The sequence below is a fragment of the Larus michahellis genome, chromosome 2, assembly GCF_964199755.1.
Source record: "Larus michahellis chromosome 2, bLarMic1.1, whole genome shotgun sequence".
NCBI classification, from domain to species: Eukaryota; Metazoa; Chordata; class Aves; order Charadriiformes; family Laridae; genus Larus; species Larus michahellis.
In genome coordinates this window covers 34,917,789-34,989,877 of record NC_133897.1, presented here as the reverse complement: position 1 = coordinate 34,989,877, position 72,089 = coordinate 34,917,789, and the positions used below count along the sequence as shown (strand labels likewise).

The following is a 72,089-nucleotide window of genomic DNA, read 5'->3' as shown; positions in this document are numbered from 1 at the left end:
GTTAATTCTTTGCAATTTTGAAAGGTTCCTGCAAGCATCCATTGGCTACAGTGACAGATGTAATTACTCACCATCTCTTCAAATGGCAAAGTTTGCAAGCAAACAATAGATTCCTACATGTACTGACAACTTTTAATTCCATTTTTTGAATACTTTGGCAAACTCTCGAGGAAATGTGTTTGGTGGCTGCTGTAATTTGTGGGTGCATCTTTGTCAGCGTCTACAGTTTAACAAGGCTACCATTAAGGTCAAGAAGGGCAAGATTTCACCCTTAAAATTTTTCAGTCATTTCCTTCGTGAGTCCTTCTAGTTCCAGTCATGTCCTCTCTAAGCAAATAGCTAAGTTAGCTAATTCTAGATAGTATGCCTGAAAGACTCCCTGGCCACAGCATACTGCCAGCCATGGCAGAACCACACCTACCAAATGGCTTACATGGCATTCTTGGGCAGGGTGAGATAAGTTTATATTTCAAAGACATTTTCCAGAACCCAGCTTTTAAACTGTGCTTTAGTAACCCCTGGGAATCCAGTCCCGCTACTTTTACAATCCATTTCAACTTGGTTGTGATAAGGAGTGTCTCAAGTTATACTGCTACAAATGGTATGTGAACTGACAATATGCTAGGTCAAGACTTTGTCTCTCCTATCACACTGCCAGCACTTTTCTGCCTGTCAGTGTTGACAATTGCTCCAGCCTGATTAGATGTCATGGTGGAGAACCTGCCCACATCTGGCCTCCCTCTGCCTTTCCTATGCTTTCATTTCTACTTTTCATTTTGCTGATGGACGTAGACCAGCATGGGAAAAATAGCCTGAGCTGTTAATATATCTGCACAAAAAAGTGCTGCCTGGCAGCGTTGGGGATTTGTGTGTCCCCCTATTGCTTTTGTTTTTAGTTTGGCTCCAACAGCACAGGTAGGGTGCAGAGTTACAGCCTAAGCTACCGCTCTTGTCTTTACAGTCCACTCTGAACTGTGGAAACCTTCACCTACACTTCTACCTGGGAATACAGGCATGGGAATACAGGCGTAGTTGCTGCCAGGAGACTGCAGATGAGCAATATGGACAGGTGTGTCCTTTTTTGGAGGTGAGTTGGTTTTGGAGATGTCTCAGTGCCTGGCAGCACTGGCAGCACAGCATCAAAGGGGTTTCCCACTGGAGGCCACAGTCTGGCTCTTAGGTCACTGGGTGCTTCTGCATCTGTACTTAAGCGTTACTTTAAAGCATATGCCAAATCAGGCATGAGTCATGAGCTAAGCTGTCTTTTAAAGATCATCTGAGACATTCACAAATAAACAAACTCATTACGGTGCATAAAATAAACCAGCATTTGTAAAATCGCTGAGTAACAAATGCATCTATGCATGGTCATATTTCCAGCTCTCACCTCTAAAACTATGCTCAGTGGGGATTTGGTCCATGATATATCATCCCGCATACTCTGATTACACTACTAATAATAGCAATAATAATAAACACACCTGTGAGGCTGGAAGTGAATAATATGGCTCCTTTTTCTCCATCAGCTCTGTGTGTGTTCCCATTTCAACCACTGCACTATCCACAATGCCCACTATTACATCTGCAGTCTGAGCGGTGGAAAGCTGATGAGCAATAATAATAGTAGTTTGACCTCGCCTGGCCTGTAAACAAAATACCAAACTGTAATTCATGTCCCCTGTTGCTTGGCCGTTTAGAGTAATTCCTCTAATTTGTCATATTGATACTGCTGTTACATCCCATTGATCTCATTTGCTGGACATCCGTATAATCCATGATTTGCTCACAACTGACTTTTAAACTACAACCTTTTCCTTTCTGCAGCAGGCTGGAGTCATAACCTGCTTTCTGGTTTGGCTTATTTGGCTGCTTCTGCTTTTCTTGGAGTATCTCTTGTTTTTTAAAATGCTATTGAAAAGCCCAGCCATGAAGTACAAAGTTGGGAGCATTTCCACAGAGACTGGTTCATTGGCAGAGGCCACGTGTCTCTGTTTTGCTCCCTGGGTCCCACCAATTCTAACAGCATGACACCAGTGATTTGCTACTGGTAAACGTTGCTCAGCATTGTCTGGCTGAAGGCAATGTGTTTGCCTTAAATAAACAGCTTTGGGCCTCTGTTGCCACACAAAAAACCATAGGGTTTATAATTTGGTAATTTATGGAGGAAAGCTATTCATATCGCCTAAGGGCAGACGCCCGATTTCCAGGAATAAACAAACATACAGTTTAGTACCCGCAGCCTGCCTATATAACCGAAGAAGAGAGACAGAGGCTTCTTCCGAAAAGCCTCTGAATCAGGTTCCTTCCGAGTTAACTGTTGCCGGTCAAACAGCCAGAACAGTTAAGCTGTCTGGAGTGTTACAGCGAGGGCACGTCTGCTCAGATGGCTATTGCAGGGTGCCAGCCCCCAGCTAGATGAACCAAGCGGAAATCATTGTTTCAGTGTTGGCGAGGCAGAAGATACGAGAATATTGCCACAGAAAAACAGTGGGCAGCTTTTTGCCATGAATGGGGAAATAGTCCTCCTCCTTGTTACAAATCTGTCATGGAAAATTATAACAGTCACTTCTGCCTGTCTTCTCCCTGAATTTAAATTAAATGCAGGATTCGAGAAAAGAGAAAGGGTTATATCAATGACAAAGCACTTACTTTTCCTAGTCCAAAGTGAACTAGCATCTTGCTTTCTGTGTCTAGAGCCGATGCAGTGTCATCTAATAAGATAATTGTAGGACTGCACTCTACAGCTCAGTCAACAGCCATTCCTGGTTTCTGACCCCGATTTCTGCAGATTTACCCTTTCAACCACATTGGTAGCATTTTTTTGAAAAGTACAAGATATATCATTTTTTGCATTGTGAACAAATAATTTTTAATAGGATCTGACTGAGATAAATGGAAATGAGGTAAATGGAAAGATCCCCTTTGATTTCCGTAGAGTTCAAACTGCAAAGAAACGGGATCTAAAAGTAATGTTTTCTCGCTACATGTCATTTCCTCCTAGAAACTGAGTCCCAGTGCAAATCCACCCGAATTCAGAGTGTTTGCCCACTGGTAAAACTCAACACACGTAAGCAGGTCTCCTGGCGACAGCAGCGACATCATCGATGAGCCTCAAGTCACGCTCGCGTCAAGCATCTTGCCTGAACCTGAAGCAGGGCGCTGCGCGTAGAAAAACACGGGGCTTGAAAGCTGCAATTTCCATTTGCGACACAAGGTGGCTGCAGAAAATCAGTGTTCGCTTTAAATTTAGTTCCCCCCACCCCCGCCGCCCATCCACATCCCGGTGTTTTACTGGTTTTGCAGCGGGGCAGGTGCGGCCCATTTGGGACTGGCATATAAAACTCCCCTCCTCCCGCCCCGAGATGTCAGTCCGGCTTTTCAGCTGCATTTACATTCACACAGGCACCTTAGAGCTTTCGACCTTGTTCTTTACGCTCATTACCCTCTTGAGCTCTAGTTCTCTCTTCTCATTGTTTTTCTGCATAAGGCCTTTGGTTTTCATTTCAGGGAGTTTAGAGATAAATTAAATTTTAGACATAAACAGTTTTATAGGTAAGCACACAAAACTCTGCCACATAGATGAAAAAAGCAGCTTCTATTCAATACTGAACTTTGAATCTATTCATTTCCAAGGAAGAAAGATATTTGAATATCCCAACAGGAAATCTCCTGGCTTAACATACATATTTTCTTCCTTTGTTACAGTTAAAACTTCTTCATTGGTTACATTTTCTTTACTGTATCTTACACCCGTTCTAATTGTCATCCTAAAAGGATGGCTGCCTGGCTGACCGTGCCCACGAATTCTCAGAAACCTCTTAAGTTAAATGATTTTTGCGCCATGTTCCTCCAGGGTGATCTACAGAAAACACCACACCCTCCAGCAGAGTGCATGAGTGTATTTTATGGCCTTTCGTCTCTGCATCAGACTGACATATAGGCAATCTGATACCAGATTAATGAGGTGGGTGTGCAAAATGTCTGCGGATTCTTTGGGTAACAACTAGAAAGTGATTGTCTACATAAACATACACATACATACATGTATATGTCAAGTGGTCACAGAGCTGAACACGGCCTCATGCATTTTCATGGAAGAGTACGTGGCGCTGGAGTTTAGGCTTGAGCGTATTTTGCCACTTTATAGATTGATCTGGAGAGAGAATATACATGACTTAATGGCGTCAACTCTATATACTTAATCCCACCTATAGGAGCGTTACCCCAAGTGACAGCATTTTCCATTCTTTCATTTAGCCTTTCTGAAGGCATCTTTGTCTTCCCTCTGTTGATTACAAAGGGAGACTAGATGATTAGCTTAGGCTAGACATTAAAATTTTAGAGGGTTAAAAACGGGTAAAATAATGACCATATGAAACGTAAAGATAATTAAGTTTAGATTAAGTTTAAACTTAGAATGCTTTAGCGGCTGAAATGTTAGCAACTTATGAATGGGCTGTTCTCAATGTCACTCATCTCCTGTGGAGAAACAATGATTATCACAAAAAGAAAACAACGAGGTATTTCTGAACTATTCATTGGTTTAACATAAGTAGTTATTGTTATATCAAGTTTTACAGAAAACTTGCAGCCTCCTGTAGTCTACGCAGGGAGAAGTTTTTAGCTGGCCACATTGTAAACATCACTATTTCATGTATGATCTTGCGGCGAGTAGCAAATCAAGCTTCATTTATCTCTGTGTATCCAAAATGCTCAGCTCTACCCAGCAGAACGCTGTTCAGAGGAAAGGCAAACTGAACTTTGGTTAGGCTTTAGTAACGACGTGATGTTTAGATGAGTCGGTATTTTGTGATGAATACTCCGAGAATACTCTCCTCTTCTGCTATTGGGATGTCCCTATATAGCTTATGATGTTCTCTATTTAGGTATTTGAAACTAGAAATTAAATTTTCCATGAAGTTACATGATGTAGCCTACGGTCCCCAGTTAAATAAATATCTCACAAGTCATATTTTTGGCTTTAATGGGTCTAGAAAGTGAATTTTACTGTCACCTCTCACACATATTTTAAGCCATTTAAATTCTACTAGCACCATATTTACACCAGACAGGGAAATATACATTTTGGTATGGTTAAGGTTGCTTTTCTTTCCTGTCATACTTCAGTTCTGCTTGTTGGCTAACTGAGGTAAGAACAGTTAAAGGTGGTGCCGGTGGGGCCCTTCCCTGATCTCATTTAAACTGGGGATTGAGTAATTCCAGTGGAATAAATCTGTCTACAGCAGCAGCAAAGAGAACACTAACACCATTAGCCGGTCTCAGTATTGGCTCTGAAGATTTAGGAAGAAAATGTTAGGGAGTGCTTTTCAGACAGGTGAGCTCCTGAAGAAAAAAAGTCAATCAGATCAGGGTAATAATAAACCTACTTACCACAGGCATCCATATGATCCTTGAATATTTTTGTGCTGGTGGTTTTTTTCCCTGTCATCGTGTCTATGGACTATTTATTCTGCAAAAATATAGTAATCTTGAGATTATTATTTACTGGAAAATCTTTTAATTGGTAAAGAACAGATTTTGTGTTGGTGTGGCAGCTATAAGAAATTATGAAAAGATACAACTTTACATGTAATATCCTACGAGCTTTTCTATTCTACCAGTTCTGATCCCTATTTCTTATAGTGTCCCTGCTCTCAGCTACACTTGGAGTGAAAGGAACAATTGTTGAAAACCAGGGGATGAGGAAATCTATTACAGAAACAGGTGAAAAAAAGTTTGGGAGTATTTCACCTGGAAGAGACTGGAAAGGGCATGATTTGTATGTAGGGTACACAGAAAAGAGATTGCAAACGTCTTTGTAGCTCTCTGTGCAAGACCAATAGCATAATTTCAATATCTAGAAACAAAATAACTGTCCATCTGGAATGCAACAAGAACATTATATCTGTTTTCAAAAATTGTTCAAAAATACAAGCCTCATGTTCACTACACTAACCTACACTATACCGGGCTGTACGTGTCCTTTTGTTTGACTTTGCCCCCGTTTATCTTTTTAAAACATCCAAGAGAGAAGAATTTACAAGCCTGGATGCAAGTTCCCCGTTTTGGGATGCACTTCCTTTATTTGCTACTCAGAAAGGGGAAATACTATAAATGAGTAATCTGATACAACACGCTCCTTCTACAGCACTCCCATAAAGACAAACATTTCTTCTGTACCGAAGAGCTACAAGCATGAGAAATCACGCCGCCTCTCCATATATAGGCAGTGCAACACGCAGCTTCAGAGGGTTTTCCAAAGGCGTCCGGAATTGCCTGGGGTGTATGCAGAAGCTGCGTAGCAAATAGCAGCTCCAGATGATTTCAAGAGAAATATTGGTTCAACTGCAACCAATTTCCTGCCCTTTGCCACGGGAGACTATTTTGCATGAGCCTATTTTTAACTTGGGCTATTATTTCTTAGCTATGTTGTGATAGCTACAGGAGTACTGCTTTCAGTTTATCAAAGCAAATATTAACTTGGAAAACAGACTTATTCAGATAGTTTGTAAAGGCAGAAATAATACCTCTGCCCTTTAATTTAGAAGCAAAAATCAGTGCAATAGATCGAAATTTTGAAAATTGATCGAAATATTGAATGCACTGGTGCAAAACTTTATAAAATTAAGGTCTCGGGGACTGATAAGAAAGACATAGAGCAAGCCCATCTGCCTGCCAGCTTCTATGGAAGATGTAGCCTGTTGTGTTAACCACTTCAGGAACTCCCAGCTTAAAGTCCTCCAGCCAAGCCGCTGACTGCATATGGTGGACAAAGGGGCAGTCGCAATGGTTGCTCCTTTGGCCCTGAGCCTCTGCTGCTGGCAGTTGTCGAGGGTCTCGCAAGCACCACTGAAGCTGTCCTGTGACATTGTAAGTTTGGGGGTTGAAGTATCATCTGAAACCAGCCTCTTGAGACCTCTTGCACCTTCAGATCTGCTGTTTCCTACCTCTGTGCTTTGCCTGTAGAAGCCATTAAAACCACAACACAACTACACAGCGTTGTTTTAAAGAGTACGTTTATCGAAACCATGCTAGGAGGCCTGGTGATGCCCCAGCTGGTACAAATGTATGAATGCCTGTAGCAACCATAGCTTTCACAAAGAGCTTCCCAGACTGCTGACAAGAAGAGTCAGAGGTATGGGAGAGGGAATGGGTAGCAGTATAAAAAAGTAACAAGCAATACAAAGTAAGAAAAACTGGTACACCTGTTTGCTTTCAATTATAATGCAGGGAAATGGGGATGGAATGAAATCTCCAAGGCAGTATTTAAAAAGTCGTTGAAGATGTTTTTAAAAATGTATGAGCATAACTAACCCATCAATTTCAGTGTCTAAATACTACAGAACCATCACAACAGAGCAAAGATTTTAGTCTTGAAAAACTTGATTGAACCAATTTTAGGACGGTTGACAACACACAATTAGCAATAGATGGGATATGTTTTTAAAATTGAAAGACAAACAAAACCCTTTACCAGCCATCAGAGTCCATTCTTCCACTGAGTTTACTACTCATCATGTTAAATGAAAAAGTTTAGTATGAATTTTATTCAGCTGGATTGAATATCCAGTGAAGTCAATTAGGCTGTGAAGCTCAGGGGCTGAATATGGAGGGTGCCTGAAAAGTTCTTCTATTTAGAAGGAGCAAAAGCTACCAAGAACTGAACAGCGTTAGGGCAAATACTCATCTCAGAAAAGATACTACAAATGAGCAAAGAACCTACGAGAAGGGAAAAGTATATTTATCACCAAATTTAGTTGTATTTTACGTGTCAGGAAGCATAAGGATGAAGAGAGAATAACCTCAAATCAAGCAGATTCAGATGCTGCAAAAAATTAAGAATAACATCAGGTAGTTCTCAAGACACATGGATAGAAAATGAAAGAAGCAGCCAGGCCATCGTGTATAATTGCCTCCACCATGACTGCATAATGTAGGCATGACCTAAACCACTAAGTCAACACCTTGTCTCAGCTTTCCAGGAAGCTGATGATGTCATGTATTGTGAAAGGCAGAATCATAATGGGGGCAGACAGCACGGAAATGGAAATGACCACGGTCAGGGAGCTTGTGGGCTCAGCTTGGATAATCTCTGTTCCGGAAAGGAAATGGCATCTGCAGTTCTGCCTGGAGGCAGCCTATCTGAGGCGTTCTGGATGCATCAGAGGCATGTCTCATGCTTTACTTGGAAGAAAAAAAGACATTATGAATATTTTTGGATGTGAAGAAACTGGTTAGAAATGACTCTATCGTCTTCTATACTTGTGTGAACAGTTTAGGCCATCTTCACTTTGTTTTACTGAATTGATGGTATGTTTAAGAGAAATCAGGGAAAAGTGTAATTTGTATTTAATTTGATAATTGGTAATTTAATTTAATGAACTCTTCCCATATCAGCAAAAGTTGAATTTTAAACAACCGAGTTAAATAAAGAGAACCTTTCAATATATAACTGAGGAGTTGTTTAAAGTTTCTAGTGCAAATTTTCCCTGTTACCCCAGAGATTAATATGACCTGCAAATCCAGAAAAAAAATACATTAACTGGTGTAATACAAGGCAAGAGTCACCTCCACCAGAATATTCTATTTACAGGACATTGCAGAATTACATCTGTAACTCTTTAAAATTCTGATAGCATATTACAGTGTACGAAGTTTGTGTTTAAGACTGGTGTTTCACGCCACTACTATTGCATATGAAGCAGAAGCTCAGACCAGAAGTTATTATTTCATTGCTGCCTTTACATGGTATTGGAGCACTTTTGGAACTGCTAATTTATAAATTACACATATGTGAATACATCATCATAAGTGACACAACGCTTACTAAGTGTAGAGCACAGAATCTGATTTGCAAAGGTTGAGCTATGGTTGGAAATATGCTCTTCTGAAAAATGTTTCTGTTTGACAGATATCTTTCCCTTCACCTTCCTCTGTAGCTCCACTCAGCAGATTTGGTATAATGTATAGATTTTATAAATACTTCTCTAAGGTTAGGATCTGTTGTATTCCTTGCTTTAGGTTCTTCCAGCCAAGACGGTTGCTGTCTCCTTTTATTCCAACTAGCAGCGATGTGAGCTGGCCTTGTGCAAAATGCTGCTCGCTGTATTCACAGAGGAAGGGTATAGATGTCCCAGCAGCAAATAAGAGTGGCAATGGCTCTGCAACCTGCGACCTCCCATCCATTCAAACCACTAAAAGACAGCAGTCATCTGAAGCAAGGAAGTTTCTACTGAATTTCTCTTGCAAATGAAACTTTATCCTCCACTGAGGGAGAAGCTGACAGTTAAAAAGATAAACAAGAAACAAGAAAACTGAGAGAAAAAAAAATAAATTGCCTTTTTCCACAAAACATACCAACTATATTCAACTCAAGACCGATGTCTGTCCATTTTATGGGGATTAATGATGCCTTACACAGAGCAAAGTCTGCCATGGGGAGCAAAATTCTGTAAACGACCTTAAAAGTTTCTTTTCAATCGAAGTGATGGACCTACTTACACGGTTTTATAATTTGAAATAAATACTACTACATATTTGTAATATATTTATATATTATATACTTATACCACGTGTAATATATTTGTAATAGATTTGCTGCGGAGACCAGCTTCAGGGCAGGTAAATCTGCTCTGGGGAAGCGATCTGAAGCCAAAAGGGCCGTCAAAAAGCTCTTTTTGGGGCTTTTGAGAAGCCAGGAAAAGCGGTGTGCCTGTGCTGGGGGGTGGCAGCTTGTGAGCGGGCCTGCTGAGCTAGCGTGGGCAGACCCAGCACCACCCACCGTTTATCAGGCTGTAAGATGCCTAATGGCTGCCTACAGAGCACGGGGGGTGGGGGGGCAAGCAAACCAATTGTGGGTGCCCCGGGTGGGGGTGTCCTGGGTGGGGGTGCCGCAGCTGTTTGCAGCTCGTTGGGCAGGACACAAAGTGCTGCACTTCACTCAAGGAGTGATGGTGGCCACTCGGAGGAGAAAGAGTGTGTTCCCCGCACCCACCCGAATGGATATTGGTATTGCCTTTCACTGGCAGCGGGGGACAATGCTGACCATGGCTGTGTGCGGTGTGAGCAGGTTGATGACCTGCTCAGCCGGGTGGCACAGCTCCAAGATGAAGTGATGGAGCTCAGAGAAGAGGTGAGTAGATTGAGGAACATCAGAGAGAGTGAGAGGGAAATTGACCATTTCCACAATCTAATCTCTACAAAAACGGAACGTGAGGTAACTCTTAGTGGACCAGAGGATTCCGTAACCTTTCACCAGCAAGCCCCCGAGCCGTCCTGTAGTAACCCACATGAGCAGGGTCAATGGGAACAGGTCTATGTCTGATGGAACAAAAGAAACAAATGGAGCAAGCGGGTTCCTTTAAGAAGCGCACCACCTACAGTGCCCTTGCAGAACAGGTATGGGACTCTGCCAGAGGAACTGGTCATGAGCAAGGATGAGGGCTCTCAAAGGCCAGAAGAGCCACAAAGGCCAACTCACCTCAGGCCAGCCGTCAAAACTGACCCTGAAAAGAAAAATCGAAGGGTCATTGTTGTAGATGACTCCCTGCTGAGGGGAGCGGAGGGCCCGATACGCAGACCGAACCCGCTTCATAGAGAGGTCTGCTGTCTCCCTGGAGCCCGGGTAAAGGATGTCATAGGTAAACTTCCCACCCTTGTGAGTCCTTCAGATTTTTACCCGCTTCTGGTCTTTCAGGTGGGAAGTGATGAGGTAGGAACGAGAGGCTCACAATCATTTAAAAGAGATTTCAGGGCCTTAGGGCAACTGGTAAAGGGATCAGGAGCTCAAGTTGTGTTCTCCTTCATCCCTCTGACATCAGTGATGGATGAGGGCATATATAGAAGGAGTCAACAGGTCAATTCATGGCTCTGGGACTGGTGCCGTCGACAGGGCTTTGGGTTTTACGAGCATGGCTTGGTATATGAGGCCTCAGAGCTGCGAGCAGCTAATGGGATGCACTTATCCCAGAGGGGGAAAAGGACTCTGGGGCAGGAGTTGTCAGGCCTCATTGATAGGGCTTTAAACTAGATTTGAAGGGGGAAGGGGTCAATAATTTCATGCTTGCCTGTGACAAACAGTGGGGCAGCACATCAGGGGCAGAGGGAAGGAGTCCTAGTAAGGGCTCTCAACTTGTTGCCCTGATGCACTGGGACATCCCAAGGGAATCAAGGGGGATTTGCACAAGAGGGTGACACGGCCAGCCCAGCTGAAATGCCTCTATGCGAATGCACGCAGCTTGGGCAATAAACAGGATGAGTTAAGGGCCACTGTGCTGCTGGAAAACCATGACATAGTGGCTATTACTGAAACTTGTTGGGATGATTCCCATGACTGGGATGTAGGGATAGACAGATACAAGCTCTTTAGGAAGGACAGGCAGGGTAGGAGGGGAGTAGGTGTTGCCCTCTACATCAGTGACCAGCTAGAATCGATGGAGCTCCATATGGGGAAGGACAATGAGCTGGTTGAGAGTGTATGGGTTAAGATTAAAGGGAAGACAGGAAGGCGATGTTACAATAGGAGTCTGCTACAGGCCACCTGACCAGCAGAGCCAAGCAGATGAGGCCCTCCATAGGCAGATAGAAGTGGCTTCACGTTCACAGGCCCTGGTCCTCGTGGGGGATTTCAACCACCCTGACATCTGCTGGAGGGACAACACAGCAAGGCACCAGCAATCCAGGATGTTCCTGGAATGCATTGATGACAACTTCCTCCTCCAAATGGTAGAGGAACCAACAAGAAAAGGTGCTATGCTGGACCTCGTTCTCACCAACAGGGAAGGGCTACTGACCAACGTGAGGCTCAGGGATAACCTTGGCTGCAGTGACCACGAAGCAATAGAATTTAAGATCCTCAGGGCAACTAGAAGGATGTATTCCAAGCTTATGACCCTGGACTTTAGGCATGCAGACTTTGGTCGCTTCAGGGATCTGCTGGCCAAAGTGCCATGGGACAAAGCTCTAGAGGGAAGGGGGGTCCAGTAGATGGTCAGTATTCAAGGATCACCTTCTCTGTGTCCAGGAGCAAACTATACCGACAAAGAGGAAGGCAGAAAAGAATGCTAGGAGACCTGCCTGGATGAACAAGGAGCTCCTGAACACGCTGTCACACAAAAAGAAACTTTATAAGAGAGTGGAAGAAAGGACAGCTGGAATGGGGGACATATAAGGAAGCTGTCCGAACAGCAAGAGACCTGGTGAGAAATGCTAAAGCTCAGTTAGAATTAAATCTAGCCAAGGAGATCAAGGGAAACAGCAAAAATTTCTATAGGTATATTAATGGTAAGAAGATGACTAGGGAGGGTGTGGGCCCCCTCAGAAAGGAAATGGGGGAGCTGGTGACAAGTGATATGGAGAAGGCCGAGGTTCTCAACGACTTCTTCTCCTCAGTCTTCACTGGCAAGGGCTCCAGCCACACTCCCGGAGTCACAGAAGACAACAGCAGGGGTTGGACAGAACTGCCCATCGTAAGTGAAGATCAGGTTCGTGACCATCTGATGAACCTGAAAGTGAACAAGTCCATGGGACCCGATGGGATACACCCATGGGTACTGAAGGAACTGGCGGATGAGGTTGCTAAACCGCTCTCTCTTATATTCCAAAAGTCATGGCAGTCTGGTGAGGTCCCCACTGACTGGAAAAGGGGAAACATAATCTCCATTTTCAAAAAGGGAAAGAAGGATGAACCAGGGAACTATAGGCCAGTCAGACTCACCTCTGTGCCTGGTAAGATTATGGAGCAGATCCTCCTGGAGGCGCTGCTGAGGCAGAAGAATTACAAAGGGGTGATTGGGTACAATCAACACGGCTTCACCAAGGGCAAATCGTGCCTGACAAACCTGGTGGCCTTCTATGAGGAGGTCACAACATCAATAGACAAGGAGAGAGCAACTGACGTCATTTACCTGGACCTGAGCAAAGCCTTTGACACTGTCCCGCATGGCATCCTGGTCTCCAAGCTGGTAAAATATGGGTTTGATGGACTGACAATTCAGTGGATAAAGAACTGGCTTGACAGCCACACCCAAAGAGTGGCTGTCAATGGGTCCATGTCCAAGTGAAGGCCAGTGACAAGTGGAGTCCCTCAAGGATCAGTACTGAGACCAGTCTTTTTTAACATCTTCATCAGTGACATGGACAGTGGCATAGAGTACACCCTCAGCAAGTTTGCCAACGACACCAAGCTGTGTGGGGCGGTTGACACGCTGGAGGGAAGGGATGCCATCCAGAGGGACCTGGACAGGCTGGAGAGGTGGGCCCGTGGCAACCTCATGAAGTTCAACAAGACCAAGTGCAAGGTCCTCCATCTGGGTCGGGGCAATCCCAAGCACCAATATAGGCTGCACAGTGACTGGCTTGAGAGCAGCCCTGAAGAAAAGGACTTGGGGATGCTGGTAGATGAGAAGCTCAACAGGAGCCGTCAGTGTGCACTAGCGGCCCAGAAAGTCAGTTGTATCCTGGGCAGGAGAAGCGTGGCCAGCAGATTGAGGGAGGTGATTCTCCCCCTCTACTCCACTCTCGTGAGACCCCACCTGGAGTACTGCGTCCAATTCTGGAGCCCCTACTACAAGAAAGATATGGACGTGCTGGAATGTGTCCAGAGAAGGGCCACGAGGATGATCAGAGGGCTGGAACACCTCTCCTATGAGGACAGACTGAGAGAGTTGGGGTTGTTCAGTCTGGAGAAAAGAAGGCTCCGAGGAGACCTTATAGTGGCCTACCAGTATCTTAAGGGGGCCTACAAGGAAGCTGGAGAGAGACTTTTTAGGATGTCGGGTAATGGTAGGACCAGAGGGAATGGACTAAAACTAGAGATGGGTCGATTCAGACTGGATGTTAGGAAGAAGTTCTTCACCATGAGCGTGGTGAGACCCTGGAACAGGTTGCCCAGAGAGGTGGTGGAAGCCCCATCCCTGGAAGTTTTTAAGGCCAGGCTGGATGGGGCTCTGAGCAGCCTGATCTAGTGGGAGGTGTCCCTGCCCATGGCAGGGGGGTTGGAACTCGATGATCTTTAAGGTCCCTTCCAACCCTAACGATTCTATGATTCTATATTAAATGTACTAAATGCATCATTGCATCTGATATATACAGTGTGCATGTGTTATAAAATTCATGTTTTCTTCTGGCTGGACATATATGTGTTTCTGTGGAAAGACTACAGAAATTTGGGTTGTATATGGTATTTTCTTCATGAATTAATGAAATCCTTGCTTTTAGAGTATGACGACTTGTTTAAAAAATTGCTGCGATCAACTTTTCCATGTTGTGTAATTGCATGCTTACAGACCTGCTTTAGGCTTATGAACATTATTGTCTTTTTATATTTTTCCTTTAAAATACCAAAAAAACGATAATTTTTTTCTGAACAGATTCCACCCAGACCTTTCCTTTCTCTGAGATTTACACTCTTGGCTCCTACAGCATTTGAAAATTCTGGCAGCTCCCCAATAGATATGTTGAAAGGCTTTTCTTCTTAGCATTTTATCTGTGTTTCTTGGCTAGATGTTTGGTCCCAAGCATATAATCAATAGTTTGCCAAAACATAAGTTCAGTGGGATAGCTTCTCAATTTTATACAGAAGCTTTTCTGGATTCACACTTTTTTTTTTTTTCCTGTGACTTAGTGAATTTACAAGAGAATTCTGATGGAAATAAACATCCCCCTGCTGCCAAAAGTGAATATAAAACTTATGGCCATGCACAATAAAAATCAGCTTCCTACTTTAACAGAAAGCTTTAGATGATAAGGAAAATGTGCCTGAGGACAGCATGGAGCTTGGAGCGGGAAGATGTTTGTCTGAAACAGTATAATAATTTATTTTTAAATGACAGGCCTTTTCTCTCCAGAATTATGAAAGTTGTTGTACTTGGATTATGGAAAGATGTGATGCATTTTGGAATAGGCTTTTTATTTAGGGCATTTATTTTGCAATTTGCTTTGATCTCTGCAAAACACATGGGTGAGCGCTGCTGGAGGGGGACCTTGTGTTTCAGTCTTATCGAAGTACATTTTTTGTGGAGCATACTGGAAAAAACTAAGGAATTAAAAAAACCCTCCAACAGTGCATGTCTGTCTCTCCTTGCAATAACGTTGTCCGTCTTTAAGACTTGAGTGTCTATGCCAGCTCTCCTAATTCATCACAAGTGTCAGTATCTGCCAGGACTTTGTTTCAGGGACAAAATCACAGGTAAGGATTTCTTCCGCAGTTGAAGCTCAAACCAGTTTTGGTACGCCAGGAAAAGACACGAAGCTGAGTTTGGAACAAAGTAGAAAAGCTGTTGGACTACCCTTTTATTGTGTGTGTTTTGTTTGGGGTTTTTTGTTTTGTTTTTTTTTTTCTTCACCCTCCCCTCCCCCCCCCTTTTTCTCTATGTTAATATTGTTTTAACAGTTCTTTTACTTGCTGGTCCCTCTAATCCATATGCCAGTGAGTGGATGCTTTGGTTGACGTTTCTCCAAGCAATGCTGTGCTGGCCAGCTCTACCAAGGGTGGACACATGTAAGAAAGAAGCCAGGGAGGAGACATTCACTGTTTTCCTGAACACCAGCAAATTGTCTCTGCAGCCAGACAGTTGCAGACTTTAAAAAGCCAAGCCTATCTGCAGAACCGATGCAGAAAGTATTGCAATTAGACTGGCATTTTCTACAGAAATGTAGTTCATTTGCAATGTACCCTTCTGACTTTGGCTTCTTCCTTTTGCTTCTTGATGGTTGATCATCTAAGGTGTATGTATCATTTTAGGTCCTAAAACAGTGATTTAGTTTATAATCAGGATCAAGTGTCTCCAGCTTGGAGGTATCTTTTAAACCCAACATGTCTCGATTCACAAATACAGCCAATATATGAGAGCTATAGAAAACACCCAAATAAAAGCGATATTTTAATTTTAAATAGACAAAAAAAGGAAGAAGGGAGTGAAGCTTTGTGAAAACATCTGTGAATTTGCTTTCCCTTGTCTTCAGCTCTGGCTCCAGGGACTCCTTAGTGAGAATGACACCTAGCAGGATGATTACTGATGAAAAAGGGACAACCTTGTAAACCCCAGGAACATTTATCATGTACTGCATGCAGAAACCTGTTCACCCAGGATAGCTCTGATGACACAGGTTTGCTGACCTGACTGCTCCCTTGGGATTTTCTTGCATTGCTATGTAGGAAAGCTACTCTCTTCTTCTAAAGGCAGAATTTGTCTCTGCTTGTGCTCTGTTTTCTTAGTCATTAGCAGTGAGTGCATCAGCTACCACTTCTCCCTGGGCAATAGCGATGACTATGACCACAAGGGAAACCCAGTTTCCTCACAGTCCCTTCCTTCTCTGCTTTTTTTTACACGAGATTTCATACTGCTCATGATGTGTGATCTTACTCACCTTATGTTTCTTTACAGACAGCTGATTTAGATGTGACAAGGTTCAAAACTCATGAATACAATAAAACTTGACTAGACACCACTTTATTACAAGAAATAGGTAAAATAGAAATTAAAATCCACTTTAAAATCAATTTTATAAGACCTCTTCTGTTTTTTTCCCAGGCTTCTCCGATAGGACAAGGAAAGCAAACCAATGTCTCTTGGTTAAAATACCTCATCCTTTAAGCTGTTCCCTACATCTCTTCAGAACCACATTGTGCTAGGTAAATTGCTCGCAACTGAAATAATCGGAAATAGTTTCACTGAAGGAAGGCTTAAAAAACCTAACAAAACTAACAACACTGGAGATTTAAGTTGGCTTAACAATGCTCCTGCAATACCTGAGCACACTGTATTCCAGGAAACAGGAAAAGATCACCAGGAGTTGATAATAGTTATTGAACCACATACATACTCAGTTAGAAGCATTATTTTGGTGAAGCAATAAGCCGGCAGCTTTAGTTAGAAGCAAACCTCAAAACATCTATACCATGCCACCCCAAGTCAGAAAAGGTGAGAAAGTAATGCAATGGTGAATAAAAAAGGATGTAAACTCAGCTGTTTATTGTTCACAGCCAGGCGAGGAGAAGGTGGCAAAGTCTCTAATGCCCACATGTTAATTATTTCCTTGACAGCATCTCACTTACGCTCCCAATACACAGGCTTATTGAAAAATAGATGCGGCAGAGGAACGGACTCTAAAACTCTCTGGGGCTCTGAGGATAATTAGTTATCTTCCTCAGGAAAGTTACTCCTAAGGTCTAAATTTTGTCACATTGAAAGAGATGGGTCTGGCAAGTCAACTGATCTAAAAATACTAACCCAGGACTTCCAAAATCCATAACTCTGCAATTGCGTCATGGACTGGGAAATCTGGAGCTTGAAGATCCCTATAGTTCCCTGGGGCCAGACTTAACACACAGCCTCAGGGACTTTACAGCCAAAAAGAATAAACAGTTTTACTAGCAGTCTTGCTTCTACCTGTTTTTTGCCTTGGAGAACTGATGGGTTCCCAAGACAGCAGAAATCCTTGCAGTGAATTCTCTTTCCCCTCTTCCCCCAAGCTAACGTCTCAAGACAATGGTTTTGCTGCAAATGAAGGTTTACACAAGTGGAAATGTCTTTAAAAAAAAAGAAAAAAGGGAGTCCACTGTTAATGGGGATTGCAGAAGCATGGCCTACCTGCAGTTTTTACTGTGCAAAGAAAAAAAGGCTGTTCATAGTTGAGACAGACTAAATTTATTTGCATCTTCAGGGCAAGTTATCCAAGAAGCTGTTTACGTACCAGCCCTGCCAGCTTGCAGGGCCTGTGCCCGAGAGCGGAAGGTGCCATCGCAACAGCGTGGGATGCGCGCTCATGGCATTGCTAATGGAGCTAAAAATATTGCAGGAGAATAAACAAGCAGGGATCTGTACGAAGTTTGTGTGCCAATAGGTGTCACTGTTGCATGTCTTATGTGGTTTTATAGTTCTGGCAAATGCTACCCAACCTATCTGTGCCGGAAAAGGTCTGTATATGTGATATATGTGTCCTATTTCATTTCGTAGACTCATGTCTATGCTTTTTTATATATAAGCCTGTCTATATGACAAAGAGCAAGTAAACTGAGGCATCAGCTGGCTCGCGCTTCATCAGTTAGGTAGTTAAAAATAAGTTTTATCTGCCACATAACAGTAACAGCAGACCTTTACTGTTGATCTGTTTGAATTTGCAGGCCTGGCAATTAGCAATACCATCTGCAATACAGTTGATAGTCAGACTTCAGAAAGATAACAGAGGTGAGACCGAGGAGCCTCAGAGCTGCATGTGGCAGCCCACAGCCACTCCGATGCCTCAGTTGGCTCTGAGAGAATATCTGCTCACGTGCCGTGTTCTTGTGGGCACATGTAACTCAGAGCAGGACTTGGCATGGCTTTTTTGGCAACCCCTGTGTCTGACTCATGCTCCGAGAGAAATACCAGAACTCTCCTCTGCTAAAGCACCAGGAAAAGTCGCCTCTTCCACGCCGGACACATCAGCTGGAGACTCCGTTTTGTGGGGAGGAGAAATTTTCAGGGGTTTTTGTTCTCTCATGAGGAGTTTGCTTTCCCTGACTTGCCAGATCATTCATCCTGGCCACCTCCTTTCACGCTGCGGCCCTCTCTCATGCTCCTGCGTCTCTGGTTACGTAGCAGGGGAATCACAGAAAATGTTACTATAATTAACATGCCACTGTAGGATCCTGTCCCGCTTGTGCTCTCATTCTTGGCTAATGACTCAGCCCTTCTTTTATTCCCCCTTATGGCAATCAACGTGCATCACTGCCTTTACACCGAATAGCAATGTTTTTATTAAGGACATCGAGCATATCCCCTGCACGGCGATGCCAGGTAGAACACAAGCGGTTTTGATCCTACGAACGTAACCAGAATATCCAAAGAGGTTTTTTTGGCCTCATGAATTTCCTGCATCTCATTAGACTGTCCAACGCACATCTGTAACGGCTCACAACCAGGCCTGTCAGCACATGGCTCATTAAAAAGCCATGGCTGCCAGCTTCTTTTGGCCTAAATCCTTCCCTTCGTGGCGTAATACAAATACTGGTCTGTGCACTGAGTACCTTTGTGGGAGTTTGAGGGAAACAAAAGCAATCTCTTATCAAACAGCTCGGTTCCCCGTGGGTGTCAGTGTGTGCTGATGTGCAATAGCCTTTGCAGTCCACAGGATTGTGGAAGTGGAAAATCCCCACGGATGAGACTCTGACCTGAGGAATTTGCCTTGTAAATTACACAGAAAGGTCCAACTGGTGAGAAGGTTTTGGTTTGTCCTCCTGCATTTTTTTTTCATTTCCTCTCCTTCCCCAAGCACTGTATCATATGCAACTTGTAAAGTATATACCTAAAAAAAAGGGGGAAAATATATGAGGATTTAAATCGGGGATGTTATTTCCAATCCCCTTTTACTCTGTCCTAATTAAAAACCATTTCTGGTAAATTTGTAGAATTTAATTCTTGAAGCATGTGAGCCACTAAACTTATACCAAAAGCCAGAATACCTGAAACGTAAGCTGCCTTGAAACTTTCGTCATCCCAGTAACAAAAGCTGGAGGTACAGCCCAAGTATCATCACCTTGCCCTGCTAATACTGCTCTTCCTCAGGAATCTCAGACATTTCCTGCATTGAGGATCCAGAGAATTTCTCATGAAAACATTGCTCAAGACCTATTTTGGCTAAAAACGTCTTGATTTATGGCAACTTAAAAAAATTAGCGTGTCTGTTGAAGCATTAAAAAGCACTGAAAGTTTTGCAGGCATGTATTAAGGAAGGAGGAAGAGTGGCTTTTTATTTAATACTAGCAAGTTGGGCGTTGGGTCTTTTTTTTAACAGTAAAAAATGTTATAATCAGGTAATCAAACCAAATATGGATGTGAACGTAGGTGACACCTCTCCTTTCTCCTCCAGACCCCATTTGTCCCATGAGTGAGAAGGTCAGAGGGCCGAGGCTTGCTCAGAAGGCCCAAACAGGGCGCGAACAGCATCCCCAGACCCCATCTGTCTCCTGTGGGAGAAGGGGGGTGGAAGAGGTGTCCCACCCGGGACAGGACTTCAGGGGCTGCTGGGGCGGTGCAGGTGGTGGCCATGCTGGGCAGGTGCAGAGTGGCATTGCCATCCTCGTCATGCTGAAACCAGTGTTTGTGTGGCGAGCGCTGGGAGAGGCATAGCGAGGACGGGCAGCAGCCAGAGGTCGGGGTAGTGCTGGACAAAGCATGGGAGAGCAAAAGCTGTGGCTTCCTGTCATTGTCCTCCCTTTCCTCTTCCACACGTCTGTCTCCAGCCATTTTCCATAAATCTTTCTTTCCAGGTCTGCCTCAGCAACCTGGTGAGCGTAGGTGGGGTGACCACCAGGGTGCCAGGCGCTCTGCGGCTTAGCTCGACGAGAAGGGCTCTGCAAAGTGCACAAGCTCTTCCCACGGCCAACTCCAGATGCTGTGGACCCAGCCAGGCCTCCTCAGTGCCAGGAGGCACTTTTCAAGCACTTTCCTCCCTCATCCAGGTTATTAAGCCAAACTCTTTTCCCTGGATGAGGCAGGCACAGCTGGGAAGAGAGCTCAGGGTGCGAGATGCCGCTATGCAATGCACTACAGAGTGTAACCAGAACACAAACAGCTTTTGCTTTTTTTTGATTAATCTGGTTTTCCTCCCCTCAGCCTCCTTTCCCCAACAGATTCCCCTTGTCACAGATGCCAGAGTTGCATCTCCAGTTTGTTAGCAACAGGACTAGGTGATAGTCTTTGGGTATATACTTTATCTAGTAAAAAGGGCAGCAGAGGTTACGTAAAACTAAGTATTCACAGCTAAATATGGAAAATGGTTTTAGCCATTTAGCTTTTCATCTCAACAAAACCAGCAGAAGACAAAAGGACAACAAAAAAAGAGTTTTATCTTCAGAAAGTGTTTCTAATCAAGAATTTTAAAAACAGAAACAAAACTTACAGTTTCTGCTCGAACAGAATGTTCAAAATATTTGGTTTAGCTGAAATTATTCTTTAGTGAATGCATTTTCATTCTTACTTCTCCCAAAACAACCTGGAGTAGAATGTCTTTGCAATGGCTTTGCAATTGCAATTTGCTAGGGAAGAACTTGCCACGGCAGAATTAATGGTGTCAAGTAAGACCCTGAGCTGGTTTTGAAAACCTTCTGATACACATCCCATCACTGATTCTGGCATATCTAACAAAGTAACTGGTCCTGCAGACGTAGCCCCTCCCTGTTGTCTCCTCAAGGCTCTCTTGGTACTGTCTCGGGGGCTGCGACAGACCCTCGTGCTCTGAAACCTGTGACTGAGTGGACACATTGCTCATCTTGTTTGTCACTGAATGGAGAAAATCCCCTGTCTCAAGATCTGAGCATAATGAGGCTTCTTAGAAAAATATGACCTTTTGAAATCTCTACTACTAACCACCCAGAGAGCAGCCATACCCGACAGAAATCCTCTGTCTTTTGTTATTTTCCTGTAGCATCATTAGTCACCCCTTCTGGAGTTTGCTTACCCTTTTCATGTGTGGGACTTCTTTGTTTGAGACACTTTATTATTGTTTCATGTGCTTGAAAGTATTCAGGCAGGACCGGAGCTGAACAGTGCTAGTCGTTTCATAAACAACTTGGGGAAATACCTCCCCCTCCCTTGACAGATTTGCCATTTGATCTGAAGCAAGATAGGACAAGTGAATGCGATGAGCTGAAAGAGGGAAGGCCGCACGAAAGATGTATGGCTAATGTCCTTGTAGAACATCATTTACCCCTCGAACCTCAGGAAATATTTCCAGAAAACACACACAACTAGCATTCAATTCAACCTTTAATGGTTGCCAAGTGTTTTGGAAGGTTTAAATAGTGCAGAGTCCTGAGGAAAGCTTTGGAGATGTTTCTGCTTCTGTGTATTCACCAAACCCTGCACTTCGAGGTTAAGGTTAAAGGTTTGGGGTTTTTTCCTGTTTTTGTTTTTTTTTTTTTTTTTTTTTTCCTAGACTGATCTACTGATCTCATTTGGGGACATGATTCTCCCTGCCTTGTCAGAAAGCAGCTGGCACATTTTAGAGGCAATTGTCTAAATAATAAGTATGGTAACAGTAATAGTAAAGCCCCTTCTGAATTTGACTTGCCATCAAAGAGGTTAAATGAAGTATCTGCTTCGGTGCTTGAAGTTCCTGGACATTTCCAGTTCCAAGAGTCGATCTGGCCATTATCTCCCGCCTCTTACTCCCTCTGCCAGTAAATGAAACACAACAAGCCACTTTTTGTGTACCTCTGTTTCCAGGGAAACATTATCTCGAGTGACACGGTCTCACCAAGCCTAGTGAAGAACAGAGCTACCGGGGTAACTTAGTTTTGTCCTCTGTGACAGTGTTTGTAGCTGAGACATTGACTAATACGTGGGTCAATCTGAGAAGGAATGAGGGGGGATGACGGAAATTCCATCAGATTTTGGGGAATACAAATAGAACTACTGATGTTAAAAGGTATATATGTTATGCAGTAGGTAGTTTTTAACAATATTCTGGTCTTCACAAATCACACATAATCAAATAACACAACCCGTTATATGCAACATTAAAAAACATTTATCAGTGCCTGTTTTCTTTTTCTTGTGCTTTTGGGTTTTTTTTTTTATTTGTTAAAAAAACCTGAGACAGCTTAAATATGACTTGTGTTAGCACAAGCTTATTATTAACACATGTGAGTGCGCCAGTCCTGGTGGCATTATGATTGAGTGTACGTAACAGGAGAGAGGATAAAATACATTTTTAGATGTATTATACTCCCCATAAAGATGAAACCAAGCTGAAGACGTCATGGCAAAAGCTGAACTTTAACGAAATGTTCTTTAAATGCTACTCACACAATCCAGTTCTTTACTGATGCTCAGCAGTAACTATGTAATGATGACCAGGGTGGGGTAAGCAGTGCTCCTGTTGGTTTGAGATAGTTTTTAAGGACACTCGGTGTGGGGGTGTTGGCCCATGGTGGGTGGCACTTCTAGGCTCCTTCTGTGCTGAGCGTTTTCTTAGGGCTAACTGGGGTTCAGGGCAGCAGCGGGGCACTGCTGCCCCTGTGTTTTTCTGAGAACGGTGGGCAACTGTGGGATGGCTAGGGGGGAGAATGAAAATAGGAAGCCTTCACAGGAAAGCTATACTTTCTGGAAGAAAGCAAGCCTCTGGGAAAGCAGAGAGATGAGGAGAGGTTTATATTTGCGGTAAGAAGCGTTTTCAGGGAAGGTGGTTCAGGTTGTGTAGCTTTTCATACACCATCTCTCATAGAAGCCAGGAGGCAGCTTCTGGGGTCCGGACAGACCTGCTGCTGCTTTCATAGCATGAGCTGTCTGGGTTTTTCAAGTGCAAGGAGTTTAATTGCTTTCCCAGGACATATGGCTAAAAAGGCCTAAACATAAAAGCTAACAAAGGTTTATCTACTGAAAAATAGAATAAATCTGCGTGAGTAACTAACATCATGTGGGCAAGTGCAGTATGTGAGTCAAGAGTGATGGGTTATGTGTCTGACTAAGCTGAACAGAGAAATTGCATCATCAAAGCCTGATGACTGTGAGAAAAAAAAAGCTACTTTTGACTCCGCAGGATTGAACTAAAATGCTGAAAGCAAATGAAATTTTCCCATGATTCAGTTGATTTTTTACTTGCATTCTTTCCAAACTTCTCAGCATGAAGCACTCTAATGTATTTGAATATATACATAGTTATATATTTTAGAAATTTAAAACTATATATCCATTTAAGTATACTCATACATATTGCAAAGTGTATGCTTTCCTCTCTTCCATAAGTGGGGCAGATTAGACATTTTCTCTTAGAAAAATCACATCGATAACTGTTCATTTGTGAGATACAATTAAGAACTGATAGATGCAAAAGTTATTTAATGATGGTGGATGCAGACCAATTTATCAGAATCAATACACATTACCACACTCTGTGACTAAACATATCAGTGGGAAATAATTATAGCAAGGTACTAAGATATACCAAAAAAAAAAAAAAAAAGAGACAAAGAAAACATTAAAATATAATACTGGAAGAGTCCCAAAAGTATTGGGTATTGGCATAAATTCATGGAAAAAGTTGCTCCAGGTCTTAAAGTATGTGTGAAATAAGAAATTGAAGAAAATAGTCATGTGAGTCTTTATTGGGAACCCTATTTATTCAAACTAAAACTACATTACTGAATATTAAAAAGTAAATCACATTACAGATGTCTCTTCACATTGCTCTAGCATCATAAAAGTGGTCCATTAAAATTTCATTTTCGTATTCAGGGTTGCTGATATACACTTCATTTACAGTAAATAAAACATATGTACTGGGTTTATAACTAAGACCATTAGTGCTGATAAAGTGATAGTTGTTTGGTTGAGTTTCCACTGAAACTACACATATACTACATTGCCAGGTGTCTGTTCATACGAATAGCAGATGTGAAAATGGGAACTCCACGTACCATTTGAAGTGTGGTTTCATAAAAACCAGGCGATGCATGGGATTGTCAGAGACACCATTTATTTTGATCCCTGAAAACGTTAACTCCCTGTTTAGAATTCCCCTCATGCCATCCAAGAGGGAAAAAAATAATCCAGATTCTGCTAATTCGCTCATTATTATAAGCCATTTTGGATGCTTTTGCAATCTGTAATTTTCTTTTCCATCTTACACATTCAGGATAAATAATTCCTGTCTCCTGAATGTTGGTCCTTTGCTCCAACCTTCCTGCACTGCTAAGAACTAGATGAAGAAATTTCACCCTCCTGCACTGCAGACGCCCTTCCCCTTCCTCGAAGCACTCCTTGTCTGCAGAGCGCGCTCCCCAGTGCCTTCCTGGTTAGGACCTCCAAAACGTCTTTGCAGGACTGGTAAGTTAACCTAGCTGTCTCTTTAAGAAAGATCAAACATTCAGAGCGGAACTCCCGTCACCTAAGATAAATGTATAATCTGAACAAAACCTGAGACTCCCCATTTAGATTTATGGTAAGAAATAGGCACTTCCCTGGTGTAGTTCACGGTATGCTCAGACAGATATGTGGAAACAGATGAGTCACATCCTAGAGGAGCTTTAAAGGCAATCATCTGATTGATTGCTTCAGCCCTAAATGTCTGCAGTTGAGTGGTAAGTGTCCCACGGTAGTGCCTGTTTCCCCCTTGTTTCCCTCTTGGTAGAATACCATGTGCATTCTCTGCGAATGCTGCCCGTGGTGGATCAAAGGTGGAGGATAGCCTTTTGCAACCAGGGGTGAGCTTCAACAATTATTTCCACAAAAATGGCCATATTCAGGTCATTCTTGCAAACCTCAAGGACCGTAACAAAAGGAACTATTCCAGTGGTGATTGATTAACTGCAAGGTGTTTTTGCTTTGGACTGCATAGGAGAAGGCAGTAGTCACAGATGACGTTCATACCGATTAGAAAGAAATGAGGATGTTACTCCTGTGGCAACAGCACAGCAAGGAAATATACAATGGTCAATTCAAACAAGTCCACAAAATCTATTTGTTGAGCTAACACGACTTTAGAATATCTTTCTGAGAAAGCATTCAGTAAAATAAAGGTTGGCATCTTCAGGAGAATTGCAGGAAGGCTTAGCGAGTTTGCTTTGGAGCATGTGATACCGGTGTCGTTGGACAGGCTGGGGATAACTCAAGCGGATGTGTGAGCTTCCCTAAGGGCACGGCAAATTATTATTTCCAGATGGAAAGTCATGCTTCAGAAAATAGTTCCTGGCCATAACTGCTGATGAGCCAGGTAGGCAAGAAATGCTAAAATGAGAAGATGACTGCTAGGGTCTCAGGTAGACAAGAGCCGCTTCCAGTCTAGATGACAAAGCGCAGAGGCAGATGGAAGCAATCCAGTGTAAATGATTCACTTACTGAGAGCAATGACCGGTCTTCTGCTGAGAAATTTTTGTTAATTTTAGAAAGTAATCCTTTTGCACCGCTATTGCTTTTGGCACTTCCCCTCTCATCTCTGTCGGTCCTTTTGCATCGGACCACATGGTGCAGCATCTGCTGTGTGGGCAAGGGAAGGTGCTTGAGGAGGAAAAGCAGCCCAGGCAACTGGAAGAGAACAGTCAGGGAGAGCTATAACCCTGGAAAATGTCAGGGTGATGGGCAACCTGTGGTAAGGCTTATATATAGGGCAGCTGGAGGTTGGTAAAGAATAGCGAGGCAACTGCATTCTTCTACCTTTGCATAGAAAACTATCAGTCCTTTACAAATACCTAAGGGTCAGGACTTAGCAAAAGCAGCCCCTCAGGTATATTTTATGAGAAGAAAATACATTTATGCTGTTTGTAGCCTTGTTGCCTAGCTATTTCTTTTCTTGCCTAACTATTTTGAAGATATTAGACACACATTAATGTCTCAGACGTGGAGAAGATGTTTTACGAAGTCAAATTTTCCCTACATGCAGCAGTATGGATACAGAGAAAGAAGTCATGTAGTGACTTTCATCCACTGTCTTGACTGGTTCACGTACTGTTTGGGTACAGCTGTAGCAACTGCCAAACCACATTTCTCCAGTATAATCCAAGCCCATTTGCAAACAGAAGAGCTTGGAAATACCTTGAAAAAGCTGTCACTTTATTTTCTTCTTCAGCAAGACACAACGACGGCTCCAGGTAAACTGTATGAAAAGCTTCTGCTTTTGGTTGTTTCTCCTTAGAAAAAATGAGTTCCCTGGGTAGAGTGCCCCTGGAAGCAGGCGGTGGGAGAGCCCTAAATGCAGGCAGAGCTGGGGCACTGCTGTAACAAAATGCTTCTTCGTGGAAGGGGAGGCACGAGCCTCATCCAGAGAAGACATTTAACCCTTGAAACCCAAACTCCATCGGCAATAGGTTATTAGCTCTTTTGCTGATATCTATATGGTAGGAACTAGCAGATAAAGATCTGTTTTGTTTATGTTTTTTTTTTAACTGGTGTTACAAGGGCAGCTATTTTCCTAGAGCAGACACAGTCCAGGAGAGCAGTTTCACTTCAAACCCTCCAGCAATGTCAGGTGAGCAGACCTTAACGATCCCACATATTTCCTTAGCATTTCCCTTACTAATTAGATGAAGTCACTGACCATTAACATTCAAATAGGCCCGCTCCCAGGTGTGATAGGAATTTTCCTACAGCTCAGTATGACAAGAGCTCTACGACACATCCCTGCTTGCAAACACGTAAGTGAAAAGTCAGCGGTACACCGTGTGTTGATGGTAGCCAAGAAAGTACAGGTTAGGTATTGCCTGCCACAGATTGTTTAGCGGAATTTTGCAAACTCTGCAAATCTTAATTAAACTCATAAACCTAATCCAGGTACACATTGATGTACTAGTATTTCAGCTGACCCTAAAAATACTCCAATTGTTCTTTCCTCCCCACTCCTTAAATAGAAGATAGTTGCTAAAAGTACAAGGGCTGCAAATTGCAATTTTAATGGAAGCTTTCCTTCCAGCCATACAACCAGCGTTATTTAATAACTTCTCTATGATGGTGCGTACTTCACAGGCTTTAGATGAATATAAATTGAAATATTATAGGCTGCAGAGGAAAGTAGACATTTAGGAAAAAGCACGTGATGATAAACATTATATTAATTTACTGTTTTGCAAACACCGTTATTCCTGAATTGCCGACAGGTATTTCAGACTGAAATAGCACATTCAGGAATGGGAAACATCCACACCCACTGGGATTAGTGCGCTCCAATGCTCATAAAAACAAGAGGACAATTAACTCTTTGAGGCCATAAAGAGAATCGGGTCCTGTGCCCTCTAGTTCACACGCTTCTGTCAACTACTTATCCCATCTCTGGGGCTTCAGTCTGCGTTAGTAATTAACATTGTAACTAGACTAACGATTGCAAAGTTTTAGCCAAATCTAACAGCTATGTATGGTACTACAATGGAGTCAAGTGGTTAAGAAACACTCAGTTCTTTCTCCAAAAATCCCTTATGAATGCCTTCTCTGACATCTTCGCTCTCTTTTTTCAGACATCATACCTTAATAATTCCACAGGAGGCTTGGATCAGTGCTGGCATAAAGCACATGTCTGAGCTTGTCATGAATGAGGCCTTTGGCGTTCCTTGACGAGCATGGGCTGATGTGTTTCCTTCATCACTGTCCTTGTGGCAGTCATTTTAGGGGTGAAGTCCTCAGTGACACGAGCAGTGACTTGTTATATTGTGGGCATGTTTGGAGAACACCAGCCCCTGCTTGGGCAGGGATAAGGGAAATCTTTTTTTAACTCCGACATCTGGGGTAGATGGCAGCACAGGACAGAGAGTGATGGGGCCAACAAATCCTCTGCTCTTAAGACGGGTCCTTATAGGTTTTTCTTTTCTGTCAGGGCTAATTCTTTTGATCTCTGTATCAGTCTAGGGTTTGGTGCTGAAAGCGTGCTTTTAACATCCATTTATCTCTGAATTTAGGTCTGCTTTTAGTCGGAGACAGCCTACAAGCTGTATGGGCACATCTAGCTGGGAAGGTGACTTAGACGGTCTGAACTAAACCATCGGAGTTTGTTATTAGTGCCTACAAGCTGAGTGTATTAATCTATTTATATCTCATGGAGTCATCCGTCTCAGTCTGTCTTTAAGCGGGCAGGCATGGCAGTGTGCTTTTTTGGTCATTCTTACGGGTGGCTGGGATTTTACTGTTTCCTTGCTCACCATCTCTTTTGTGTTGGGTAGGACTTGCTTTTGTCTGGTGTTTTTCTCAGATCTGCAGATGATCTTTTGAACTGGGCTGTGATATGAGTGGCTTTTAGTATGTTTGTATTGAGACAAATCAGTGTGTTCTTATGGTACGTAACATCTCACTTGTAAACTTAAGTAAAACAACGCTATTTACTTGTGTTTTCTATTTCCCGTTTTTAATCAGGTAAGAGCAGAGGATGCTCCCAGGGCACAGCCGTCAGGCACTGCTCTTTCCCCACGCGGCTGCCGCAACCCAGAGCGGTGCACACACGCTCTCTCCGTCACATCGGCGCCTCCTCCTTCTGGTCCCAACCGAAACCCATGCCTGCCTTTCCATAAGGAACGACGTGACACAGTGCTGCCAAGCATCTTACTTCAAGACCTTTATCTGTTTATCCTTAACATACGTAGCTGCTACTGGGTCTGTCCAGCTATTGCAGCGTGAGAATGCTCTACGTAAGCAAGTGCGAGGAACGTGCCAAAAGGGATGCAAGTGCAGACACTTTTCTTTCCATGATAGGTGATGGTGACCTCTGAAAGTGCAAATAAGGGGAAACACAAGTCACAGAACTTATTTTTCTAGGCCGACTGTGCTGCAGCAGTTTCAGTGCCTTCCAGGTCAAACAGGGCATATTACCTCACTCCTCTTGCCCCTGTGCTAGTAAATAATTCCAAGCTGCTGGGAAGGAAGCACGTTTTGGATTCTTTTCTCCGTAATCTTCATGGATGTGAATGCAGTATTTTCCACAAAGATGGTCCACAAACTAGCCCCAGATGTTAGATGACTCATTATGTTACCGAGCCTTAGTTTAGTGACTATTATCTCCTCTATTTATATATTTAAATTAATTTCCCATTTTTACTTCATCTTACTTAATTGTTACTGCAATAGATCATAATGAATTGTAATATCACAAAAATTTATTATTCATTACAATTGTAATGAAAACCACATATACATCTAAACCAAAAGTACAAAATCAACTCTTTTCTTTCCACAAAAGATTTCTGGATTAAGAAGGAAGATATTTTATTTTTAAAACTGAGAATCAAATTTTACTGCTTGTAATTTTAACTCTAGTGCAGAAACAAAATGGGGAAAATGGAATTAATTGGAGCCCACGTGGGATAATTGGGAATGTAATGAGGGCAGCAGCTCATGTAGTATCTGCCTATCACAAGAAAGTGAAGAGGTCACACAAGAGGGGTGCCTGAATGAGTGATAACTCCTCTTATAACAATCCCTGAGAAAAAATGTGTGAGGGAGAGCCACTGTATTTATTTTGGCAAAGCTGAGACCAGAATTTGTTTTCTTTTGTGTGTTTTATTCCCCTCATGGATCCTGATACCGGAAAACAATTGAAATGAGCGAAGGATATAGTCATTACTGTAAAGTTTTGTCTGCTACAATTGAGCAGAGTTATCTGGAAATTAGAAATTACTGGAGGTTGTTCCAGGCCATAAATCCTAACCCAAAGCCACGTGCAAAGCCTTGGAAAATTAAAATGCTGCAATCGGGTTTAACCAGCCAAAAAACCCCAGCTGCTGAGTCACTTTGACTACGCAGTACATATTCTTCAGCTGTTGAAGGATGTATTGCAGCACCCTGAGGAATATAGCAGGGGAATAACCAATAATTAAAGCATATGTGTAAATGAGTCTTCCCAACTCTTCAAACAATCTTTAAAATTATTCATAGAATCATAGAATCATTTAGGTTGGGAAAGATCCTTAACATCATCAAATCCAACCATTAACCTGACACTACCAAGGCCACCACTAAACCATGTCCCTAAGAGCTGTGTCTATTCAAAATAAAGGATCTCATATTGAAAACCACTTTTAATTTTATTTTCTTTTTTTTAAAGAAAAGTTATTTACATGGCTGACATGAGTCCACTCCAAAAGAAGCCATCCTAGCTCCCCTGCAAGACTTTTGAAATTACCCCGATGGATGCAAAGAGCGATTAAACGTTGTTAGGTCAGCGATTGAAAAATACTAAACAAAACAATGGTATCTTTTATGTCAGTTTATCTCTAGATGGAAAGCTTGTAACTATTACAATTACTGTCTGAAATAGAATATTGAATCTCCAAGAAGTGTTTGAAGAACGGTAATATTAGAAATGTGTCATAAAGTGAGGGAAAAACCCCAAACCCATGCATCCAGCCCCTTCTCTCTAAATTTAATACAAATGCCTTTATTTGGAATCTCAGCAGTCAGAAAGTCATCTTTAATTAAGATGACCTATGGCTGCATCTGACTGGTGAAGAAACCCAAGGGTCAAGCACAAGACTTAGCTCCCTGCCCATCCGTCATGCTTAACCACCGTCATACTCTGGTACTGCCTTGGTCGATGGCACCTGCTATGGGCCAGGGTTGGGGGGGACAGCGGGAGCAGGGTGCCTCACCTAAGCCATGGTGGGGATGAGATGACTCCAGGTCTGTCTCCCTCCAGATCATGCGATCCCCACAACTGCTCTGCAGATTCAGCCCCTGGGACTCCTCCGTGCACCTTCCATGACCCACCCCAGGGCTTTGATGTGCCCTGAGTGTGTGGGGCAAGGGCTACACTGGGTACAGCAACCAGGCTGCAACGTACGGTCCCTGCTCTGTTAGCATAGCCAGAGCCAACGTTAATTCTCTGTAAGCTTTTCGTGTCTTCCCAGAAAAAAAAATAATTAAAAAAACCCCCTGCAAACAGTACTAATTAGAGACTTGTGCATTTACAAGGACATAGTAGTGTCCTTCCTTTGCCAGCAACTGGCTGTGGGTGCCTTGCTCAACCACCCTGCCGTTCTGGATCACCGCAATGATGTCTGCGGTCTGTACGGTCGTCAGGCGGTGAGCAATGACGATGCAGGTTCGACCTTGCCGGGCGTTATCAAGAGCTTTCTGGACGACCTGCACACAGATGTCGTGAAATTGCTGTTAGCACCTGGAAAGCCTTCGCTTGTCATGGGAACCACATTTGTTTTCTTAGTCTTTCTTATCACCTGAATATATCTCCCATAGGTGTACAAGTCAGTGCATACACGAGACCCCTACTCAACAGGGTTTCTCACTGAGGGCAGTGAAGACTGTTCAAATGAGCAGGAGACATTGAGAAGTGGGTTCTTGGGCATCCAGTTAGGGTCAGAACACAAATTCGGTATTTACCATCAAATACAGCTAATGGGAAGACAGCTGAGGAGTATCAGCTCCCCATGGTGTTTTCTCCTTAAAGTTTTGGGGTCTTCTACTTGTTTATTTGCACAGCTTCCTCCTGTCATTCAATTCACAGTTTACAGCTGGAAGAGCTACCATGATAGACCTGCCCTGTTGTTTCACAGCTGAACATTTGCAACATGTTTGCGTTGATTTTATTCTACAGAAAGCAGCTAGCCGTATACATATACATATGTATTTCATGTAATCATTACTGACCTTTTCACTTTCTGTGTCAAGAGCAGATGTAGCTTCGTCCAGAAGCAGAATGGCAGGATTACGAACCAGAGCACGGGCAATTGCGATTCTTTGTTTTTGACCTCCGGAAAGCTGCGTTCCTTTCTCACCCACCCGGGTATTATACTTCTGAGTGTTAAAAATGAAAAAGAAGGCCTGTGAATACTCTTAGAGAAGGAAGACTAGAAAAGTTAAGTTTTATATGCGGCTATAAATATCATTAGGTATTTCCATCTTGAAAGAAAAGAATAGTGTCAAGTGGTTTTAATAAAGCTAAGCTTTTATAAACACCTCTAGTATAAACAGTTATATATGCAGCCACACATATTTATACCTGGTCTGAAAATTTACTTCCCCAAATACTGAAATAGGTCTTGAATGGTACCACCAGCGATATAGCAGTAAGGCGTCCACAGACATCTGCCCACGAGCAAATGGTCCTAAGAGTAACTAGAGATTTAATGCTTACTGACTTATGCAAGAAGAACCCGATCCTGCATTATTTGTGAATAAAGAATCCCAAATGTCATAAGTAGTTACGAAGATGATATATTTTTCAGCATCATTACATCATTTTCAAGTTACACAGAGCTACAATGAAAACAAACTATCAAAGCATTTTTCCTTCTTAGAGCCAAATTCTTGGCAGGCATGAAGGTCAAATGCCGTCATTCACTTTTGATTTATTGCCCCTTTGTATTTATTAAGAAATACTCCCCGTGCATGCCCATCCAATTAGAAATAGAACATTTAGCTTTACTGAATTATTTAAAAAAAACCCCATCATCTTTCTCAGAGTAACCTGAGAAGTTTCAGCTGTCAAAGGAAAAAACATCAAAAAAAATATTATGAGGACTTATTTGTACATAGAGTGTCCTCCTATTTCCCCCCCTCGTATTCTGCTTTGTCTACCACTATATTCATTGGAACATGGGTCTTCTTTTGAACAAAATAAGAAGGATTTTAAGCTTAAAACATGCTGAGATTTTTAAATAAATTCTATACTTTTTCCTATTAAGGGAAACAAAAATGTTTAGTTTTAATTTGATCTGTGTAAATGAGCATTACCTAGATTTCTCCATATCATTCCAAATATCTAATGTCACTGGGAAGAGAAGACCACCATGTCTTACCTCTGGCAGTTTTTCAATGAAGGCATGAATGTTTGCTGCTTTAGCTGCTGCTTCAATTTCCTCCTGACTAACCACCCTACTGTTGTCTCCATATCGAATATTTTCAGCAATGCTGCAGTCAAACAAAATGGGCTCCTGTGACACCAGGCCCAGCCTGGACCTCAGCCATTGTAAATGCAAAGATCGGGTATCAAATCCATCTGCTAACTAGAAAATCAACAGAAAAAATGATGCCAAGTTGACTACAGAGCTCATCCACAGACATACACTGTAAACAGGAAACAACGGGTTGGAAGAGGAAGCCTGTTACGTTTTAGATTCCCTGCTGAAATCAAGTAAATTTTGCATGCAAAATGGAAAAGAACCCGCAGTATAGATGAAATATTTCCTTTCATCAGTTTTCAATTTTGTGTGTGGTTTTTTCCCAGCAGACAGAAACCCTGAGAGCAGATCACAGGCTGTTCCTGCAGTCCTTCCTACTGACCACAAGAATCACCGTGAACCTCATGGGAAAGCCTATCCCTAAGGAGCGGAACACAACAATAAATATCTACAGCTGTAGGCCTTTAACTCAATTGTAAAACCTCCAAGGAGGTTTCTTTGGGCTTTCTATACCCATTAGTGGGGACTGCATCAAAAAGCCCATTGCAACCTTCTGAAGGTGACGCAGTAGCATCCCTGTGGGATTACATTTGTATTATCTGATGCATGTATGCGTCTCTAATGTATGAATTCATATTAATGGGATGACTTACACACTGACAAGCAAGTGACATGAACATTATGCCCGTGCGTGACCAGGCCATGAGCAGCTTTGGGGAGACAACAGTCTGATGTAGTCATTCTCTTCCCCAGTGAGATCTGTGCCCTGAGCCAGCACACCGTGCCAACACGGGTGCCAGTGCTGGCACGTATGATGAGCACATGGGGTCCCAAGGCTGTCTGCAGGAACCACAACCTCAGTAACCCACACCTCTGGAAAAAGGCATCTCACCAGAGATATTGCCAGGATTGTTTAAAGCCTCTGAAACCTTGAAAGACAGAGTTCTGTAGATTTAATTGTTAGTAACAGCCACAGAAGTCTATTTTTACCACTTGTCCTCCCATGGGGTCATAAAATCTCTCCAAGAGCTGAATGGATGTGCTTTTGCCACAGCCGCTGCTTCCTACTAACGCCAGGGTCTGTCCTTTGTTAACCTTCACATTGAGTCCTTGCAAAACTTGAACTTCTGGCCTTGTTGGATATACGAAATGGACGTTTCTGAATTCAATGTTTCCTTCAAAATTGCTCTGAAAAGTAATGGAGAGTTCACATGCTCATATTAGCATTTATTAGCTTTAACTATAATAACACTCGTAAGACTTTATTAAAGTGAGAGAACTGACAAGAAAGTTTGGGAAGATGTTTTCAAAACTGCTTTTGAAGTTCTTTTAAATTACATATTGGATTGAGCGTAGTGTCCTTATTTATGGGATGATCTGCAGATGTAAGTCACTAGATCTTTCTGGAGAAACAGTTTTCTGCATCTCTTGTATCTATTTTTCACTTCACCTTTGAAAAGAGTATCTTTAGACAAGTAAAAAACATTAAGATTTTTCGTTTCTGACACATGTAATTGAGGCACTTCTACTTTGACGTAACCTATAGCATTTGCTTTCCTGGTCTCGCACTGCAGGTAGCACAATCTGAACGAACGCAACACAAGGTCAAGATCAGCTATTAAGATAGGAGAGCTAAATTCTTTGGTAGGTAGCTGTGTAGGACAAACCATGTTGTAAACAGCAATGTTGGCTGTTAATTAGCCATTCCAGGCAGGCTGGATTTCTAAGCACAAGTGGAAGAACGGGGACACACACTAAGGCTATTGCCTCTCCTGTCCTTGAGGGCGGGAGCCAGCCCTACCTACCTACTAGCAGCACCACCGAGTACAATGCTCTCACAGCAGCTGGTGATCTAATTTAATGGGCTCAAAGCTTTGCTGTGCAGAAGTCACAGGCATCACTGGTATTCGAGTCCAGTCTACACTAGAAATATTTTCATTTAAATTCTATTTCACCAGGGACATTGTGCCAAATCTTTCAATGCCTGTGCCGGAGGGCCCTGGTTCAAGAAGATGTGTAAAGTGTGCTCATATCTTTAAGGGCTGAAAATCCTATGTATAAACTTATAGAAACTGGATCATGGTTTCCTGGGTAGGTGCTACCATCTAAAACCTACTGTTTTAAACTTAGATGGATGTAGAAAAGTAATCCTTCCAGATCACGCAAACTGAAAGCATTTCATGGAGAAATTTGACAAGTGCTGATGTCAGTTTCCTTAATGATAATTTGGGTTTAGAGGTGATTTTGGGGGGATTTTTTTCGTGTGTTTTAATTTGGGTTTTTTTTTTTTCCTCCCCCTCTCCCCTCCCCCCCCCCAACCTTAGAGCAAAACAGATTATTCACTAAGTTAGTTTTGACTTCACAAGAGCACATTTTTACTTGTAAGAGTTTCCACAGTTGTAAGAGGGTGGATTTTGGCAAAACTGCTCTGTCTCTGAAGGAACTACTCTCTCTTATCTACAAAAACAGCAGGAAAATCCACTTATATTTTACTTCTCCTGTAAACTCTTAAAAAGGCAATGCAACTGTGAGTGGAACCACCATTGTCAGTGTTTTCCTGAAGCCATTTAAGATGTGGGGCAGTAGAACAAAAAGTAATATTTCTTTTTAGCTCATTCAGAGCAAAACTACATTTAAGGGTGCACAGTTTTGACCGAAAAACCAAAATAACATGGCCCATTAAAAATAATGAATCAGTACCACTATTTTATATAATGTCTGTCTTTTGTGACACCCTAAAAAAGAGAAACTATGAATACAGTTTTAGACAATAAAACATTAGTAATTTAGTTTGTTTCATGTTTTTACTGCAAAAAGCCTTACCAATTTTTCACCTTCTTCACTATAGCTGTCAATTAGAGGTTTTCTGTCCAGAAGCTGAAAGATTCTTTGAGCTGACATTTTAGCTTTGCCGTAATCTGGTGCCAGGGAAGCAGACTGACCAACATTCATAGCAGCAAATATGACCGAAGAGAAGACTCTAAAACCCAAGAGATAAAGCATCATTCATTTCAGAGAGAACAATGCATTTCTTTCCTCATGTGTAAAACAAATCCTCAGAATAAGGTTTTTTAGTGTCTTTAGATTATGAGATTTCTGGAGTTTCTCACCCCTCAAAATGACATCCGGTATTAGAAAGTTCTGGTTATTCCTATAGCTACTTTATAGATGAGCAGTGGTGTCACAGGACTTCTCTAGGCAATACCCTCTATCTGGAAAGGATGCCAGAGACTTCTCCAGTGAAGGCGCACTGAGCATGGCCACACGCTTCCTGCTTCACTGCCTGAATACACACCTTTCCCCAAAACAGCCGTTCTGCCCAAACTGCACTCCCAACCAGACTGAATTCTTTAATATCTATGCCCCATTACCTCTCTAATTAGATAAAATAATTTGCATGCATTGAAATCCCTATGACATGTCTAGATGATTATTTTTTTTTCCTACATTTTAGAAAGTATACTCACATAAATACATTTTCAAAGTTGCTCAGACAATGGGCAATGAGCCATGCCCCAAATCTGAAGACTGCTGCATTAATGAAGTAATTTGCACACTGAGCTACTCCGTAGGTAAATCCATAGAAGGGGGCTTTTGTCAGAGAATCTCTGTTAAAGGAAGAGACTTTTTGTAAATAACTTGTAAAACAGAAACAGCAGACACCGGCTGGGGGATGGCCAGATGTCTGGGTTAAAGCTTTCAAGCAATACACCTCACCCCCTGAAAACACAACAAATCGGCTCAGAATATGTGCACACTCACAAACAGCCCCTGCCGGACCCTAAAAGCATCCTGCATCCTGCCATGGAACTGCCCCTAGGACAGAAAGTTAGAGCAATGAGATCCTTCGTTCTTAGTTATGCTATCTTGAATCTCTTCCTTTGCTTTTCTATAGCAAGGCAGGCCACTAAAGCAGTTTAAAAAATAATACAATTTAATAACTACCACTTACAAGCCACTGTATTAAAAAAACAAGCAGGCTCCAGCCCAGGCTAAGAGCCCCTGCGGGCTTCCGCCAGGTCTTCCCGTCCAAGCAGAGACCTCTCATCCCGTTTCGGAGCAGGGACCTATTGCTGGGTATCCCCGCAGGGATTTAGGCTAAGCCTCTATTTCTCAATCCGTCCTTCTGGAGAAGTTTCATTTTGTGTAGCTAATTGAATGCACACTGAATCAGAGTCTGGAGGACTCTCTGCCCTCGTGGTTTATGATGCTCTCTGAGGAAAAGGAAGTCTCCTTTCTAGTCCGAGCTGTAAATCAGAGACCTTTGACAGTCCAGGAGAGCATCCTGCCCGTATCAGTTCACCAGACACTGAATTTTAGCACTGTTTTGGCCGAGGACAGATTATACAATGCATCATTTTCAATTCCTTCTTTTACACTAGTTACCTTGAAGGAGGAAAGAAACAAATGAAACTTTGGGCTATTTTGTTTAAATAAAATGGAGCTAGAAAAGTCTGGCATCCCCGATGGTCCAAATGTGTTTCAGTGGAGACAAGTCAGTGGAATGTAGCAGGTCAAAAAAGGGAAACATATGAAGTTTATTTCGAGGTTTCAAAGTCATCTAAGGGGGATAAAACTGGGTTTCGTTATAAAGGGTGCGGTATGGGAATTAACAGTCAGTTCCTGAGTTAACTAGTGTCAATCTGATATACAGAAATGGAGTGAACGTGTGTCTTATATTCTAGGCATACACAAGAAAACACAATATTCTGTAATACGTATGGAGAAAATGCAGTTTATAAAGCATTTGCATAATGAAAAGGCAAATCCTGCAAATGTCTTTTCACTCTGCATTTAAGAATGTATGTTAAAATATACCAAGTGAACAAATCTCAAAACTATGTAAACGGCTATTGATATCCTTTCCCAATCTTTTGGGTATTGGATAGCTTGCAAGAAATGTATTTACAATAAATCTGAAAGACTAAAGTGTACAAAGAAAGAATGATTAAAGAAGATGATCCCACCTATATGGACCATTCAAACTTGTAACGTATCTTTCATAAAATGCTTCTTCCCTGGTCAGTGAAGCTACAGTTCGTATGTTTTCAACGGATTCTGTTGAAATCTAAATTGGGAGATAAAACAAATAAGAGGTAATTCCTCACAACTGCAATCTACAACATGTCTCCCTAAACACTCGATCTCTTCTCTAGCATTTATTATTTTAGATCACAAAGTGCTTGCTTAAGAGAGGACATCGAGGTCTATTACCAGGTGAAGGAAAGCCCAGAGCAATGAGATTATTCACCCCACAGTCACAAGACAAGGAGGGGGCTGAAGCCAACAATGTATTTGGGTTCAGAACCTTGGGCCAGCAGGCAAGAAACCCCAGTAGCCCCTCCCCTAACCCGTGGGTTGTGATCCCGATGATTTAAACCCTATTGCATCACATCGGAACAAACCGCGGTAATCTGGACACAGCTTGCACTTTCGTATGGGCTGCTTCTGTCTCCTGGAAGAACGCTGTCAGGTGAATGAGGGCAGTACCCCGAAACTCTTGAGCACATTCATGGTCTGCATTTTACGATGGAATAAGAAAGTAGCAACGGCAGTGCTCGGTGGTTCAGCCCCGCACTGCTCCTGGCCACCGCAGAGAGCAGCGCAGGGCTCCGCTGCTGGCCCTCGGCACAGGGCACGCCACTGCCCGGGCTGCTGCTGCTACAGCTGTCCCTGCCCAGAAACCCGCTATGGAGGCTTTCAAACGCATTTTTATGGCCTAATTTACAGATGTTTTGTGTTATCTATGTTTTGCTTGTCTTGCGGATATATAAACATTCACTTTGTCTCCCACCCTGCCCCGTCCTCTCCTTTCACCCCTTTCATTTAGCTTGGATAATTGCGTCAGCTGTAATACAGCTACAGTGTTGTCCTTAAAAGTGATCTCACACCATAACCCTGTAGTTAAAATTGGGGAACTTACTCGTCCAGCCTCTTCCAAAGCCTTTTGATCTTTTGCGGCATGACCAGACACAGAGCTAACTCTCGCAGCATTTGTAGCAATAACGAAAGGAATGCAGGCCAGGATAAGCAAAGTTAACTGCCAGCCGTATACAAAAGCAATAATGATGGCAGTCAGAAGGGTAAAGACAGTCATAGTCATCAGTCCAAGTCGGCTTCCAGTTGCCTAAGAAAACCCCAGAAACCCCCAAATATCCATCATTAGATTTTGTTACTTATATCACCGCTTGGCCATGTGTTCAGCTGGAAGCAAAACCCTGCGTGGTGACGTGCCTGGACATTATGCACCTACTTATGTTACAGTTCCTAGATGTTCCTCTTACCTGCCAGCATTCAGGCCTTCAAATGAGGTTAAAGGAGTCTAAACGATTGGTCACGGCTGTTGTTTAATGAAATGTCTGGGACTTCCAGCACTACCTGAGGGACAGAAGACTGTGGCCAGTGTCACAGTATGGCAGGTTGGCTGTTGGGTGCCCAGCATTAGGCAAGAGGGGCTTCTTTCTAACAACAGTCATCCATTGACCCGTCCCACTAACAGTGGTGGAAACATTCTCAGGTTCTTGCACTGCTGCACCTGGGGCTGAGTTCTCACAAAAAAACCTGAATTTGGCCGCCCTGCACAAATGCGTTATCTCGCGGGGATAACAAGTGGGAAAGATGAACTCATACTGAAGAACTCCTGTCTCCTCCCAGCCTGTGTAACCTTTCATCAAGAAGTTTTAAAATGAGAGATGATTAGCATCCAGCATCCGGGTGGGCTCTGATCTGTAGAAAAAAGGTCTGAAAACAGCCCTGTGGAAATAGTTCATCTTCCAAAGTTTGGCTTGATGGAAAAAACAAAAATCCTTGGGCGGGAAGCAAAAATTCTCTCTTTTGCCAAAGACTTTGCTGCCCTTAAAAGACTTTTCTTGTTCAATAAAATTTAAAAAAGTAATAATTAAACCAACGCCAAGGTGAATTGTTGCCATATGTTCTAGGGGCTGCACATAAATATGGATTTGGAAACTTCAGCCAGTGCAGCGTGAGGCACGGTACTTACTGACATTCTGTAGCGCTCCAGAGAACACAACAGCTTTGGAGAGCAATTCATGCCCTTAGTTGCCTTTTGTAGTTAGGGGACTCTGTGTACCCCTCCTTTCTACTGCCCCGACAGAGTGACCTAGTTCAATGCCACTGAAACAAACTGAATCTTTAAAAGATGAAAATGACGAAGTTTTGTCACTACTAGCCTATAAGGAAGGAGGACAGAAGAGAGAAATAAAAGTCTACTGAGACTGAAAAATGTAGGGATTAAAGAATTCTTGATGTACAAATTTGAAGAAAAAAGAGGCATCTTAGAACAAACCAGTAAACTTTTCCCCCACAAGTCCTACAGTGATTTATTTTCTTTTTTTCCCCCCAGGGAGAAGGGAAGAAACAGAGATACATTTGGCAGATTATCCAGGACTGCTGATGAGGTGAGCAGTTGTAGGAATTGTGCAGAATTTGCCATATTCTCCTGCCAGTGTCCAGCAGCCACCTCTCCCATACCAGCACTTGAGTCATTCCCTCCCTTGGCCATCGGCCTCCCGGGTGTTCTGTATTAGTGCCAGGACATTCCTAAATGTTTGGTCTGCTTGTGTGTCAAACACATTTGGTGGGGGTGGGAAGAAGAATTCTCTTCATTAAGGTCAGTAAGGGTTTGTATCCTCTGCAGATGCAACCTCTTCATGGTACTCAGGGGACACCCATCATAGGGTCCACTGGTTCTGGTCCCCAGCACATATGCATATTTCACTTTGCATGGTGAAGTGGTTTACAGTTATTATATACTTAGCTTAAAGACTTGCTGCATTTTTGATAGCTCTCATAAATTATCAGCTGGGAAGCCATTTCCAAGGTGTCAACAGCATGCTATGTAAATGCATCTGCCAGTTTGTGGGTTAACTTTAATACCTTGTGTTCTGAAATAATTTCAGTGTCCCTTGCCAATTGCAATTAATATTTGTAAGGAAAAAATTATTTAAAAAGCATGCAAAAAAGAATCAGCATACCCCTTTGACTTGGGAAGCATCTGTAGCAAGCCGAGTTAGCAGAACACCAACAGCATTTTTCTGGTCATCGTACCATCCAACCTCCTGCAAAAAAGCACAGTAATTTTTGTTTCAAGTAATTAGAGGTTCTTACCGTATTTCAGATTTATCAGGATAACCAGTAAAATGAACAAGCTCAAAATTTCCAGCTCAAGTAACGTATGGGGAAATGGAAGTACAAGTCATGATGGCTAACTGTAATATTCTTCCTTTGTAGTCAGCATTTTCCAAATAAACCAAAAAAAAAGCTTAAAAAGTATTATTTTGTTTTGAACATCTAATTGTTCACAATCAAAGCTGTGATGTTCTTCTGAATGTGCCTATTTAGAAACTTTTATTATAAACTCCTTTTACTCATTTCTTCTTTGGGCCTGAAGAGGTTACCTATTCTCTTCTTACAAGTTACCTATTCCATTAACTATAGAAGAGCAATTGCTCATCTATATTTGTACATACAGAAAGGAAATGAGGCCCTTTTACCTCCAAAGGCTATGGCAGGTTTTTTTAATCACTAATTTTGCCCTCTCCTAGTTCCTTTCGTGTGTTTCTAAGAACACAAAGGTTCTTGTCCCCAGTGGGTGTGTGGAGTGCCAAGTTACGAACTCTCAAAACTCCTATGTAAGTAACATGAAATCGCACAAATTAGCAGAAAGGGTTTAATATAAGTAACTTTATTCTTCTCATGGGTAATTCTTGATGCAATAGGGCAATTTGATTTTTCTTCAGTAAAAAGTTATCAGATTGTCTATTTGCTATGGATTGCAGTATCTAGATTTAAATCTACAGAAATCTAAACAGATTAGACAAATCTATATATTACGTACTTGCATCATGACCACCCAAGCAAGGGAAAAATTGGTCTTCCTTGCACACACAGACAGCTGCAAAGTGTGTGCATATTATAACATGCCAGAAATATGCATATTTGCAATGACACTCCTTCAAAATGAGACTATTCGCAGTAGCAGCACGGAGCCAAATTGCACATGTATTAGGAGATTTTCGGAAAAGTTATACTTTTTCCTAAGCTAGTGGTAGAAGAGACATATTTTGTTTTCTTTTCTCCAGACCACACAATTAAAACTCAGTGTGTACCTTGTAACAGTCTGCAAAAGCCATCTGGCTCTCGTGATACCCTAGCCGCATAATTCATACCTGCTGAAGCAATGCTCTGAAGGACAAAGAGCGCAGTCTCATTGTTAGTATTTCCCCAGACTTCCCAAACATGAATCCCTGGGAGAGGAAAGAGAGTCACATTTTCTCATCTGATGCTTTAACTCTGTTTATAAAGCTGCACAACGAAAGCAATGACACCAAAAAGTCTCCTGTAACCCCCCTGTGCATATATAAATCTTGGGAAAAGGGCCGTTCTCATTCCTGGAACCTGAAGCTCCATTTTCCCACAGAAAGGAAGCAACATAGCAAAGAAGGCGGGAGCTTCGTTGCAGTGCTTTATTCGTATGCCTCAGCAGCACTAGAAGATAAATCAGCCTATCTAGTCATTGGCCTCCCTATTCTGACTGCTACCAGCGACATCCCTCACAGCAGTCACGCCAAGGGATTTCATGACAGGACAATGTGCAGTGACTGTTTCCTGCCAGCTTTGAAGCAGCCAAGGGATTTCATGACAGGACAATGTGCAGTGACTGTTTCCTGCCAGCTTTGAAGCAGTCATAAGAGGACAGCAAATGATGGAGTCTGCTTGATGGTATGAAAAACACCATCTGCTGTGGAAAGAGTCTATTTTATACTTACTTTGGCAAGAGCCTATAGACCATCAATGAGAAATGTCAGTCTTAACTTTGACTTTCAAGGCCAGACCCTCAACTTTGATTTCAATCATGCTGAATCCACGTTGCCTTCAGTGGCTTATTTAAACCAACAGCAAATATGGACACATGTCTTTAAGCAAAAACATCCATAAACCCAACATATCTCAGGAAGAACCCTGGCACTTCTGCGTGTTTTTGTAAGCTCTGATTGGTGTTTTTCTTCTCAGACTGCATTGATACAAGTTGTACCTGCAGCCTGCTGGGGAGTTAAGAACTTCTAACATTTCAGTGTAGTGACACTTACTTGGATTATGTATGCTGCTAAGGTAATCACTCCAAGTAAAAGAAACATTAAAGAAAGCACCAAAGTGTTTTTACTCCTCTTTTCTGGATCGGTTTCTTGAAAAGCCTATGGCAAGAAAAAACACAAAAATGAGTACATAGACAATGAATGCCAGTTACATAAACCAGCCTTCATCTCAAGAAGCTTGTCTACTTCAATTTCTCTTAGCAAGCATCCTGGATCCTGAAACAAATCTGCAGTCAACTTTCTGTTGAGGGCCAGACAACAGTCCAGCTTTCCATTAAACCTACATCTTGCTAATTTGTTCCTCCAGCTCCAACTATCGTTCCTTCTTTCCTCTGCTGGTCAAATGCAATTCCACGAGGCTCTGCTTATAGAGGGTCACTTCACCAACACTTATCCATTTTTCATTGGATCCATTTATACAAGTGAATCCCACCCAGAGTCTTACATAGGGAGAACTGGCCAAGCATGAGAGAGGCTCAGGACTGCAATGTCCATTTGCCAAAAAAAACCCACCCCAAACAAAACACCTTACCCCAATGATTTTTCCAAATATAACAGCGAATGCAGGATGGACCCCACCTGAGACGGCAGCAGCAATGACTCCCAGCAGTACATACATCCACTCAGGTTTGTTCAGAGCCAAGATTCTTGAGTAAGGCACAGCAGGGAGATTTTCTTCCTACAGGAAAGGGAAAACTGCAAGTTTTCCTTGGAAAGTTGCAGAGCATGAAATTCCCCAGACAGTGGGTGTTCATTAGGCTTTGAGTAGTCATCTGTCTTGGTAAACTACTGAAAGCCCTCTCTGTGCTTTCACATGGAGTGAGCAAACGTGCTGGATATCTGCAGCTTTGCTGTTTCATATCCTAGAATTTCAACTGCGCTGTAAAAGTTTGGAGGCAGAAAACTTAACAAAAGGCTAAGTCATGAGAGGAGAAGGGCCAGGACAGTTCATTGAAAGTCAGATAGGACTGGTCACCATGAATGGCAACTAACACTTGAATCTTTATAAAGAACTAAAAGTCTCACTGTTCGGAGCACAGAAAAGATCCCTTCGGTTCAGCTAAATGCTAGTGGGCTGGCAGTAACACAATTGGGTAGAGAGGTCGTCTTTCTCTTTTGCAAACTATAGCCTATGCATCATTACCAAAAGCATGAAAGAGGCATATGTAACAGTCAGTTAGCCTGTATCTCCTTTGAAAGTAGAAAAAATTGCCCTGTTCTGCTTATTCAAGTGCCTATGCCTCCATAGGGAGAGTTCTGGAAAAGCAAAAAATAAAAACATTGGAAATGAGACAAAATATTAGGCAGTGTTTTGAGTAAGTTGCTTTTGCTTCCTGGTTATTTTATCCCATGTTTTGGATGCTGAATGAAGGTGGCTAAGCCTCAACCATAAAAGTGGGCTGAGCTTTCTGAAATAACTACAACCGCTGGATGCTTTATTGCCTAATTTTTTGTGGATGTAATGAATACTGAAGTCTTGAGCATGAACACACACTAGTTCCTCTGAGGTCTTAAGCAGTATTAATACACAGACAGAAAGTATCTTTTGTAGTTGCATAACTTTTTTGTGATAATAGGAACGCATCCAGCTCTTTTGTGCTATTTCAAATACGTATTAGCTGGAAGCTATATTTTAGTGAGAAGGAATATCAATAGATACAAATTACACTAAGGCTTCCATAAGTAGTTTAAATAATCTGATGCTGTATTACAGATGAGATCCTAGTTTCCACAGATTTAAAAGGATCCACGGTTTTACTTCAGAATTTACATTTTATTTCTTCACGTCAAGGGCCCTGAAATCAGGTTTAAAAAAACCCACAACAAAACGAGCCCGCAAAATGCCAAACAACTCTTCCAATACATTTCATGCAAAAAAATGCTGTAGTTCAAGCAGTACAAAATAGGAAATCAACAGCACAAGTTTTTTCCAGCTCCACACTAAGTCAATAGTGTTAAAATGAAGTTTTTTTGGTAAGATGTACGCGGTTGTCCCCATATTCCTAGGACAAATACTCAGGCTGGTGAGTACTGACTGTAATAGCACCAGAGTAAAGGTTGCATGGCAGCCAGCTATAGAAAAGTAATTAAAATTTTGTGCTTTGTGTTTATGTTACCATTAAAATTCTAAACTAAAGTTTAATACCGACCTCAAGCTCTTTTTTTTTCTTTTTCCCAGAGAACTTTTTCTTAGAAGAGCACCTCTTGCTCTTGTATCTGCTGGATCTTCTTCGAATGCTGCCTCTCCCAGAGATTGCTGATTCTTCAAAATGATCTTGAAGAGTCAGGTCCTCCACACGATCATTTCTGCCATTTTCCTCATATTCTTCAGCCCCTGTGTCTTCACTTTCTTCTGAAGTCCCATCACCTTGAAGATTATTGCTGCAACCCTAGTGAGAATTCAGGATACGCAATCACGAGGCCTTTTGAGCAGGGAGAAGTAAGTTTGTCTTTTTTTCCTCATGAGTGTTGCTCTTTCAATCATGTGATCACTGCTGCCTATAGGCCACTTATATTTTAGTCTGTAATGGCAGAGCAGTAGACTATTTGGTCCTGATTCTGCCCCCCGCTTTTCTCTTTTTCTTTAAGCAGTCTATGGAATCCACCTGGAACCTAACAATTCTGTGGCTATGCCATAATTATGTAGTCTGTGCCTTAAACTCACTTATGTTTTTGACATACTGGATTGTGCAAAGATGAAACACTTCCATGGGTAAAACCCCCAAGAATTCCAAGCCCGTGTCCGTGCCCAGACTAGAGCGACTGAGCAGCCGCCAGCTGGACAACACGCAGGAACTACAGAGAGAAAATGACTCCACATCCCAGCATTTCACAACTTTGTGAAATGGAGAAAGAAAATAAAGAAATTTGCTCTTACCTGCTGCATTACAAGAGAATAGTAGACTCCCTTCTGCAACATGAGTTCACTGTGTGTTCCTTGTTCAACCACGATGCCTTTCTCAAATCCAGCAATGGTGTCAGCACTCCTGATGGTAGACAGTCTGTGAGCAATCACAATGGTGGTACGGCCAGCCCGAGCCTTACAGAATAAACAACAAAAGCAGTTTACATTAAAATGGGCAACAAAAGAGCACAGAAATAAAACGAAGTTATTTTAGGCATTTATAATGTGAAATAAATCCAAACTTTAAAAAGAATTCTTTCTTCTAAGGCCAAGACTTTTTTTCCTGCTTTCAGGTCTCCTGTTTACCAGTCTAAGGACACTTTCACTTGCGTAATTTAGGCAGAGAATACCACATTAACTTTATTAGACAGACAATACATGTATTAAAGGTTATAATTAAGGCTACTTGACATTTTACGAAAGTTGAACTGTTTGAGCTTAAGTTGCCCAGAAAATGTTTCCATGTGTATCCACGCACAGGAGGGAAATGCAGAGAGCACAGTTAGATCTCTCTCAAAATAAAGCTAGGACAGCTTGTAAATAAAGAAAGGATATTTTCTTTATATGCTGTCCATGCATATTTTTGGAAGTACAACATTAGCATGACTTCTCACAAGACTTAGCAGGAAAACGTAGAGGAATGGAGCACATCTGGGGTCAGAAATGGGTTTTAGCCACTCCCTAAAGCTCTCTCCCAGTCTTTTGAAATCAGCTACAACTCAAATTGTCAACTAATACATTCCTTGCAGGGGCCTGCTGGGATTTGGCAGCGAGAGCCGCCGAAGCCTTGGTCCGCAGGTTACATGCTCCATCCCTCTCCAGCTCCCACACACAGACCGGTGGCGTGTGCAGCAAATGAGCGCAGGCCAGCTTGCGGCTGCTGGAGAGAGCGGCTTGCCTCCTCGCTGACGCCTGGAGCGGACAGTGGCTTGGGGACAGGAGGAGAAATCCAAGGGGACCTCACACAGCAAATACGTTCTGCAGTCAAGGAGCCTGCTGGAAGTTACTTGCTGCAGAAGTGGTACATCATATGGGCACAGGAACAGGGGTGTGGAGAAGATGAGGACAGTTTCAGTAGATGAATGCTTCCATGGAGGTTTGGATTCTTCCCCCACACCTGCCATCAAGTTCTCACAGATCAGAGTCACTCAAAGCCTGTCACAGGAGATCTGTCTTGGTGCCATTTTCACACCTGTGCCCTGTTGCGCAGAGGTGCAGAGCCTTCACCGCTGCAGCTGGGAGCTGAGATCAGAACAAGCCGAATGCTTTACAAGATGCAAAGTTATCTGAAAAACAGCAGACTACAAGCATCTGCATATGGCTGCTCAGAAACGGCGTGCCTTTGTGAGGTTAATGTCTCGGCTCCTCAGCTGTGAAAATAATGAGCGATATTAGCACCGCTTTTTCCACTCGGGGATGTTGAGAAGAAATTTGTAAATCCCATTTGGGGACTACATTGGTGGACATCAAAAAACTGTGAAAAGATGAATAAATTATGATTCAGGGCTCATTTTGGTGTGTTCTGGGAACGTGCTGAAAGATGAGGAAGAGTATATAGAACAGTCCCCTTAATTGAGTGATCTCCCTCTATGTTATGCACTAAATGAAGCAATAAGCTTCTGGAAAACGTTAGCATTTGATCATGGAATTAAAGAACATGCAGAAGAAGGCTAAATTATGGCTGAAGTGGCAATCTTTTAGTGCTTAAGTTTGCAGCAATAATATAATTTATACACAAATTAGATTAGATGAATATTATTTTTGCATCCACATGTTACCTCGATACTAATAATGTCGGTGTAGTCATGTGAATATAACCGACAGCTACATTTTACCTCAGATTCAAACTGACTGGCAATGAAGGAGGTAAATTCCGTATTTCCCTTGAGCCATACTTGTAACTCATATCTCTCTGTGCATAACTACTGAAATGAAAGGCAGGATTTTTCACTTAGCTTTTAAAAATACATTAAAATAAATATTAGATAAATGAAAAAATCATTCCGGCCCAAACATGAATTTCTTTTTTAATCAAAGCCTCCAGGCTCCACTATATCTTGGTGGAAACTGCTGACGAAGGAGGGCTGTGAGGAAGGGTCTGTAAGCTGATGGGACGGAGACACGGGGTACGAGCTCTGACAGCTCTGGTCCTCTGCAGAGCCTACCCTAAAGCTGCGGGGCTGATAAAAAAGACATGAGACGGGCAGAGACTCAATATTTGTAACCGGCTCTGCTTTTGTTCTGTGATTTGCATTCAGTCTCTGTAAAGAAAGAAAATGGATAAATCCCAAGAGCTTTCTGAAAATTATGAAGCAACTGTTCAACGAACGACTACTAAGAATATTATACTATACATTTCTATTAATCTACCTGAAAAAGGCCATTCAGTCCGCACACCTTGCCTTAATAAGATGCCATCAAAATTTCGCCAGCAAATGAACAATTGTGATTTGAGGAAGGGAGTGCAGGAGACCCAAGTTACAGTTACACGTGAGTGTAAGTGTCTTGGTATTTAGCAATAACACTAAAAAAACCAAATAGACATAATTCCTAAGTAAAATTTTGAACATTTAAACTCCCTGTTAAAACACTGATATTGAAACATCCATCCAAATTTTATTTTCCTGTGCTCTTTATTCCAATAGAAAATTGTATGTTAATTTTTCTTAAGTGCTGTTGCACCTTTTTATGGTGATTGGTAGCTTCAATAACATGACTCCTACCTTATCGAGAGCTGCTTGCACTATGGATTCACTCTGAGTATCAAGTGCAGATGTAGCTTCATCCAGAAGAAGAATTTTGGGATTTCGTGCCAGGGCACGGGCAATAGCTATTCGCTGCTTCTGTCCCCCGCTCAGCTGAGCCCCTCTTTCACCTACCATCGTGTTAAATTTCTGAGAAAGGAGAAAACAAAACAGAAGTTGTGGAATGACTTAAGTGAAATCTTTGCTTCACCATGCGATCGTAAGCACTCAGCTTCTGGACAAGAGGTGGATTTGTCTGGCTGACTTTAGCATAGGCAGAGCAAACATGCAACTACATCCATCCATCTAGCCCTCAGCTAAGCCCTCCTACCCCCATTACATACTTTGAAGAACTGTAAATTCAAAGTTAGGCATGCAAAGTCCTGATCTTTACAGCTTGCTCAGAGAGTGCTCCAAACCCTGGGTTTTCTAAAGACAAGCCCGTAAAAGACATTTCTTTATTTACTGATGACTACCTAGCTGTCCAACAGGGTTAGGATCACAGGGACCCACCAGGACCTCTAACGTTGCCTCCTCTAAACCAGAGACACCCCCCCTTGGAGACAAGGCTTGGTTCCTACTGACTGTGTCACTCACTCCGAAGTGGCAAGTCTCAAAGTCTATGGTAGTCTTTTATTATATAGCTATTTAAGAGTAAATATGATCAAATAACTCTTCCTGACAAGAAAAAGCCTTGGAGCAGACCAACATGGCTAGAAATGGCATATGTTTGAGAGATGGAGGTTGAGGTCTCTGCAGTAGTAGAAGAATTTGAAATCAAATCCCAGGTGGGCACTTTGTCCACACCTTTTTAACTGCAGAACCAAAAGGAAGGATGTATCATCATCCATTCGTGAGGATGTGTTTTGAATGACTGATCTCGCTTCCCACCCTCACCCTGAAAGGAGTGAGGTACCTATTGCTAGGAGAGGGCTCAAAGCTGTGAATCTCAGGAAGAGGGAGAGCTCAAGCTCCCAGCTACTGAAAATGGCCTTGGTTCAGGGCATACTTATTTACTTCCACTCTCCATTACCCCTTGAATGTACAGACAGCTCCTGAAAAAGGATTTTGAATTTCTGCATCTTCTCTTTAAAAGCCCAACTCTTCCCATGCCTCATAAGATGGGTAGGGATGGTAATACAGCTGTGAAGCTTCCTTTCGCCTGAGTTAAGGCATTGACATTTTTTCCAGACTTAGGCACAAATCCTTTGAGGGCAACCAAACAAAGGCACAATATCTAGTCCAGAAAGTCCCTGAACTGAAAGCTGCTGGAGGCTATAAGAGTATTTTGGGAAGTTATATTACAACTTGAATTCCCATGCTCTCCCTCTAAGAAACAGGACACCAGCCTAAATGGACCTTTCATTCTTACACTTAAAAGAAGTTCATGAACTCACATCAGGCAGCCTAGATATGAAGTCAAAAGCATTGGCTTCCTTGGCTGCTTGCTCAATTTCAGCATCAGAAATATCTTCTCGGCCGTAGCGAATGTTCTCAGCTATTGTTGTTGCAAACAAAACAGGCTCCTGGCTCACAACACCAATATTTTCTCTTAGCCACTTTACATTAAGCGTCCGAATATCCTGACCATCTAAGGTAATCTGAGAGGAAAAGTGCATGTCAAAGTTGAGGAAATGCATTCTGTTAGTAATAAGTCAATTAATTACTATTACTTGACTTAAGCATCAGCTACAAGGACAAAAAAAAAGAAAAAAAAATATTGTTGTTAGTAGAAAACTATGTTGAGGGAGAAGTTACAACTGTAGTTTTTCCATCCACTGCATAAGCTAGAAAACGATGAGAAGCAGCATAAGCAGAGAAGATATCAGGGGAGCTTTTTGTTGACTTTTTTTTTTCCCTTTCAATAACCATGCGTACTTTTTACCCTGTTCTCATGCCCCTGTGCCAGTTTGCTGCCCTCACAGTTGTGGCTACACAATTGCTTCTATGGCTGTGCTTTACGCTAGATCAAAGAAATAATCCAAGATGACTAAAAAGGAAGGGAAAGTTATTTTTAACCTAGATCATTTGCACTGTGGTCCTATGGACACTGACAGGAGAGGAACAGCAAACTGATGAACAGGGATGAACAGCCACAGAAACAATAAGTTTAAGAAACAACTGTGTTGATAATAGATAGCCACCTCGATACATTCTTTAGTGATAGTTCAGTGTTTAATATTTGAAATGCTTATCTAGTTCCAACTAGCAGTAACAACTACTAAGTAGCAGTCTTCAAATATTAAGTACAAAAAGTACATTTTCCTTAAAAACATATTGTTTATTTTCCTCCTTTTTTCCTTAGGAAATTTCTTATGAAAAGTATTTACCATTTACTGACTGGATCAAATGTTTAGTGGTAGAGCAGATGTACAACATGTAACAACAGAAACTTTGGCTGTGGGTTAGCAAATAAAGAAAAATGAGCCAAGAAAACAGCCATTAAAATAGGTAAACTCTCTCCAGATTTTAGTTTACGTTCAATTAAAAGGATGCAAAATACAGCAGAGCACTGTTTGATTAAAAAAGTTTTCAGAACCTTAAAAGCCAATTGTTGGTGAAAATAATTTTAAATTCAGATCTTGCATCTATTCAAAGATGTGTGGTATTTACTACTTCCGGCATAATACTGCAAGGAGAATAATGAAGTCAAGCCAACAGAAGAAGATAGATCATTTTAAATTTAAATTGTGGAAATACTGAACTATACAGAGATATGCCCAAATTCAATGAAAATAAAAATAAAGGTTCAGTCAATATGGGAAACTCATGCTTATCCTAATAGCTCTCAGTTTCTACAGTATACTTGCAGGCACTCACGTCTCCCTGGACAGGATCGTAGAATCTCTGCAGCAACTGAACAGTAGTGCTTTTTCCACAGCCACTGGCACCAACTAAAGCAATGGTCTTCCCAGTTTGAACTCTTAAATTTAGACCTTTGAGGATCTGTGAAGAAAACAAACACGTAAATAAATAATATTATTTTGACAAGTTTGAGAAGTTTGACTAGAGAACAGCCTGTCAAGGTAACTGTATCAATAATCAAGACAGTAATAAGGGGCACGGTCTGAAGGTATGGCAATTTTAGTAAGTTAATTTTACCTGGGAACATTCTGGGTCACTGATATGAAAGAGCCTGCATCTATCCTTGTGAAGTGTGTCAGCCTCCAAAACAGGATGGCTACATGTAACCTGCCTTTTGGGAATGGTTCCTGGATCCTTCTGTCTACCAAACCAAGCCTGGGAATTATTTGAGAAGATTGATAACTGGAACAGGCCAAGTTCATGCCAAGAAACATTTTAAGAGTTCCCTTGCATAGACCACTGCATTCCAGTGCCTGGGAAAATTCCCCAGCACACTCAAATCAACTAATATAGACACAGCCACAGTACTCTCAACTTGATAGCTCGTTTTCTCCAATTTGTGTGATCTGGTAGCAGGCTCGGGATCTTATGTTCTCCTGCTGTCCTGTTTTCCAATGCTTAGATAGTAGCATAACACTTAGTTACGAATCTCACAGAAAAATACTTCTAAGGTGCTAAACATTATTGCTGAGAAGCAAGCCTGCTTTCTTCTGTTTTTAGAATATAAATAGCTGTTTTGACAAGGTAACTGCTGGAGAGGCCTTAATAAATCCCAATCCTTATTGTTAACAGCCTCAGCAACCTGGGGAGTAATTACAGATTAATGGTATCTTTGTTGCCATTTTCACATTTAGGAACATTTTACCTCAAAAGATGTCCATGTCATATACAAGTAATGCTGTGTAATTGCCAAAATATTTGGCTGCTATGGGAACTCTTCTTGTTTATACCAGGCTGATTTATAATTTTGCCTACACATGTTTTTTCAATGAGAGATTAAAATAGTTGCAATACTGCTCTCCTCTCCCTGTGCTACATCCAGCAGGGTTTGTATCTCCAAGAAGCTGATATCGTGGTGCCTGCATTATCAAGTAAGAACTATATTCTGGATACCATGATTTCTCCAGATGCAAATAGTCACAACCACCTAATAGGCTATTTCTGACTCTCTTTTATCGGGCAAGGTGTTGTCAAGATTAAAATTGACAATAACTAGACTCCTTAGATCTCTTTGATTTGGTTTAGGCTAGACAGAGGAGATTACACCGTGTTATACGAATTGCTTGAGAGATTGTGGTTAACTTCTACATATCTTTGCTGATTCCTTTTGGCTTTATAAAATAGCATTGATACTCCTAGAAGGAAGAGCTGCTGACTCAGTAGATTTGGGAAGGATGACAAAATATTTCTTATTTCTCTCCCATTTGGCATGCAGACCCATAACATAGCTTATCGGCCTGAATAATATTTTTAGGAAGAAGAAGGAAGAGCCTGCTTTGTCACTTCTGGTTTCTGAGCCAAGAGTGCAAGAAGATGCATTGCGCTGACCTCAGTTAGGCAGAAAGCATAGCTCTGGGGTTGTCCTTCAGCAACCCTGATGTCCTGGAAACAGCTTTGATGCACGGTGGGACAGACCTCAGACGAGTGAGGTGGGAACAGCCATCTGAAGAAATAGCTACAGTGATATGAACTTTCCCATTCTCACCGCTTAATCGGCATGTCCAGCTTTTAATTGTTGACATTTGAAATCTCTATTTCTACCTTTTTCTTCATCAAGGAACAACAGCAGCATTTCCTTTTGCCTTTATCAAGGTCTTCAAAGGATTATGAACTGTTGAATATGGTAGAGAGGTCAAACCAACTGTATCGCCACAAAAGTAATCACCATGACATGACGTACAGAGCACCGCACAATAAGGATACTAAGGGACATTCAAATGGCAAAGAATAGGGACATCTGTTTATTGAACAGCAGTTTTAACATCTGCCCAAAATAACATTTGGCTTCCAAATGTATATTTAAGATGTTTCAATCCATTTGATGTCATATTGTTGTAAAGCCCATCTCACAGGTCATTTTTCACATGGCATATCACAGCAACTCAGAACAACCAAGGGGCTGGAAAGAGCAGCTTCCTGGTTTAACTGTGTAAAGTCTGGAAGTTTTAATGACAGATCTTAAAGAAAAAAAAAATCTTGTTTGGTTTATCAGAGCTCTTGTTCACAGAAATTCAGACTAGGAGCAACACGTAATCTTCTTAGATGTGTCCAGCAGAGGAGAATGGTGAGCAAGTAGCCAGTGGCAGTGGTTCTAGAGCTTTGCCTTTGCACAATATTGGGGGAAAAAATGTCTTGTCTCCCAAGACAGGAATGCATTTTGCATTCAAGAACAACAAGATCAGACAAATAATACAGACATAGGCTGCAGAATTTCAGTACAGTAGATAAATCTAAAACGAACACTTACTTTAACGTCAGGTCTGGATGGGTAACTGAAATGGATGTTTCTGAATTCAATTTCTCCTACGAGTTTGTCTGGTTTGTAGCCTTCCTTAGAACTGCTATCTATGAGCCGTTTCTGGAAAGAGGTTTTTAAAATATATTGCTGGTTATTACACTTTTGGGACTGTTGTTTCAGCTGGATACTTTGTTCTCTCCTTTACTTTCTCAGCTGCTGGTTTACACTGCAGTACACCATTGCAGAGCTGCTGCGTTTTACTTGCAGGATGCTGAACGCAGGGGAACATCTAACTGTCAATTCTACTTTGACAAATATAGTACATTTTCAAATGCAAAAAAAATCCACAGGAGAAAATCTGTAATTTCAGAGCTTAGTTGTACTATCTGGCAGCCAAAATATGGCCCTCGGTTATCCATATAGGAGGATTTTATATTCACATCAACAACGATGTAACCATTTCTGCGAGATCTTTCTAGTCCTACTTGTTTAAAATATTTTATATACAGAGATATCCCATTGCTGCATAACACAGCAAGACTAAGATAATAACAATGTGGGATATATATTATTATAGCTTTCAATAGCACTTTTAATCCCCTCCTCACCAACTCCCCCCACCTCAAAAAAAACAGCTCAGCTCAAATTGTGCATATATTCATTTTTTAAAAAATAGTATAATGCCTTGCTTCTTTCCCTCTGGAGTTGCAAGTCTAATATTAGAGAAAGACTCAACCCATAAATCTCAGGTACACATGCCAGGTTTCCCAACATTCATCGTAACAAATAAAGAGGCACTTTTCTCGATATGAATGGAAATATTATGGGTTTCAGTGGTAGGCTTCTATAGATTTTATGATTTAGGGCCTTTTTAGTGCTTTTGTGACATCTCTCAAGGAAAAAAAAAAGGTGGTGGTGGGGTCAGAAATTAAGTGTGGTGGAAAGCCTTCTTTTCTACTTACTTAGATACTTACCTTATTGATAATCTGATATACTTCATAGGCAGCCCCACGTGCATTAGCCACGCTCTCCAGGTTGGGAGCCGCCTGGCCCAGGGAGAAGGCTCCGATGAGCACAGAGAAGAACACCTGTGGGAGACGGAAGGAAGCATTGCAGTCAATGGTGATTACAGAGCCACCAGTAATACAAAAGTGAAAGGTGCATTTCCAAGTCGCTCCTGTCCATTTCCCATTTTCCTGAAGTGAATGGTAACTACTGACACATGCTTTTGTGGCATGAATGGCTTTTCTTTATGATGTTTTTTGCATTTTCTATTGCCTATAAATAGAACAAAAGGCTTTTGCTGTTGCTTTCCAGATGTTCCCAAAGTCAAGAGGCTTACAAAACTTAGTCCAAAGTTTCTTAAATGAAATCCCACCCATGGGACCAACATACAATTAACTTGACATGCTGTGAGGAACCGTACTGAGGAGTCAAACATCAGAAGTCATTTGAGTGCAAAAGTTAAGCATGTAGCCAAACTTTTGACAGGAAGAAGACAGCAAAAAATCCTCAAACCAATACCAACTTAGACATATTGGTAATGTACAGTAAATGCTTGCAAGTAAACAACAAAATGCAGAGAAGACATTGTGGCTAAATGAGATGATGAGGACTTCCCAGTACATATTCAGCACACCAGTGGGACTCATTAACCCTAGTGGCTAGCTGGAATTTTGCTGGTAGTTCAGTTTACTTGTCTTTGCTCCCTAAGCTCCAGCTCTAGGTTGTTCATCCTGCCCAAAAATAGGGTCCAAGGCAAGTGAGAAAAATAATCCCTTGCAGATATACTTTTGCCTCTGCACTGGGAATTCAAGAGTGGGAATTCAAGGTGCCCTGTTCAAACGTTATATCAAAAGCTAGGTAAGAAAAATGCCGCCTTTTCAGTTCTTTTATAGCAAGTGAGTCTTTAACAGCTAATTTAACAAGCACTGGGCTGAAAATAGAGATAATTTTATTATTATTTACATAACTTATTTTCTTGGAATTACAGAACATTTTTCAAAGCTGTTTTGCTGTACTTACAATTAACACACGGCCAATGTCATAATCTTCCTCCTCGGCAGTGAGCTTGGTTCCATACCAAAATGCAAGTGCATAGGATCCAAAGATAAGAAATTGTGAAACACCTAGAGATGTGTTGGTCGTAATGGATTTTTTCACTCCAACACTTCTAGCCATTTCTAAGTTAGCATCATATCTGAAAGTGGATAAGGAAACCATTAATTTGACAGGTACCACATGCCATTCTGATGGATATTTCCCAGTGCCCTTTTTTAATTAAAAGTTTTTTTGCCATAAAATCTATTAAAGTCTCACAAAGAAAATACAGATTTTTTTTTTTTGACAGATGACCAGTAAGGATATAATTTTTTTGGATAAATTTTCTCTCACATATGCTGACAATATTCTCATACCACTATGGAAGACGTATTTAGAAAACAATTGAGAAGCATGACTTCGTTATCATGATGGAAGACAAGATACCACTCTTGAGCCATTTGTTTGCATTAGTCCTGAAAGGAAACCTTGAAAAGGTTTTATCGACATTACCTATCGAAGGTAAGGTTTAGTTTTCCACATTTTAAAAAAGGCAAAGCCAAAACCAAATTCCAGGCACTATGAATGAAGGCAGGTAAATGAATAGAAGTCAGAGCTACCTCTAACGCTGGAGTTGTTCTCTAACTGGCCATTCAGGGAAGCCAGGAAACTTTCCCTTAGGCTAGTTCACTGATTAATATGGCAATATAGCAAACAAGTGGACATGGAAGACTAGTATAAGAACTGACAAGTTCAAGGAGAAAATTATTCCTTCTAAGGATAGTTCACATTCATTCATCTGTAGTTTCCAGTTAACAGCTTTCACTTACTCAAGCTCATTATGGAAAGTATAGTCTAGGAATAGTATATCTTTTCACTTGTTAGCGACATGCTCAGCAGCTTGCAATTTTTTACTAATACATATTTTCTATACAAAGGGTCCCCAAAGTAGGAAGACGTGAAATTCAGTCAGCCAGGAAGGAATCTTAAAACAATGTGCATTAATTTTGTTCATGTAAATTGCTTACATGCTATTAATGCTGTATTTGTTACTCAGATATATTTAAATGTTTTGGCTTGGTTGTGTTCTTAAAACTAAGCCCTACCTTCAAGTCAGCAGCATCACAGGACCACCAGGGAGATGAGAACTGGGTTTAAGCATTGTACCAAGTACACATGATCACTCGACTACAGAGGAAGAGCCAAGCCACTGCCAGAAGCCCGTGACCCAAGGTCCCTTGCAAGTGTAAACGCTTGGGGTCAGTGGATGCACTGTGCAGTGAAAGGTTGCTTATCCTAACTCTGGAGCCATATAGCTGAGTAGGAGTCACAATCCATGCTTAGCAAAATGCCCTAGTCAGTCCCTGGTAGCAGTTTGTCCCTAGCAGAAGATGTTCCTAGGAGAACCAACAGTTCCATGCTTTTTTTACATTAAATGGAGGTGGAGCTGTGGAAGAGGCTGACTGGTCAACTGTGGAGGAAAGAAAACGTCTTACTGGCATGAAGTTACCTGGGTATGAGTTACTTTATCTCTAGACCTCAAAAAAAAAAAAAAAAAAAAAGTAAAAGTAGTTTGAAGCAGCTCCTACTATTGGATTTTCAGACATTGGAATTTGTGGGGACCAAGAGGAAGATGGGGAGAGGAGGAACAACTGATTTAGTCCATCTTAGGACTTTTTTTACCTTTACTGTGTGAGCAGAAAGGGTCTTAATATGGTTGTAACTTAAAGAAAAATCCCAAGCAGAATACAGTGCTATAAGATAGTCATAGCTCATCCCTTGGAAGATGATAAATGAAGGAGCAGGCTATAGGACCCCAGGCTAAGGCTACCATCACCTTAGAAAACTTGCGCAAGACTTGGGCAAACATAAGAGTTGAAAAACATAGAAGAAATTAATGGATCATATGGATCAGGTCTTCTGGCTTGCCTTTCCCAGCTGCATAGTATTGGTGATGCCCTGTATTTGTATACTGAATGTCATTGTTTATGATATGTGAATAAATTTGTGGTCAGCCATATCCACCTCACCTTTTCCATGTGACTAGGGCCAACACTGCATTAGGCCATCTACTAATGTTATGTGCAAATCACTAGAGCAATAAAAGCCAGTGACGTGATTTTACTTAAGGCTGTTATCCAGTGAAGCTTAAATATAAACTCGTTAATCAAAGATCAGAACAGCAGTGCACATGTTCTAGAAGTTAGGCAATTAATCACATGCTTTGCTGCATTTGACTGCTAGGTAAAGATAACCTTCTCACCACTTTCACTTTAAATTCAACTCCAGATCTCAACTGGAGGAGAAATTTGAGTGTGTGCTGCAGTGATAACACAAAATAGGCTGTATTCACTGACTGGGTCTATTTACAGATCTTTGTAAGTAGACAGCTAACCTAATAGAAGGATAAAATAACACTAAGGAGAATCCCATTCCTCTGCCTCTCCAAAAAAACCCAACAAACAAACCACCCCACAAACCCAACCCAAACTCCTTTTCCATATTTTAAATATAATTATTATTTCAAAAACTTACTTTGCCAGTGCCTTTTGCTGTCCATTGAAAGCTACAACAGTCCTGATTGCTGTCAAAATTTCTTCTGCCACAGCTCCTGCTTTGGCATAAGCAGACAGCTCTTTAGCAGTAAGGGATGCCAGGAGCTGCAAAGTTGAAAAACAGATGTTATTGCAGCCTGCTGAAAGGGTACGCACACTGTATTGCGGTGAATAAGAAAGATGAATGTTCAAGGCACAAGGCGAGGTTTTAGAAAAGAGAGGGTCAACTGTGCCCTGAATTTCCCCCAAATTCAGCTCAGTCTCTCACTGTGTACTCATTGAAATGAAAGACTACATCAGATGAGCTTCACGACTGACCCACTTTCCTCTCAAGCTGAGGATACCCCTATGCACTGCACTGTGATGCCTGTGGGGTCAGGGAGATGAGCCGTGGTTGCTCTGGGGGGTGTCTGAGGTGTTCAGAAGCTAGAGCAAGAGTAGACATTACAGCTTCTTACGCTCTTCTTCCTAGCTTAAGTAAAATGCTTTAAGTAGAAAAAACCCCTTATATGTAAGTAACCACCCAGGAATACAAGCAGTACCCATTAACATGGCTACAACAAATCACAAGGGGAAAATATTTTCCTATCTGATCTCCAGATACTTCTTTAGCTTGTATCACTCCAGTCTGCATTAGCTGTAGATGTGTCCTGGTACCTACTCTGTGCACAGCATGAAACTGAGTAAATTATTTCCAAGAGACGTGGTATCATATATGTGCAGATGGAAAGAGCTTGAAAGGCATTTGTGTTAAGAGTGAAGGGTGAGGGTCGTTAGCGTGTGCCTGGGTTTCCCCAGCGCTCTGCATGAGGAAAGTGCTGTGCAAGGAAAGACGGTCTGGTGCAGATTATCCTCTGCCGCATGGCACGAGGACAGAGTATGTGGACAGAAGGAATACCACATGCAAGTACGTGCTTGGGAACCCAAAGAAAAGCTACAGGAGGAGTGGAAATAAAGTAAGCATGGGGCCAACCTCCCAACTTAGAAACCACACTAGGTTTCTCCCATTCTCTCCTCCTTTCCTGTGCATAAGACTTGTAACCTTTTTTTTCTGGTTTGCTTTGTTTATTAATCCCCACACACTTACAGTTGACCAAACTGCTGCTGACGCAGCAAGCAGAGGGCTGACTGACAAAATCACCAGTGTCAGCTTCCACCCGTGGATGAATCCTATAATAATCCCTGCCAGAAATGTGGCAAAAAACTGTACAAATATACAGATCTTGTCTCCGATGCCTTCGTGGATGGTGTTGATGTCACTTTAAATAACAATAATAATAAAAAAGATTTGTTAGCTTTGAATGCTTTTCATTCTAACTCCCTCCCCCTCCGTCTCATGCTGTGTGGCCTCATGTCAGAAGCTTTGCCATTTCCTAACTGGCAGAGTGAAATTTCTAACCACAGCTACTGAACGGTACCATTAGTCTCTTGTGTGGCCAAAACACAGCAGAAACCTCCTAGGACTCATTTTCTGTATTTTCCGTCATTCTCTGCTGTTTCTGCGCCCTGTCACTAGGTCACAAATGACCTAGTTTCCTTATCCAGCATCCAAATGGAGCCATACAAATAAAGAGCCAAACAGCCTCCTCACCTCCCGTGACCATCTACAAATTATTCCTCCCCCTCAGCTTTCTGAAGCATTTTATGTTCTTAATTTTGGCTACAGGCTCAGATCAAGGGTTATCTCCATTCTGTGAGAACAAACATTATTTGGAAAAACCTCTGTTTTTCATACAACTTTCCTTCTCAGCACATACAGATGCTAGAGCTGAGAGTGGTTTCATTTCAGCTTCTCTTATACCTTTCAGGACACAGCTCTGTCCAAATAATTAAAAAAAAAATAAATTAAATATCTGTGTTCATGCATATAGTCCCATTGCATTTTGGGGCACACGGTCCTCATCCCTAAATCTATTTAAGTCTATGGAAAAGCTCCAAAGATTTTAACTGACTGGACAGAGTCCAGTCTGAGATCCGGGTGGATGTAAATGCAAGCTTATTTCCATTCAATAAAGTGTCAGAGCTCGCAGTGTTTGTAAACTAGCTGGAGACAGCAGAGCTGTTTATCTAGTACTGTCTGCCATATAATTCACGGACATTTGAAAGCCAATGTCAGGCATTTTACAGCAAAAACCCTTTCCAATGCATGTATCACAGAAACTGCACAAATGAAGCTGAAAAGGATGATGAATTTCTCCCTCGGAGCTGTAATATTTCACACTTTAGGTTTGGATTTGTTTGTGTGTTTTTGTTTTGTTTTTAACTCTCTATAGGCTATTCCATAAAAGATAAACGGCAGTTTTCTTTCAAATGTCATACTTAGAGGGGGTAAAAAATGAACAGAGCCCTCACTCTGTCAGCCTGGTGTTCAGCGTTCCTATCTGGGTAGTGTCAAACCAAGCCATCTCCTGATGGAGCACTGCAAAAAAGAACTTCTGCCGGATCCTGGCTGTCTGCCTCGTAGCAGCAATCAAAAACGTCCACACTTGGATGGTGCTCAGGATCAACACAGCACAGCCAATTCCCACGTAGTAGTAAGCAAACCTGTGATAAAGGCAACAAAAGGCTACAGGATCCCCACTGCATCTTGTGAGAGCAACAACTTGTCTTCAATTTACCCCATCAAAGTAAATCCTGAAGCCTGCGATACATTATTGGGAAGCCTTTTCGAGAAGGCAAACATTTGGCTTCTGCTCAAAAGGCATAAAACAGTGAAAGAAAATCCTTCAATACTCTGTTAACAGAATAACTACAAAGACTCTTACTTTGTCATTTCAGCTTCTATATCTACGCCTGGAATTGATGGACAGCTGGAACTATTTACTGAAGTATCTGTGAAGGGGGAAAAAAAAAGTATCAATATTTGTGGAAAGTATTATATGTAGAAGACAAATCATGGCAATCTAGGGTCATCAGTTTTTGAATGTTTTGTATTTTGCAAGAGGGGTTTTGCAAAATGGTTTGTCAAATACACATTTAGTTTTTCTGAACTTCTAGTAATTGTGGTGCCTGATGACTGATGATACAGAAGGCAGTCACGGTCCTTACTATCTCACCAAAGTTGAAGTTCATTCATAAAGAACATAGCCAATTCACTGCTTTTGTCCTGTTCAAGCCATTAAAGATCGATAAAAACAATTGTCTAATTTGCAGCAGGATGAATTTTCCTCATTATATACTTCTTCAGACGTGAACCAGTGCCTAATCTGGGGGAAAAACCCCAATCTTGGCTCCTGTAGCAAAACATAACTGGTATTTAGAGAAGTCCAATTTTAACTTTTTACCTTCTGACATGTTTGATTTCACGCCGCTTAGCACGAAGCTGTTTGTCATCTCTCCAAAGACAATGATCATAAGTGGCAATCCAGTACCATTTGCAGCAGCTGCGATCAAACCAACTACCATCAAAAGGACATCCACCCAATCAGCGTAGCAAAACTATGCGAACATTAAAAAACAGAGAGAAAAAAAAAAGGAATGAAGTTATGCCAGACAGTTCAAGTATTTGCTGCAGTACAGCAGACTTACAGAACCCACTTTGTTTCTACCTACATATTCTAAGTAGCGACAACAGTCTAACTGAAGGTAAACTCAGAAAATAAGAATTTTGTAGTAGGTCCTGCACATTGTTAAATCAGTTCTCACTAAGGCTGCTAAGGGAATATTGGCAGGACAAACAGTTCTTCCTAACTCAGCAGGAAAAAACCCCAAAGCGTTATATCCTACATGTTTCTAAGTGATGATCTTCTCTGTACAATATATTGCATTTTCTGTTCCAGTAAGTTACATATTTACTAAGATAATGCCTTTGAAATGTAAACAATAGTGAGTTATTGACCAGCACCTGGGTTATATCTACTAGTAGAAAATGTTTGCAGCAGAGATTGTATCTTATGGCTTGTCCACTCTTGAACATTTGTTTGCTTTAAAGAAGGATGTGGATTTAAACTGCCATAGCTATTCCTGGATGTGGTTGATCTGAAATCAGAACATTTTATTCCTGACTGTCCTAACCCTCTTCCAAAGTGTAAATGGACATCGAATAAACCAGAGAAGAAAAAAAGTTCTCATTCCAGAATAAACAAGTCCACGTGTAAAGAGTTATTTGAGAATAGCTGTTGTGTAGAAAACTAACACAAAACCATGCCGCTGGTTCTCTCAGACAGCAGATCCCTCAGAGGTCAAAGACAGGATAAATTCATTATAAGTAGAGCCAAGGCAAGGGCCTGTCCTAGATCAGCCCCAGCAGGGGTGAGCGTCAGCCTCTAATGAAGGTCGAAGATGTCCCTGCTTACTGCAGGGGGATTGGACTAGATGACCTTTAAAGTCCCTTCCAACCCAACACATTCTACGATTCTAATGGCACTAAGGTTGGACTACTTTAAGTGCTACCAATACACTGAGGTGGCAATCTGACCTAACAGGCCAAATTTTAAAGAGGCCTAACACCAGCAATAGTATTTCATAGGTCACAGGCTTCTTCTCCTGTCGGAGGATGTTGGAGTGGGAGACGGACCCGGAGTAACGATGGAGTCTCAATATGAGTATGATCGTTCTCCCTTTATTCAAGTTTTCACAGAGTATATATAGATAGGCAATAAGAGCACGCGCTAGCGGCAGCTATATGATTGGCTTACAGTCTCTGTTCACGCACTGTCCATGCAGTTCATTCACAGATCAGATTGGTTACAAGAATTCACATAGTAAATTACTTAGTCATTAGCACAACATGTTTTCTACCGTCTCAGTTCCCGTTTTTCCCATGTCCTAATTCCATCTTCTACCACCTGTTTTGCCCTTAATCTAATCTCTCATAGTAGGGAGGCTGGCTCACATGATCATTTTCTCTCAGACACATTCCTACATTCTCCAGTTTTGATTGCCTATTATTCATAAATAAATAACTCTCAATGCCAAATAAGGAAAAGGAAATATAAAGCCGACCTTCAAACTGGACACTAACCAATTCAAAAATGCCAACCACCTTTTTCTCTGCCTTCTCATTTTCCTTCCTAGAGGAAAATACAAGAGACTAATTAAGATGAGGTTTTTCTACCAAAGCTGTATTAACTTCCCCCCCCTCCACTTCCCCCAGTGGCCAATGGGTTAAGTTCAAATACCTACCTTTTTTTTCTGGTCTTTAACTGGTCACTTTGTTCAAGATTTTCATCATGTTGGAAAGAAGGGTTGTCGTACCCTTTTCTTGCAGATTCTGTGAAATAAACCCCAGACTTTTTAAGCATAATATCCCATGTTTTTACCAGTTTCATGCAACTCTCACTGCTGATTATTTTGCATTAAATCTTAAAGACTAGTTTTTCCTCATGTTTGTGGAGCACCCTGGTGAATTTTTCTTGAAACTTCCTTTCAATTCAATTAATCTCCTCTACTCCAGAAAAAACTTCCAGCTCCATTTCTGAGATGGAAACAAACTTCATTTTTACAATTAAAATATATTTATCCAGAAAGGTTATCAAAAACTGAAAGCAAGAATTAATTAATTCTGCAAACGCCTACAGAACTGAATGCAAACAAGGAGAAGCCCTACTGAAATAGATGGAATTGCTTATAGTGAAGGTACTTTTCAGTACCTGAAGGGGGACTACAGGAGAGATGGGAAGGAACTTATTATGAGGGGCAACGGTTTTAAACTGAAAGAGGGTAGATTTAGATTACATATTAGGAAGAAATTTACTGAGAGGGTGGTGAAACACTAAAACAGATTGCCCAGAGAAGCTGTGGATGCCCCTTGGAAGTGTTCAAGGCCAGGCTGGATGGGACTTTGAGCAACCTGGTCTAGTGGGAGGTGTCCCTGCCCATGGCAGGAGGGTTGGAACTAGATGGTCTTTAAGGTCCCTTCCAACCTAAACTCTTTTATGATTCTATAATTGCTGTAGGTAATACAGAATAGATGCGGGTTAACTGAAGAATCATGTCTTTGCCTGTAATAACCATCTTCATTATTTCTTTGTATGGCAGTAGTTGCCATGCATCCCACTTCCTTTGTGCTAGGGGCTTTAGAAATCTAGACAAGAGAGGAATCATACCCCAGAAAGGTTATGATTCCAAACCCATAAAATGAGATGTAACAGATGGATAAAGAAACTGATGAGCAACCACAGTAGGGAGCCAGCTGTGAATTGCATGGGTACAAGAGGGCTCCACACACCAGCCATCCCCAATTTACATTTACATTAGCTGCTGACTCACTGTGAATAGAATTATCTGCACACTGCTTTTAATGTCAGTCAGTCTACAAAGACTGGTTTAGACAACCGTTTGAAGTCAATAACGTGCTTCCACCTTACTGAGCTTATTTTAGGAGCATTTTCATGCTGAGGTTAGGACCCACCTAAATAGTTTTACTCACATGAATTAATTTTGTTGAACTTGGTGGAATGATTCATGTATAAATATTTTCTAGGTAGTAGCTCTATCTGACTGTAAACTCACTGTGGTATCTCCTATAAAACCACTACGGCAATTAGAAAAGACTTATAATGCACCTTTAGAATTGGAGCTGTGGAATATATTCCTCAAACATATACACCGCTTTCATGCCTTTGGCTTACCAGCATCGGAGAGGTCCTTTTCTGTGGAATTTACAAAGCAATCCTTCATTGTTCTTTGTTGTATGCTTATGAGATAAAGTCACATTAATCAAAACCTACATTAAAAAAGCAAAAAAACATTCAGAAATAGTTGATATTTAAAGAGTTCACGTTAAAATATTTGTGGGTTTTTCCATGACTCATTATGTTACTTTTTTGATCTCAGCATTGTCTCACTTATATATAATGTCTAAAAGAAATGCATAACAGTATGATAAAGAACTACTTTCAATGAAATATTAAGAATGGTGCAAACTAGAACAATGGAACCTAACTCAGTAGCCTGTTTCAGTAGTCATTTCTGATAAATCCCTAGATCATTCAGACGCAAACTGTTACGGATGACCTATTACAGAATAGAGGATTTCCCTTGTGATTTTGCGTTTATTAAAACTTATTGAACAGTTGTAAGAGAATCGTGATTATAATGATAAAGTCTAAAGGTACACGTACGCATTATGCCAGACACTTACAGAGGAAGATTTAGAGGCAGTAAATGAATGATGCTCCAAGTTTCCCTAGGCTCTTCCTCTTGATGTATCACATACATAGATTTTAAGAAAAAAAGGGGAAAAATTTTGATATAGGCTAAAATAATAATGATAGCAAAGTGCATAGTCGACTTGAACACACAAAAAAAATTTTTTTTTTTTTTAAGCGTCCTTTTTGATATGTTTCTGGCTGTGTTCCCCCCTCTGCTCCCGTTGTTTCAGCTTACCTTTCCACCCCACGCTGTGCCCACACGCGTGGGTGACTACGGCCCCTTACGGTCGCCGGGCGCGGTGTCCCCGGCCCCGGCCCGGTCCCTGCGGGGCGGGCTGCCCGCGCCCCGGACACCGCCTTTATAGCGGCGGGCACCTCCCGCCCTCCTTCCATCCCTCCCTCCCGCGGCTCGGGTTTCAGGTGAAGGTCGGTGCCGCAGCCGGGCAGGAGCGGAGGGACCCGGAGAGACCCCGGTGGGCGATTTCGGGCGGTGGGTTCCCACTCCCCCCGCAGCCCCATCGGAAACGACACACGGCAAGCCACCCTTATCGGAGCCCCGCATTCCACCTTGAGTCTCACTGTTACTGAAAAACCAGAATTTTAGTTTGGAAAGCTCCGCTGATAAGCAGAGGTGGTGGGGGAATTTGAAGAAGAGTCACTTGTCCGGTGGAAAAAGGCAGGTTGGTGAAAGCTACTTGCGAGGTCAGAGCAACTTTGGGGAATGCCTTCACCGCGTTTGGTGAATTTCAACTAAAAGTAAAGATATGAGGGTGAATTTAAACTAAGAAATGTTATTAAAAGACTTTACGCTTCTAAATGACATGGAGCTCAAGGCTGGCTAAATTCACTATTTTTATTACAGAAGTTCAGCATCACAGTTTGCTCATTTATTTCCCACGTCCTCCCCACAATTTGTGTAGAGTTTTGATTTGGCAACAGGTAAGACAGTTCTTGTTTTGAGTTAGCTCGGAGGGCGTTGGATTTTTTTTTGTTTCGTTGGTTTTTTTGGTGTTTTGTTTTTTTTTTTTTCTGTTTTAAAGGAATCAGGTAAACAAATTAGATTTTTTGCACAACCCTAAAAATCAGAGTTCTTCAGCTTCCCCACCCACACATATTGGCATCTGTATCATTTGCTTCCAGTAATGCCTTTATTAAACACTTTAAAAGTGTTTGTGAAAAATAAACTCCTAGTTATTCTCCTATCCACTCAAACAGCATTATTCCAAAGCTCAGCCCCAGAGAATTGAACAGGTTACTCAGCTGAAGTTATTCTCAAGTAACAAGTTCAAGACTCAGCCTAATCTAAGCTTCCCTTTTGTGCCTTCCCCAGAGAATTCAAATTACATTTTACATATTGGTTATGATGCCCTGAAAGAGTCTCAGAAGAAAAGATGTTATTTAGGAGCATCATCTCCTGCCCACTGGGACCCTGTATGTTCACTTAGATTCAAACTCCTACATGTCAGACCTATTTTTTTTTTTTTGGTGCTTTCTTATCTCGTTAGCATTAGCCAGGATTTATATTACAGACGCAGCATTAACCCTGCATAACACACATTAGCTGCTGCGTTCTCTGTTCCAGAAAATTTATGAAAAGATTTGGCTTCTCCAGCCATGAAGAATCTGCATTTATAGGTTTTGGCAGAAGAGACAGCATAGCAAGCTGAACTACTTCATTGCCGCAGCCACAAGGTTCACAGCTGTATGCAGTATTCCCTTCACTGAAGGCAACAGGTTTTTATTCTTATTCATCTCAATGGGAGCAAGAACAACTCTTCATCATGTCTCAGTTTTTGCTAAAATAGGTGAATAACTGTTATTTTCAAAAGAAACTATCCTTGCATATAAAGTTTTAAACATAGGAACATCCCACTTAGAAAGCAAATGCCTGGATTTTATGGTAGGTGTGGGACCGACAGAGCACAGAGATAGCAAAGTAGAGGAATGAAGGCAGTACGAGCCAAAGAACCTCTTGGACTAGTTTTCAGAGCTGCTAAATACTCCAGCATCTTAATTGGGATCACTGTCAGCTAGGGAGTGTTTGATACCTCTGAAACACGTACACTTTCACTTTTCAAAGCTTCATTAACAGTTATTCACACACAGCAGCAATAACATATCAATAAGGATTCAGATCCATTGCTCTATGTGCTGCCTGCCTGGTAAGAAAAACCCTCGGAGTTCCCCTGCATAGAAAAGACAGTCCAAAAAGGATGAGCAAGCAACTGATAGTGCAGAAAAGAGAAGCATGGAACGTTGAGAAGAAAGTCACACCAGCACCACTCCCCCCTGGCTTTCTTCCTTTGGGAGTGATGTTATACTCTATGTAGGCTAATGAGCATCGCCAAGTGGGGGGAATGAAAACCATAAACAAACAGATTAAAAAAGAAAATGAACAAAAGGAGGAGTGAGAAGTAGTTTCCTAGAAAAAGATTCCTGATCTAACTTAGTGAGAAACATGCACTTGTAGTCTAATTACAGATAACTACTCTGTGCTTAAATAAAAAATAAGTTAGCACAATCTGACATTTTCACAGAAGCAAAAATCTGAGACTAAAACATGCATGTGTCAAGCAGAGAAGACTACCATCAATAAAAGAAGGCAGAGAAGCAACACAAGAAATGGTAGTTTACAGTAATGCCCTTGTAATTTTTTTTTGGGGGGGACGTTATGATTAAATATCATGCTGTGATTTGGAGGGGAAATACTATTTCTTCTTTTATCCAAAAATATTAGTGTAACTTTGGAAAATACTTGCTGCATCTGAGAAGTATTCTATTCCAAACAGACAACATTCACCCGTGCCTCCACGTGTTTGGTTCATCTGTCCAAAAGCAGTCAATGACAGTAAAAGCAAAATTAAACACAGTCAACTATTGTTAATTAACACCAGCCATAACTGGCTGAACTAGAAAAAAAATACCCACTTTAAAGAACTATTAACCACAAGCACAACATTATTAAGAGCAAACAAACGAAAAACCCCACCAAAAAGACCCTCAAAACACAAGCTCTCAAGAGCTCATTTCCCCAGCAAAGCACTATGACTGAAGAGAATGGTATGTGAAAATAGTAGACACCCAACTTTACCGGAACATGTCCTCAAAACAATACTCAAACACAAAGAAGGCATATCGCATTCTACAAGCATCATAGCTGCTTGCTGCTTTTTGACATCTGCAGCAGACCAGAAGAGCACCACCAAGACACCTAGCCCAAACTCACGAGCCACAGGTGAGGTGTCAGGGCTTGTATTTGACTGCTACCTTAATTGCAGCTGATCACCTACCTTTCCCATGCAGCTGGGTTGTAATTAACAGGATGGAGCTATGAAAGACCTTTATCTTTACTTACTGGTCTTTACTCTTAGCTGCTGTGTGACTTTTGCGTCTGTGTTATGCTTGTGATTCAGCCAGAAAGGATTTACCAGAATCACTTTAAAATAAAAAAGTCCCGTTTTCTTCTTTATTTGTCAGAAATCGGCCTGAAATGGAACATTTGTATTGTAGGTCTTGTAGGCTTTGTGGGTTTGTCACCATTAGTTGTAATCAACTCCCACATTTCTCCAGCAGTACAGGGACTTATCTGTTGTAGTCAAGCTCAACAGTGATATTATTAATAACAACGGGTAGGAGTTACAATCATGTCACAGTACTTGCAGCCTTAGTCTGAGATAGGGTCATATTTTGGTGGGCATAAAAAGGGTGGCTCATTATCACCCAAAGTTCTTCACTGAAAAATAGGTTATGGATGTTGGCCATTTGGGTTATGATATAAGATTTACAAATATATCCTACACAGCTAACTTTTGTCTATACAAAAGCAAATAGAAAGATTCTGCCCAATCTTAATGTCTGGGGGGGGGGGGAGGTAGGGTTTTCTCCATCACTGCTGGACTGATCCAGGTTGGGCTACGCGAACTGGCAGTGCCGAGTACCCACAGGGAATGAAAAGGACCCTCTTCTGGAGCAGCTGTGGGCTTCTGTGCCTTTCAGAGGACACAGTTTTTTCCCCATTCTCTGTCACAGTGATCCACACGAAACCTAGCTGGGCTAGTACAAACTAGAAAGCCCACAGTTTCAGACTACCATCTGGGGCAATGAGAGTGGGGTAAATTCTGGTTACTAAGGTAACACACCATTGGTTAAGCTAGTTAACTGGTTTTAAAAGGAAAAGGAAAGTCTCGCCCGTTGACATGCACGTTGATTACTTCAGGCTTTTTGTACTACTGTGACATGTTCTGCAATGCCTAAATGTATGAAGTAGTGCTGTGGATGCATGCACCACTAAGTTGTTCTGAAATACTAAGTCGGAAAGTTTGAGGCTTTTAATCACATCTGCAAACTAGAAGTTACGAAGTTTTCTAGTTTCTTTCTAACTAACTATAGCTATATAGCTATAAAGCTAGCTACGTAGCTATATAGTTAGATTTATAGCTAACTAAAATGTAATTGTTCTAACCAAAACCAAGTTATATGTATGCTACTGTAGCACAGGCAACTGCAAAAGATATCAGGGATTTGGTGCAATGGGTGGAGAAAGTCTGGGTAGGGGTGAGTGTTGGAAGAATTAAAAATCAGGTAAAGAAATACATCACAACACTTTCTGAACTGTCTGAGAGAGACTGAGCTATGTTGTCTAAAAGTCCTAACGCTGTAACCAAGCAAAGCAGTTATTTGTGGTTTTCTGGAAAATGGGGAGCGGGAACATATCTGGCTCTTTTAACTAAACAGAGTTAGTCAAAGATATCTAGTTAATCATAATTGTTTCTAATCAGAACAACTTGCAGAATTTATTGAGTCTGAAGCAGTTTTACAAGTTCTCTGTAGTACACATTTGCTCGAAGAACAAAACCAAGGAAACGCAGTTTATTCTGTCCTATGAAGTTTGCATGTCTGTTTTAGAGGAGACTTAACTGATAAGTATGAAGAATTTGCAGATTTCTGAAGTAATTGCTGTAATTCTTCTTGCCTTTAAAAAAAAGACAAGAAAATGTGGTTCATTGCTTTCTATAAAAGAAGAGAAAATACCTTTTTTTTTCCTTAGTAATAGAGTGATATAAGTTCTAAGATCATAGGAAGCACAGAAGGCAGTCGTTCTGTCAAACCCTTGATGTACCTTAAGCAGGAAAACCTCATACATTATCAAAATGGTGACTTAGGCTGATAAAGACCTATAGAGATAACTCACAGGACTGACTGTTAAGGTATAAACCTATTTCAGAAAGACAGGAGGAGTGAAAGGGAAAGGAAGGAAAAACTGCCTTATGTAAGCAAGGAACTTATTTTAGCACCTTCTCTATACCAGGAGAAAGACAAACCAATTTTTTTTTGGTCTGCTAGACCAGGAACATTAGAAAGATGATGTTTTGTTAGTCTAGCTAAAGGAAAGGACTAAAGAAACCATTACATGCCTGGACATCTGTTGGGCAACGCAGGCAAGAGTTGGCAATTAATACAAACTTGTTGTGGACTTCAAACACAAATAAGAGCTTGTTCTTTCATGTAGAAGCACAAGATCCTTGTGTAGGAATAACCTATCAATAAGTAGAGGTTGGGAATGACTTTGTAGGCAGCTTTTCTGCAGAATAACACCTAGGACATACACCGGATGGAAAACTGAACAGAAGCCAAAAATGTCCAACTGCTGTGAAAAACAAAATGCACAGAAGAGTCATATGCAAAACACATGGAGTAGTGTTTTCCCTGCTTAGCACTGTTAAGTCCTCAGCTGGAATAGTGTGTCTAATTCTGGTTATTTCAAGAAAAATGTGGGTGATTGAAATTATGGAAGAAAGCAAAATTGAAGGAGTATAAAAGACATGGCCTCTGAGGAAAGACAGATGGAATTGGCTTTGGTGTCTTGGAAAACATGCAATTCATTTTAGAAAAATACGAGAGATTGTTGCAAAAACAATATAATCCAGTGTCTTCCACATCTACCGCATCACTGAATTACAGTAAGAAGGACAAAAAATAGATAGTAGGAAAATGGTATTAACT

The 72,089-nt window shown here is 41.6% G+C and overlaps 1 protein-coding gene across 3 annotated transcripts; it reads right to left on the bottom strand.

Moving 5' to 3' along the window:
- Positions 1-29,506: 29,506 nt before the first annotated feature.
- ABCB5 (ATP binding cassette subfamily B member 5) lies at positions 29,507-66,421 on the bottom strand. Of its 3 annotated transcripts, XM_074574827.1 has the most exons (29): positions 66,322-66,421; positions 65,565-65,659; positions 64,117-64,204; positions 63,956-64,004; positions 62,277-62,430; positions 61,758-61,824; positions 61,345-61,536; positions 60,080-60,251; positions 58,973-59,097; positions 56,423-56,597; positions 55,372-55,485; positions 54,407-54,517; positions 51,895-52,020; positions 50,472-50,675; positions 49,054-49,224; positions 46,304-46,465; positions 45,576-45,815; positions 43,958-44,104; positions 43,420-43,524; positions 42,499-42,576; positions 41,305-41,388; positions 39,234-39,437; positions 38,278-38,378; positions 36,778-36,918; positions 36,134-36,290; positions 34,301-34,498; positions 33,209-33,415; positions 32,058-32,204; positions 29,507-31,535 (listed from the first exon to the last, which is right to left on the bottom strand). In XM_074574827.1, the coding sequence occupies exons 2-29, from the start codon at positions 65,611-65,613 to the stop codon at positions 31,338-31,340; spliced, it is 3,966 nt and encodes a 1,321-aa protein (XP_074430928.1). In that variant the 5' UTR covers positions 65,614-65,659; positions 66,322-66,421; the 3' UTR covers positions 29,507-31,337. The 3 variants fall into 3 exon arrangements, 2 of the variants coding, with proteins under 2 accessions (XP_074430928.1, XP_074430927.1); XR_012585484.1 differs by lacking the exons at positions 63,956-64,004; positions 65,565-65,659; positions 66,322-66,421 and having other exon boundaries at positions 44,005-44,104; positions 64,117-64,205; XM_074574826.1 differs by lacking the exons at positions 63,956-64,004; positions 65,565-65,659; positions 66,322-66,421 and having other exon boundaries at positions 64,117-64,205.
- Positions 66,422-72,089: the final 5,668 nt, after the last annotated feature.

What these genes read in the sequence shown, in the direction of transcription:
- ABCB5 (XM_074574827.1), bottom strand. Translation starts at nt 65,613, where the DNA reads ATGAAGGATTGCTTTGTAAATTCCACAGAAAAGGACCTCTCCGATGCT. An exon ending in ATAGAAGCTGAAATGACAAA is followed by an intron (nt 61,537 to 61,757) that starts GTAAGAGTCTTT and finishes CCTTTATCACAG; the next exon opens with GTTTGCTTACTACTACGTGG. An exon ending in TATTTGGAAAAATCATTGGG is followed by an intron (nt 43,525 to 43,957) that starts GTAAGGTGTTTT and finishes TTCTTGCCATAG; the next exon opens with GCTTTTCAAGAAACCGATCC.